Source organism: Phaseolus vulgaris, chromosome 10 (genome assembly GCF_000499845.2).
Source record: "Phaseolus vulgaris cultivar G19833 chromosome 10, P. vulgaris v2.0, whole genome shotgun sequence".
NCBI classification, from domain to species: domain Eukaryota; kingdom Viridiplantae; phylum Streptophyta; class Magnoliopsida; order Fabales; family Fabaceae; genus Phaseolus; species Phaseolus vulgaris.
This window is the reverse complement of record NC_023750.2, coordinates 32,705,018-32,775,481: the sequence shown is the minus strand read 5'-3', so window position 1 is coordinate 32,775,481 and position 70,464 is coordinate 32,705,018. Positions and strand designations below refer to the sequence as shown.

Sequence of the window (70,464 nt, the reverse complement as noted above, 5' to 3'; positions counted from 1 at the left end):
CGTCCCCTCTCCAGATTTCAAAAAACTATACCCATGGGCCACCTCGACCTTGCTGAAGGAAACCTCCTCAGTAAACTCTGCTGGGGCGGTTCTTCGACTGACGAAAGGGGATGAGCCTCACCAGTCGTTCCACAAGGAGCACGACGAAAAGATGACGGTGCTACCTTGCCCCCCCGACCTGCCAGTGTGCGCCGACGACAAGGGGAACAACGGTGGGCTGTTCTGCTTCGTCTACACCACTCTGTTCAAGAAGGTGAAACTTAGGTTTCCCTTCACTCGCTTTGAAAGGGAGCTTCTTACCGAGCTCGACATCGCCGCCGCCCAGCTCCATCCCAACAGCTGGGCATTCGTGCGGGCGTTCCAGATTATGTGCGACCACCTGGGGCTGCCAGCGTCAGTGGACGTCTTTCTCTTCCTCTTCGAAGCCAAACACCCAGGAGATCGCCTGTGGGTGAGTTTGAACGGGATTGCTGGGAGGTCGATCCTCTCTATCTTCCAGCAATCCTACAAAGACTGGAAGGGCAAGTTCGTCCAGGTGCGCCCAAATGACAAGGTCGCCTCACTGCTCGACGGCTTCCCCTTGTATTAGGTAAACAAGGGGAACAAGGAGTCCAAAGGCAGCTTCAGGAGGCCAAGGAGTCCAGACAGCATGGGTGCTTTGGACAAGGACCTATGCTTCTTCTGGAAGAGTGTGGCAGATGCCAACATTACCTTCCTCACCACCACGCTCATCTGCTTCGAGTTCTTCGAAGATCAACTCGAAATTCGCATAGGTTAGAACTCACCTCAACGTCTAAGTCTTTATTTTGACATTACCTCTATTAACTGTTTCTGGGCGTCTTGTGCGTTGTGCACAAGACTTTGGTTTTATTTTCTGCACCACTGATCTGCTTTCTGTTGCATACTGACTTATGCGTTTATTTTCTCTCTGAGCTAACCCATGCATCTTTGCTTTATGCAGATCATATGTTGGGCCAGGGCAAACTTGCTGAACTGAGGGCGCTCGCCCGAGCCCACGGGTTGGCATCGGGTTCCCAGACCGTGCCAAACTCAGTGGTGGAGATCGCCGCTGCACAGGGCAGATCGCCACCTAAAGGCCCAATGTCCTCCGAGGCCCAGCCCGCCAACCAGCGCAAAAAGCTTATCCTCAGGAAACCAAAGAGGAAAGCTCCCCAAGTAGTCCACGAGGAAGAAGAAGAAGATGATGAGGCGACTGAAGATGGCCTCATCATCAAGAGGAAGAGGGTGGCGCCTTCTTCACCATCTGCTCCACCCCCTCTTCCAACATCAACACCACCATCCACACCTGCTCCGCCTCCAACATTGCTTCCTCCACCAGCTCCCGCCTCGCCAGTCCAAGCGATTCCTTTGGCGTCTGCACCTCCTGTGGTTGAGGCCCCCGAGCCTAACTTCATAGAGAACCCCCAAGCGCCTCCACGCCTTATGTATCAGCTGGAGGGGGTCCTCCTTCAAACGCCTCAACCGCAAACGCTGCACTAGTCGGGGATGAAGGTGCTCACCACTCTCCAATTCTTATCACTGAATCCCCGACGTCGCCACCACGCCAAGAAGCACCCGCTGAGCAACCAACTCAAGAAGGTGGCGGCGAAAACCAACAACAAGCCCACCCGGTGCCTCCACAAGCAAACCTCTCTCCTGAGGTCAAGAGGATGTGGGAGCCCTTCTCAGCAAAACTAAAGATGATGGCGGAGGATTTCCCCTCCATTATATCTAAAGCTGTGGAGAGCTCCACCAGGAAGCTCCAGGATGACCTCTTCACACTCCGAGCTGAGAATAACTCCATAAGGATTGAGGCGGAGAGGTTATCCTGCAATCTGACACTCGCCGAGATCGAGCACTCCCGAGTAGAAGATGCCATGAGCACCGAGCTCCGGGTGGCGCGCAAGGAGGCCACCGATCTACGCCATAAGGTGCAGCTCTTGGCTCAAGAGAAAATTGAGCTGGAGAGCAAGCTAGTACCTTATCGCGTCAAAGTGGCTGACCTGGAGGCCTTGATTAAAACTGACGCCGCCAAGGTGAAGAAGCTCGAACAAAGGTTAGCCGATCGGTAGGTTTTCCTGGGGAAGGTGGAAAAGGAGAGAGACGACACCATGGCCAAGCTTGCCGAAGCCAACAAGGAAAACGGGAAGATCGCTGCTGAGCTGGCCCAGGTGCAGGCAGAATCCAAGAAGGTTACTGAAGACCTTCTTCAAGCTCGGGAAGCAGTTGAAGAACTTAAGAAGCAAGCTGAAGAGCTGAAGCAGCAGAATGAGGGGCTAAAGAAACAAATCGAAGAACTTGAGCTGAGCTCTGCCCAGATTCTTGTTGCTGGATTCGAGGCCGCCCGGGAACAGTTCGCTTGCCTGTATCCCGATTTAGATCTTACCATGGTGTCCCTCAACAACGAGGTGGTGGATGGGAAGGTTGTTCCCTCTGAAGATTGATTGGCTTCCCTCCATCCATTACTTTTATGCTTTCTCCTTACATAAGATTGTAATAGACTTTCCCCTTTTTCTGTATATGTGCCTTGAACTGATGTTTACTTAATGATAAAGTCTTTGCGTTTCTTCTTGTAACCTCTTTGTCTGCTTTATCTTTCCTTGCACGATTTACTTCAAAGAAATTAACTTAGTAATTTCGTAAGTGCAATCGTGTACTTAACTGCTTCGAGCTACCGATCTTCGAACAAAACACTCTAACAACTTGTAACTTCAAGATAATGAACCTTAGCGTAAAATCGCTCTTCAAATAACGAACTTCAACTCAACTAATGGCTTAGGACACCGCTGGTCTGATCTGCCTTATCAAAACGGGTCTTGACTTTCTCGCCATTGCTTGAACTTTTCTTGGTCGCCAAAGACTCTTGGCGATACCAGCTTCCTCCTGCCTTCACAACTTGGCCATTGTTCCTTTATCTGGGGGTAGAGGCGCCTTTCGGATCCTTCTCTACCTTCCTGAGCTTCAGAACAAGAGACCGGGTGGCTAGGCGTTCTCTCCGAACCTGCCTTAGCCACCTAACAAATTTCTTCTGCCCTTTACACCATACCTGAACTCGTTCGAGACGAGAAGGATTTTATCTTGCCTGAACTCGCTCATAGGCGAGAAGGTCTTTAACTCGTGCCTCTGCATTGCCCCAGGAGTTACATCTCCTCTCCCCCAGAAACACTGAGGACTTTTCGCTGGTGCCTCTACATTGCCCCAGGGGTTACATCTTCTCCCCCCCAGAAACACCGAGGACTTTTCACTAGTGCCTCTACATTGCTCCGGGGGTTACATCTTCTCGCCCCCAGAAACACTGAGGACCTTTCACTGGTGCCTCTACATTGCTCCAGGGGTTACATCTTCTCGCCCCCAGAAACACTGAGGACTTTTCACTGGTGCCTCTACATTGCTCCAGGGGTTACATCTTCTCGCCCCCAGAAACACTGAGGACTTTTCACTGGTGCCTCTACATTGCTCCAGGGGTTACATCTTCTCGCCCCCAGAAACACTGAGGACTTTTCATTCTTCCTCGCCTGCACTCGCTTGACGACGAGGAGGTCTTTATCTCGCCTCAGAACGCACGAGAGCGTTGAGGTCTTTTAACTGGTGCCTCCGATCGCTGAAAGACGATGAGGACTTTAACTTTAACTGGTGCCTCCAATCGCCGAAAGACGATGAGGACTTTAACTTTAACTGGTGCCTCCAATCGCCGAAAGACGATGAGGACTTTAATTTTAACTGGTGCCTCCAATCGTCGAAAGACGATGAGGACTTGGAAACTTTTTAGAAAGCATGCAATATATCTTTATCTTGCCTTAAATAAAATATAAGTGACAAGGTCTTTCTTCAAAACTTTCAGAAAACAACAAGCATGCAATCTAACATAACTTTAAGCTTCGAAAACTCTTCTTTATTGGGTGGCCTCATCAAAAACCTTCCTTAGGGAAAAAAGAGTGCCCCCTTCAAACTGTTTTAACAGAAACATTGTAATATAACTTCATGTTTGTCTTTACTTACAAAGTTCTCAACTGTAATATAACTTGAGGTGCGTGGCGTTCCAAGTGCGGGGAATCGCCCCTCCTTCCAATGTTTCTAAGCGGTAGGCGCCGTTCCCAAGCGCCTCGGTTATTCTGAACGGTCCTGTCCACTTAGGCGATAACTTATTCTCCATCTCGTACTGGTGGGCTTTCCTCATCACCAGGTCGCCCTCTCTGAACTGTCTTGGCATCACCTTCGAGTTATATCTTCGTTCAATCCTTCTCTTCACCGCCTCAGCTTTCAATCTCGCCTCTTCCCTGACTTCATCCAGTAGATCCAGGTTCAACCTTCTCTCCTCATTCGAGTCTTCCTCCACGAAGTTCTGGAATCTCGGCGAGCTCTCCTGGATCTCTACTGGAATCATTGCGTCGCACCCATAAACCAAACTGAACGGGGTCTCATGGGTTCCTGACTGCTCGGTGGTGTGGTACGCCCAAACTATACGGGGTACCTCCTCAGCCCAACTTCCTTTGGCTTTCTCTAGCCTTCTCTTCAAACCTCTTAGCAACACCCGATTGGCTGACTCTACTTGGCCATTCGTCTGAGGGTGATCGACGGATGCAAACACTTGTTGAATTCCCACCCCTTCGCACAGCTTCTTCAACAGGTGACTTGCAAACTGAGTCCCATTGTCCGACACCAGGCGCTTGGGCACACCAAACCGGCACACAATGTTCTTCCACACGAAACCCTCAACCTTGTGTGCGGTGATCTGGGCCACTGGTTCTGCTTCGATCCACTTGGTGAAATACTCAATCGCCACCACCAAGTACTTCATCTGCCTGATCGCCAGTGGGAATGGTCCCAGGATGTCGATTCCCCATGTATGAAATGGCCAAGGGCTGTAAATCGACTTCAGCTCCTCGGGAGGCGCCTTGTGCCAATCGGCGTGCTGCTGGCATTGCTTGCAGCACTGCGCATATCTCTTGCAATCTTCTCTCATCGTTGGCCAGTAGTAACCTGCATGGCGAGTCCTTGCGGCCAGAGCTCGACCCCCGACGTGGCTTCCGCAAATCCCTTCATGGAGCTCTGCCATAATTCTTGTACACTTTTCCCCGTGCACACATTCCAGGAGTGGGTGAGTGAACCCAAACCTGTACAGCTCGCCATCAATCATTGTGAACTTGCTAGAATTCTTCTTTACCTTCCTAGCCTCCGTCGGATCCAGCGGGAGAAGGCCATCCGCCAAGCATCGTTTGTGCTGCGTCACCCAGGTGTCTGGCTCGTGCGTAGCGCAGACCTGCGTTATGTTCACCCTCTCCCCCCGACATGCTCTTATTCTTGGCGACCTCAAAGTCTCTTGAGTCAGGGACCTATGACTTCTCGCCGCTTTCTCCGTCGACTTGCTTATCTAAAGAACCAGGTGATCTGCTACAAATGCTCTCGGCGTCTTCAGAGTTTCTTGAATCACCGTCCTCTGCCTACCCCCCTTGCCTGAACTGGCGAGCTTAGCTAGCAAGTCAGCTCGGGCATTCTGCTCTCTGGGCACATGCACCACTTCAAAGGAGGCAAAGGAACTCTTCAATTCCTATACATACTCCAGGTAAGCCGCCATTTGTGGATCTTTAGCCTGGAACTCGCCTGTTACTTGCCCCGTGACCAGCAGCGAGTCACTCTTTGCCATCAACACCCTAGCTCCCATCACTTTGGCCAGCAAGATCCCGGCGATCAGCGCCTCATATTCTGCTTGATTATTGCTGGCCTTGAAGGCAAACCTCAAGGATTGTTCGATCAGCACGCCGTTGGGTCCCTCCAAGATGACTCCAGCACCGCTACCCTGCTGGTTTGACAATCCATCCACTGAGAGTACCCAACGGAAGTCATCCCCTTCAACTCGTGTCGCTTCAGATGAGAGCTCGACCACGAAGTCTGCGAAGATCTGCCCCTTGATCGGGCCTCGGGGCTCGTACTTAATATCAAACTCCGACAGCTCCACTGCCCACTTCACCATCCTCCCAGCAACGTCGGGCTTCTTCAAGACCTTCTGGATGGGCAGGTCGGTCATCACCAGTATCGTGAAGCTATGAAAATAGTGGCGCAACCTCCTTGCCGAAAATACCACAGCCAGCGCAGCCTTCTCCAGGGCCTGATACCTTACCTCCGGGCCCTGCAGCACCTTACTAACAAAATAAATAGGCTTTTGAGCCTGATCTTGGTCCTGGGCGAGCACCGCACTCACCGCCCTCTCAGTTACAGCAAAATACAACCTGAGAGGGGTTCCCACCAGCGGTTTGCACAAAACCGGCGGGCTCGCCAGATACTCCTTCAGCTTGACGAAGGCTTCCTCACACTCCTTCGTCCAGGCAAACTTGTTATTCCGCCTTAAGCACTGAAAATATGGATGGCCCTTCTCTCCGCTAGCCGACATGAACCGAGACAGGGCGGCCATCCGACCTGTAAGCTGCTGTACTTCCTTCACAGTGGCTGGGCTCCTCATCGCCAAGATGGCGGCACACTTATCAGGGTTGGCTTCTATTCCTCTCTCAGTTAAGAGGAAACCCAAGAACTTCCCAGCCTCCACGCCAAAGATGCACTTCTCCGGATTCAGCTTCAACCTAAACTTGGCGATCGTAGTAAACAACTCCTCCAAGTCCGCAACGTGCTTGCTTTTCTCTGGCGAGGTCACGACCATGTCATCCACATACGCTTGCACATTCCTTCCCAGCATGGGTGCAAGTACTCGATCCATCAACCTCTGGTACGTGGCCCCCGCATTCTTCAGCCCAAAAGGCATCACCTTGTAGCAGTAGCACGATCTCTCGGTCATGAAGGCAATCTTCTCCTCATCCATGGGATGCATCTTGATCTGGTTATACCCCGAGAAGGCATCCAGGAAACTTAACAACTTACACCCTGCAGCACTGTCCACCAAGGCGTCTATGCTTGGTAGAGGATATGAGTCCTTCGGGCAAGCCTTATTCAGATCAGTGAAATCGACGCACATGCGCCATTTCCCATTACTCTTCTTCACCAGCACGACATTGGCTAGCCAATCGGGGTACTGCACCTCCCTGATATGGCCTGCAGCGAGGAGTTTCTGTGTTTCGTCTCTAATCGCCTGCCTCCTCTCCTCGTTGAACTTCCTTCTTCTCTGTCGTACTGGTCTCACCAAGTTGTCCATCGCCAAATGATGGCACAAGAAGTCGGGATCGATCCCAGGCATGTCCAAAGCGGACCATGCAAACGCATCCAGATGCCGCTCTATCACCTTGGCGATCTGGTCCCGGAGCTCAACCTCCAGGGATCTTCCCAGCTTGAAGATCTTTCCCCCGATCTCTCTCTCGAGCCACTGCTCGACGGGTTTTGGCCTGGTTTCTCTGGCGATCACCGCCCTGGCGATTCCCAGCTCCCTCGCTTCCTCAGGGCGATTCCTTGCCTCCTCTTCTTCCAGACCGGCGTTCCCCTCCCCCAGCTCAGCATCCACCATCACCACATCTCTTCCGGCGGTCTCTTCTATTACCGTCGATCTGGGCTTCACACCAGGAGGCGGGGTGGTTGTCACATAACTCACAGACCTTTTGTTTTTCAAGCTATTCTCATAGCACTTCTTTGCTTCTTTCTGGTCAGATTTGATGGTGATCACCACCCCCTCCATAGACGGCAACTTCACCTTCATGTGCCGGGTCGACGGTATAGCGCCTATCCTGTTGAGCGTGGGCCTTCCCAACAGAATGTTGTATGCTGAAGGAGCGTTCACGACAAGGTATTTGATCTTCTCTGTTCTCGAACCCGCCTCATCTGTAAACGTAGTCCTCAACTCTATGTACCCCCTGACCTCTACCTGGTCACCAGCAAAACCATACAAACACCCTCCATAGGGCCTCAGCTGGTCAAGGGGTAGCTCCAACTGCGTGAAAGTCGGCCAGAACATCACGTCTGCCGAGCTTCCTTGGTCCACCAGAACCCTGTGGACCTTTCTTCCTGCTGTGATCAACGAGATGACTATGGGATCGTTGTCATGAGGCACAACGTCCCGAAGATCTTGCTTGGTGAACGTAATGTCCACATCCGGCGAGTGGTCTTCAAACATATCCACCGTCATCACAGACCTGGCCTACTTCTTCCTCTGTGATGCGGTGTATCCACCACCTAAGAAACCTCCTGCAATGGTGTGGATTTCCCCGTGGGTAGGCATCTCGTGCTGCTGGGCCTCTCCACCTGCTGGTTGGGAACTCGATGTGCCCCCGGTTCTTCTGTCCAGCAAGTAGTCATTTAGGAACCCGCTCTTAACCAGATCGTCGAGCTGGTATCCTAAAGCCAAACACGAATCAACGGTGTGGCCAAAGCCCTGGTGGAACTCACACCAGGCATCTGGCTTTGGTCCCAGCACCTTGTCGCCCACCTTCTCGGGCGTTTTCAACCTAGCCGATACATTGGGAATGGCGATCAGGTCCGCCAATCCCATGACAAACTTGTGCTTAGGCGGGCGATTGTACTCCCGGCGTGCTGGTTGAGGGCGTCCTTGGCCCCTGCCCTTGTTCTTCCTCGGGTCATAAGGATGGCGAGTCCTCTGATCCCTTCTGGCCGCCGTTGTCTCCAGCACCCTCTGTGGCTGGATCCTGGTCTGGGCGCGTGGCCTAGCGGGAGCCACGCTTCCCCTCTTCTCGGCGACTTCATTCTCATCGGCAATGTGAGCCACCGCAAGTCGCCTGACCTCAGCAAACGTGGTAGGGTGAGCCCTGATCAATGCCTCACAGAATGGTCCCGGCAACACGCCCTTCTTAAATGCATAAACCAGCATTTCTTCATCTTTGGCCGGCGATCGGACCATCTGCGCCCCAAAACGATTCAGGTAGTCCCTGAGGGACTCTCCCTGATACTACCTTATGTCGAACAAATCATAAGACACCCTGGGCGGTGCCTTATTCACGATGTACTGCTCGACGAAAATCTTTGAAAACTGTTGGAAGTTGGTTATGTGCCCTGTAGGCAGGCTCACAAACCATTCCAGCGCCGTTCCCTGGAGTGTGCTCACAAACATCTTGCAGTACACGGCGTCTGACCCTCCTGACAGCATCATCTGCGTATGGAACATGGTGAGATGAGCTTCAGGATCCTCCACGCCGGTGAAAACAGCCTTCACAGGTACCACACTCGCAGGGATGGGCGTGTCGGTAATCGCCTGAGCGAAAGGCATAGGAAAAACACGAGGCGGCGTTGACGGCGCGACCTCTTCAGCGACCGGGCGCCCTCGCTGCTCCTGAAGAGCTTGACGCAGTTCTTCAGTTACTTTGCTAAGCTCATCATTCCTGGCCCGAGAGGCGACCAGGTCCTCGTGCATTCTCGCCTGTTCTATGCGCGAGGCTTCCACATTCGCCTGCAACGAACGCATAATCTCCACCATCTGCGCCATGGTCATGGCGACGGCGCCTTCAGCAGCAACGGGCGCAACTAGACTTGAACGGTTACTTCTCATTTTTCTCATGAACACTTAGCAAATCACAGAGAGCAATGAACAACACCTCCTTCAGCGACGATCGATTCAGCGATCAATCGGTCAGAACTTTGCGACACTTCGCAAGAAACCTCAAGAACACAGCGAACCTCCACAGAAACCTCCAACTCCACCAGAAACCACCGCTTCTTCCACGAAAAACCAATACGAGCCAAAGAACTCAGATCTCACCGAACAGATCTCGCGTAAGCAGCAGAAAACTTCACCTCACCGAACAAAAACCCAAACGAACGGTGGAGAACGCGAAATCACCGAACAAAACTTAGATGAACAGCGAACAGTGGTTGCACCAACACACAACCACGCAGAAAACTACAAAAACCTCCAAGAACTCAAGCTGTGGATGGGAACAGGTTTTACACGACCCCACGGTGGGCGCCTGATGATCCTGCCTGTTGACCAAAACGCTGGAGCTTGCTTCGTCAAACTTGGATCGACGTGTGCACCGCGTCAACCTCCGTCCTTCGCCACGATCCACCTCAAGAACCTGCAAAAGAACAGAGCGGCGCCGCTGCGTCCGATCGCACTCCAACGCCCAAGTCAGTGACTGAACCACCAAATACTAAGAGTAACTCTCAAGAACTCTCAAGGAACCATGAACCAGTTCTCTCTCAGTATACTCTGGAAACTCGCAAGCGTAAAGAAGATAATCTGAACGTGCGTACCTCAGAAGTTCGTTGGGAAACCCTTATATACCTGGCCACTTTCTCTCTCCTGGCAGTTACAGACCTGGACACGTGGCTCGCATCCAGCTGTACACGTGCCATCATCTGGAGCCTCATTGACTTGGGCGCTGCTTCTGACTCTCATTTGGCTAAGTTACTTATGCCTGATACCACTCAGGGCATAGCTGTCCTGGAGTGCGATCTCTACTGGATTGGCGAGCTAGGGTGCCTTCGTACACACCTTCCCTGTGGTCTCGCCGGCCGCCTTCATCATCTACTCTTCTTGCTTCACCGTGTATGCCATGTGAGCTATCCCCCGACCTCATCCTCTGGCCAGCTGGGAAATGTCTATCTGCCTTCATCTCCGGCGATGTCCTTTCTTCGGCGATCTCTAATCACTTGGTCGCCTGGATTCATATCTGGCGACTTCATCTTCAACTTGGTGACCGCCGGTTCTAGTGTGCTGGAGATCGGAGCACGCCAACTTAATAACTGGCGACTACACGAGCCCCCCGACCTCCTTCCCTTCTGCCAACCTGGCGCCTCATCAACACGCCTATACAATAGCTTGGTACCACGTCATCACTTCCGACTGCCAGGGCGGTACATTAAGCTTTTACAAATCCTTTCCAAAACCACCAAGTGTAAAACAACCGATTGAAACGATAAATCAACAAGTTGTTTTTTACTACTTGGAAAAAAACTTTTCTTTTGAAAGAACTTGATTGATTCAGTTTTTGGATTAAGCTAAGAGTGCACTGACAAATTTTACTCTACCCAGAACCCATGCCCACAAGCGGCAACCTAGTCTTTAAGCAATCTTCATGGATTTGGAGACATCAAAGCTTTAAGTCCAATAACTGACCTCTGTTTTCCCCTCTGTAGTGGTTCTTGGGGACTTCAAGGTCTCCTGGATGGCTGACCTCTATCGACCTCCCTTCCCCGAGCTTGCCAGCTTGGACAACAAGTCTGCTTGGGAATTCTGTTCTCTTGAGACATGTACCAGCTCGAACGTGGAGAAAGCTTCTTTTAGAAATACTACATACCTGAGGTACAAGGCCAATTGTGGGTTCTTTAGCCTTTTACTCACCTGTGACCTATGAAGTAACCAGCAACAAGTCACTCTTCGCCAACAAGCTTCAAGCACCCAACTCCTTAGCCAACAACATCCCAGCTATCAGGGCTTCGTACTCAGCTTGAATGTTGATGGCTTTGAAGGCAAACCTCAGGGCATGTTCAATTAACAACCCACTCGGCCCTTTTAGAATGACCCTAGTGTTGCTCCCTTGTTGGTTAGAAGATCCATCCACCGAAAGGTTCCACTGGAAGTCATTACCATGTGGCTGGGTATCCTCAGATGATAGTTCTGTCATGAATTCAACATATACCTGACCCTTGATAGGCCTCCATGGTTCATGCTGCACATCAAACTCAGACAACTAAATTGCCCAACGAACCATCTGACTTGCTATGTCAGGCTTCTGAAGGACCTTGCGATTGGGAAAATCAATCATCACTATCATAGTAAAATTTTGAAAGTAGTGGCAGAGTCACCGAGCTGCAAATACTAACGCTAAGACGGCCTTTTCAATAGCTTGATATCGTGCCTCTGGCCCTTGCAACACCTTGCTCACGAAGTAGATAGGCTTTTGGACCCTATCCTGCTTCTGCACAATGACCAAGCTGATTGCCCGATCTATAACTGTGAAGTAAAGACGAAGGGGAATACCCGGTAGAGACTTATAAAGGATAAGCGGGCTTGCCGGGTACTCCTTCAACCTGATGAAGGCTTCTTCACACTCGGGAGTGCATATGAAATGGTTATTCTTCTTTAAACATTTACAATAAGGGTACCCCTTATCTCCACCAGCTGATAAGAATCTGGACAAGGCAACCATGCGTCCAGTGAGCTGCTGGACCTCCTTTACATTGGCAAGAATCCTCATTCATGTGTGTTGGGTCTATTAGTGTCTAAGTTCAAGAGGGGAGGGGTGAATTGAGCTTATAAAATTTTCGCAAGAACACACAATTTTCAGTATACCAGAGGCAAAAAGAACAGATTGTTTTTACATGAAACAGATTGATTCTTCAGAGCAGTCTAGCACAATTTGAATTTGTTCAATATAAAATTATGATCAACAGAGGATTATAACAGAGTCAGATCAGCTGAATATTATGAGGATGAAGGATACAGCTATGCTTAGAGATCAAACAAATTTACTCAACACAAGGTTCTAAGGAGAATTATTCTTTCTCATATTTTAATGAATAGACTGTTTGTTCATAGATCACTTAAACCATCATATACAACTGCCTTGTTTGTGATTAGAAAGCTTTAACAGATCAGGAAGAACAGTTCTCACTTAAACCCAGAATTAACAGATTTAATTTCAAAAGAACAGATTTAGTTCTTGACAGAATTAAGCAAAACCAGAAATGAGTGCAGGGATGAGAAGAAAAGGCACACAAGTTTTTATACTGGTTCACTCATACAGATCTACGTCCAGTCTCACCTTACCCCAAGGTGGAATCCACTAAAAAACAGTATCAATTACTTACAAACACAGCAGTTCTTGAACACTACAAGAACAACACAATCAATGCTGAAAAACCCTATTTCAGCACACCTTGCACTCCAAGAAACCCTATCAAGGAGTGACTAACACTTACACCTTTACAAACCAGAATAAAGGAAAGATTACACCTGAAAAGAAGATGCAAGAACTCAAAACCAGTAGTTCAATTTGCTGCAGAACTGCACCAGCACCTTCACCAAGATCAAAGGTTTCCTAGAACAAGCACACTTGAAAATCTCTTTGGAAAACCTTTCAAAAATCTTTTGATCCTTCTTCTCACATGGAAAATGTTTGATCTCTGTCAAAAACGTAATTGCTCAGCTCCTTTTCATGTGAGAGAGACTTTTCTTTATATAGAAAACAGTTTCTAACTTCTTTTCAAAAAACAGTTGAAAAGCAGTTATGAAAACAACAGATTCATTTTTGAAATTAACAGATTTATTTTGTGAAAACCGCCAACTCAGCTAACTGAAATAACTGTCTGAGTTGTATCTTTGGTGCCCTAACTAACTTGTGAAAAACCTTTCAGCTGACCAAAGAACAAACCTGTTCTTTCACAGTGAAACAGATTAAATGATAGCAAATAGGCCAGCTCAGCTTTAACTGAAATAACCAACTAAGCTTTACCTGTGGTGTTTTATCAGAATTTTAGAAAAGCCTTTTAACAGAGAAGAAATAAACCGATTCTTTCTCCATAAAACAGATTTATTTTTTGTAATGATTTAAAACTTTTAAGAGAAGTTTTAAAAGCTTTTCAAAAACCATTTAACCACATCATGTGCTTGATCTAGACTTTGTTAGGCATCTAGGATGGGTCATACAGCAAAAGGTAACCTTACACAATTACAAGCCTACATACAAGATCATCTAAACCTATTACAAACTTCAAAGCAAACTAGCTATTTTTCTACATCAAACACACACAACACTAGGTAGAGAAGAGACTTCATCCATCTTCAACAATGTGATCGCTGCGCACTTGTTTGGTTTACTTCTATGCCCCATTCAGTGAGCAAAAGCCTAAGGAACTTCCCTGCTTCCACCCCAAACACAAAAAAATTTGGGTTCAGCTTCAAGTTTTACTTGGCTATCGTACTGATCGTTCTCCTCTGAAGTGAGGACCATGTTGTTGACATACGTCTGTACATTCCGCTCAATCATTGGGGCGAGCATACTTGAGGCCAAAGGTGATGTGAGTTGATTTTAGATTCATTAATTTGGTCACACTTTCTTAGAATTAGGATCAAATTCTTTGAGCAATTTAGGTGAAGAGTTTAAGGAAAATCCCTACTGGACATTAACTTAACAAGTGTTAAGTAGATGTGAAGGTTCATTTCCAAAGACCAAAGGTAAAAACACAATTATAGGTGATGAATGATGAAGACAAGGTGCGGAACAAACAAGGAGGCTTAAGGAAACATCAATGGAGTTTAATGCCTTCCAAATTGATGGCATTGAGCTCTTCTCTTTTGTGGTTTTTGGGTGGTTTGCGGAAGCTTAGTGGTTTGTTGATGGAACAAGGCCCTCTTAGGAGGTGTGGCTGCCTTGGAGGTGCATGAAGAGTAGGGAATTTAGGGAGGTTATGCCAGCCCCTTTGGAAGGTGAAAGGATTGAAGATTAAGACCTAAATTCTAGGCAAGGGAGTAAAGCATGGCTCAAGTTTGGCAACATAACAATACTCAATTTAATCTTTTTTTTTCATTTCTTTTTTTCAACTGATTCTTTTTTTTGTTCTTTTGGTAACACCTCAATCTAGTGAAATCTAAAGGCTCAGAATTTTCTTATGATGTATTTAATTTTCATAGAGCAAAACAGCCAAAACAGATTTGTGAAAACAGGGGATTCTGAAATCTGGAATAAAAAACAGAATGATATACCAACAAAAACAAAATGGAATTAGTGTAAAGGAATTTTTGTGGATCTATCACACAAATATGAACTCAAACTAAAAAGAAAAATGCACCAAAGGATCAAAACAAAACAAAATTCAGATTAGCACTCAAAACAAAACAAGAAACAAATAAATCAAGAAGAGTACTACTAGGATTTGTTGACAAATATGGAAACACATGACTTAGACAAAACTTATGGATTCATAAAATGAAAAGACTCAAGAACATCATATGAACCAAATGAAATTTCAAGCAAGACTCAAATACCTAAAACTAAAAAAACAGCAACACAAAGATATCAAGAATCCTACACAAAATTGAAAATAGATGTTCAAGCACAATTTTGAACAAAACCCACCGATTGAAATGAATAAACAAGCATTCAAATCATATTAAAACACAAAAACAGCAAGACAACTTGGAATAAAGATGAACAACTTGGAGAAAGAAGAACTCAAAAAGAAAAATGCAAAGAGATACTCATCTTTGAAGAACCATAGCTCTAGATACCAAATGATGGGATTCCTATGAGCTCTTCTTTGATTTTGATGATGATGGTTGCGGAAGCTTAGTGGAGGAGACTGGAACAAGGCCTTCCTAGGAAGTGTGGGTGCCTTGAAGGTGCATGAGGAGTAGTGAGGGTTGGAGTGGTTCGGCCAATGATGGCATTCTTATTTTGCGTTTTGGTGATGAAACTTGCGGAAGCTTGTGGAGGAGATGAGCAAGGCCTTCCTAAGAAGTATGGGTGCCTAGAAGGTGCATGAGAGTGGGGAATTGGGGAGGTTCGGCCATCTCCATTTGAGGGTGAAGATTGAAGACTAAAAACCTAATTCTAGAGAGAATTTGGCAAGGGAGTAATTTGAATGGCACTTAGGAAACATTTCATTACTCAAAATAGTCTTGAAAATACAAGGTGTTGGCTCCTCCTTTTATAGGCTATGGAGGACCATAATGCAACCCTAATGCTAAGAAAAATGAAATGTAAATTACATCACATGGCACATGGCCGGCCATGTGCGGAATCCTTCTAGAATGTGACCAAATCTTTAGCAAATCTAGGTCAAGTCTCATGGAATGAAGTTTATGCTATTTACACCACAACTAATACCAAGCTACCCTTAATGGACCTTCATGTAGCATATACAAATCTTCATGGATTCGCTTGGCCATGGACCTAGCAATCATTCCTAGACGCTCCTCTCATTGGCCTAGACGCTCCTCCCTTTGGCTTAGACGCTCCTCCCTTTGGCCTAGACGCTCTTGGTTTGGCTTTGGATGCTCATGTCTTGGCTCTTGTCTTTTTATGTGAGGTTGTGCTTGGCCCTCTTCCATCACAAATGATGAACCAAACTCATGAACATGAGTGTCATCTCCTTACACAACAATTGAATGGAAAAGAAACAATAACAAGCACATGAACAAGATTATATTGCGGAAATTAAAAGGAGAACAAGATAACAACATTGAACCGAATAGAAATACATCACAAGACAAATGAACCGATTATAAGGAAGAACAACACAATCTAACCGAATAGAAATGAAGAACAAGACAAATGAACCGATTGAAATTGAGTATAAGGTGCAAAAATGGAAATGGAAGATGAAGCAAGAAGAACTTATGTGGTTGAAGCCATGGAAGGGAAGAACACGCCACTTGGAAGGTGATTGATCCAAAATAAGTGCAAGAATGCCGCCACTTGAGAGCTTCCCAAACACTCACAATAGGAGAAACAATTCTGACAACTCACACACAATCTGTGTATAGTAACTTTACTTCGAAATTCAATGTTCTTTTACATAACCATAGCACCTCTATTTATAGTATGAGAGGGCTGAAAATAAAGTGGGAAAATTCAAATGAAACACATTTGAATTCAGCGCATATTCCAAGTCACAAGGGAGGTGTGACTTGCCTTCTTACTTTGGCACCTCGTAAATCCACACCTACGCCTTCTTTTTATGTCACATGGAAGGTGTGACTTATCTTTGTACATTGGCACCCCTTATTTCTATATCTACTTTACTTTGGCACTTTTCCTCGTTAAACTTCCTCCTTCTCTGTATTACTGGTCTGGCCTTCTCGTCCATTATGAGCCTATGGCACAAGAAATCGGGGTCTATCCTAGGCATGTCTGCGGATGACCAAGCGAAAGCATTCATGTGCTTCACTATTACCTCGGCTATCTTGTCTTGCCTTTCTTGACATAGCGACATATCGAGCTTGAACTTCTTGCCTCCTATTTCTCTTTCCTGAACCTCATCAGTAGGTCCAGGTCGCCTCTCGCTGGTGACTTCAACTTGCATGATCTCCTCTGACCCTCTCACTTGAACAGTGACAGAGTACACTCCTCTTCTACTCTTCAATATGCTCTCATAGCACTTCCTCTCCGCCTTCTAATCAGACTTGATGGTGATCACTCCTCCATCAAGGGAGGGAAACTTCATCTTCATGTGCCTCGTTGAGGCCACCGCAACTAGCCTATTCAAAGAGGGTCTTCCCAAAAGCAAATTGTAGGCCGAGACAACATTAACTACTATATACCTAATGTTGATCGTGCTAGCTGAGGTGCCATATGAGAAATTCATCCTCAGCTCAACATGTCCACGTACCTCAACCTGATCTCCCATAAATCCAAACAAGCAACCATCATACGATCTTAACTGGTCAGGTGAGAACTGTAAATTATTGAATGTTAGCCAGAACATCACATCAGCTAAGCTCCCATGGTCGATGGGAACTCGATGTACTCTCCTTCCAACGGTGACGACGGATATCACCACTGGATCATCTTCATGTGGGACCACGTCTTCCAAATCAGAACTCGTAAAGCAGAGGGTGAGCTTTGTTGGTTTGTCAGGTTTCCTCACCTTTACTGCCATTACCTCCCTCGCGTATTTTTTACGCTTGGAGGCAGTGCACCTCTCTCCCGAGAATCCTCCTGAGATGGTGTTCCGCTCGCTATGGACTGGTACCTCATGCACTTGATCCCCAGGAGCAACCTCTTGTTTTGTTTCTTGGTTCTCCTCCAGATATTCTTTCAAGAATCTGTCCTTTACTAAACCTGCCAATTGATTGCCCAGAGCTATACATCTATCCACGTCGTGCCCAAATCCTTTGTGGAATTTGCACCAGATATCCTTTTGCAACCCAAATTCCTTTCAGACTTCGGGGGGAATTTCATTTTTTCCACGACCCCAAGTATACTTTGCAACTCCTTGTAGGTCATTCAGAACTTGTGTCAAAATGCCAAATCTTCTCGTGCTTTTGCCTTGCGCGCGTTCTTCCTAGCTGAGTAGGGTGCTCAACTCGCGTTGTCCTCTTCTCGGTCGTGCCTTTGTTGACCCATAGAGGTTGGGCTCGACTACCCTCCTTGGCCTTGGACAACCCCAGATATGTACTTGTACCGACCGGTCCACAGTCTTTGACGTTAACCAAAGTCAAGGTGGGACCCCGAAGGCTGGGTCCGCTGGGAAGTATAGTAAGATAGGGCGGAGTCTCTCTAGGTTCACGGATCAGGGGAGCCGAGGAGGGGGCGGCATCGAGGCAGGGCATGGAGGCCTCGGGCCTCGGCACCCCAACAGTAAAGATGGAAAAAAAGGTGGCTTTTAAGCCACATCCCAATTACTAGTAGGGAGAGGTCCGGATCACGAGGGATCTGTGCATGGGGTGTAGGGAATGCGGTAGTACGCACCACCATCAAAGAGCCACTGGGAAAGAGGCGACTCATAAGGGTCACGTCCCAGGGGTGATCTGCATGCATGGCACGTGAATGGGGCAGGGAACACCCAGGGTGGATAACGCTAGAGATTGGGCACATGAGTCGGCGCCCAAATGGTCATCCCGCACCAGATGCGCTTCGGCAAGGCAACCTTATGCACTAAGATGGCGCTAAGACTGGTGATAGTGTCGCTAAGGCGCGCCTACAATATGCTTAAGTCACAGTTAGCCAGAGGGGCAAAGACATTGAAAGGTATATAAGGGGTAACAACAAACATAACAAGGTACGCTTTTTGTTAGTATGCATTACGCGCATTTCTAAGAGAAGCAACACAGTAAGAGAGAACACACACAATGCTCTCAGAGTAAGAGTTTGGTGTTTCATTGCCCGAGAGTTTGACTTGAGCGTCGGAGTGCAAACGGCCGCAAGGGCGCCCTTTGTCTCTTTCTTCCAAGTGTTTGTTCATCCAGGGAGGGAAAGCAGAGATGGGGGGGTTCTTGGAACGCGAAGTTATTAGAGGAGCACAAAGACACTTGGATCACCGGCGGGAACAATACTGTTGTGCTTCACGGATACTGCTTCCTCCGTACTGATGTGAGTGACAAACTGACGTTGTATCTCAGCAAACGTCACTGTTGGATTCTTGATTACCGAGTCACTGAATGGTCATGCCATGACTCCCTACCTGAAGGCGTTGACCATCAGGGGCTCGTCATGGGTCTAGACCTTCATTGTGAACGCCCAGAACTTGTTCTAATAATTTTTCAGAGACTCCCGTTGGCTCTTCTTCATATTGAAGAGATCAAATGAGACCGGTGGTTGGGCCATGTTGACAATGAATTGTCCCTTGAACAGTTAGGAGAAATGGTCGAAGGAGGTGATGTGGCCATAAGGGAGGCCAGTAAACCATTGCAGGGTTGTACCCGTGAACGTACCTATGAACATTTTGCAATAGCTAGCGTCTGTTCCTTCAGAAATCATCATCTGGACATTGACCGCCGTAAGATGGTTCTCAAGGTCTTCTACTCTCGTGAAAACTCTTAGGCGTTATGCAGTTCGTTGGTACGAGAGCATCCATGATCTTCTGCGAGAATGGCTTGGGACGAGCTCTTGGTTGTACACTTGGACCTCGTTTCACTGTAGAGCGTTGCTCAAGCTGTTGTAGACTCTTGCGCAATTCCTCGTTGGCCTTGCACAATTCCTCACTGTATGCTTGCGAAGCATCTATCTCCGCCATCAGTTGATTTTGCCTGAGCAGCTGCTCAGCTTGAGCTTCCACAATAAGCTTTTCCTACACAACTTTAGCCTGTGCCATCGCTTCAGCCACTGCCTCTGCCATTAACCTCTCTTTCTCGGCTTTGGCTTCAGCCGACAGCCTTTCCTGCTCGACTTTAGACTGTTGTTGGATCCACTCTTGCTCTCGCTTGTACCGTTCGTTGGCCTCTTGGAGAGCTTTCATGGTATCCATAAGTTGTTGTAGGGTGGGGGTATCATTCCCTTTAGATCCCAGTGGACCTTGCCTAGTGTTCCTCATTATGTCAGAAAATTCAAACATAATTGTGGATGAGATCAGATTTTATCGGGCTCCACGGTGGGTGCCAAATGTTCTTGTTGGTTGACTTCGTCGTCGGTTGACCTTGGTGACAAGCTCTAACCCCGATCTGCCTCTTCTGGAGTCTGTTCTACGTCCTGTTGCACTAGAACGTAGCTCCGTTGAAACAGAGGGGGCCCTACGTATTGATTACACTCCGAAGATCAAGTCAGTAAGGGCTTAATCAAATTAAAGAAATATTCAATTTCAGTCTCAGAAATAACGTACCTTTACCTGGGGTCTCAAGCCCCTTTTATAGCTTATATCTTGTAACAACTTTCTCTCATGAGAATCTAATCTCAAATGAAAGCATACTCAACAAAAAAAACATTTTGTTTATGGCCGCCTCTCTCAAGGTGTTGCAACAGAAATGAATCTTATCTCTAAGGAGAGCATAAAATAATAATAGAACAACCACCTTCCAACAGGACCCCAACTTATGCCACCAACTTATGTGCCAACATCAGGGGGATATTCTACTTACGTGGGAACCCTACTTATGGTGCAACGTTATCTTTTATCATGCATGCAACTTAACCACTATGTGCCCTAGAACACACGTACTTAAGTTAAGAGAAACATTTACTTGACCCTGACACCACTTGTACTTTACGTACCCCTGGGTTGAAAAATACCCTTTACTAGTCGCTTTATACTAACGTATAGGAAGATTATTTTAACTATGCCACAACGGGCTTGCACCAGATGCACTTCGAGAAAGGAGGGCTTGCACGATGGATTAACCCTAAGTTGGGTCACGGCACTGTAGGGCCCTCCACGTAGAGTAGCGATCAAGTCAGAAGAACACGTGGCAGTAAGCACTGAAACATCAATGTTTTCTTGAAAGTTTGCTAAGGTATGCTTTAATTTAGCCTACGTTTCGAGCGCTTTAAAGCACTTTAAACGCTTTAAATGCTTTGAACGTTTTAAACGCGTTGAATGTTTTTATACGCTTTAAATGTGCTTTAAGACGCTTTAAATGTTTTAGACGTTTAAAAGGGGCTTTAGACGTTTGAGAGAAAGGGAGTTGTTTTGATCCAGTTTTCACAGTTTACACACACACTCTAGTTGCTTGCTCGCGAACCCACTGTACGCACTAGGGAAAAAGCATTAGTTACTCAGCTATTTGGGCTGAAGAATGCCGGCGCCACCTACCAGAGGCTAATGGACAAGGTCCTTGCACCCATGTTGGGAAGGAACGTGCAGGCCTACGTAGATGACATGGTGGTGATATCGCATGAGAGAGGGCGACACCCAACCGACCTGGAGGAGCTGTTCGCCTCAATTGCTAGATACCGCCTCAAGTTAAACCCGGAGAAATGCGTTTTTGGCGTCGAGGCAGGGAAGTTCTTGGGATTTATGCTCACTAAGAGGGGGATCGAGGCGAACCTTGACAAGTGCGCAGCTATCATCGCCATGAGGAGCCCAACCTCAGTGAAAGAAGTACAGCAACTGACTGGAAGGATGACGACCCTGTCAAGGTTCGTGTCTGCTGGAGGGGAGAAGGGCCACCCCTATTTCCAGTGCCTCAAGAGGAATAGCCGTTTTGCATGGACAGATGAGTGTGAAGCAGCGTTCCTCAAGTTGAAGGAGTACTTGGCGACACCACCTGTGATTTGCAAGCCACGGGCAGGCGTCCCCCTTCAATTGTACTTTGCAGTAACAGAGTGGGCCATCAACTCTATGCTGGTCCAGGAGCAAGACCAAGTGCAAAGGCCCATCTACTTCGTAAGCAAGGCCTTGCAAGGCCCAGAATCGAGATACCAATCGCTGGAGAAGGCGGCATTAGCAGTAGTGTTCTCAGCCAGGAGGCTCCGCCATTATTTTCACAGTTTCACAGTGGTGGTGATGACGAACCTCCCCATCCAGAAAGTACTTCAGAAGCCAGATGTAGCTGGGAGGATGGTTGGCTGGGCGGTGGAGCTGTCAGAGTTTGATATCCAGTACGAACCCAGGGGATCCATCAAGGGGCAAGTCTATGCAGATTTTGTCGCAGAGCTCTCACCAAGAAGAGGCCCTCAAGAGGTGGAGTTAGGATCATAGTGGATGCTCTCAGTGGATGGGTCCTCCAACCAGTAGGGGAGTGGCGCTGGAATAATCTTGGAGGGGCCTAACGGAGTGTTGATCGAGCAAGCCTTACGCTTCGCCTTCAAAGTAAGCAATAACCAAGCGGAGTACGAGGCGCTGATTACTGGAATGCTCTTGGCCAAAGAAATGGGCGCTCAAAGCCTCTTGGTGAGGAGTGATTCCCAGTTGGTCACAAGACAAGTAACAGGGGAGTACCAGGAAAAGGATCCATAGATGGCTGCGTACTTAAGGTACGTCGAAGTGTTGAAGGGAGCTTTCGCTGTGTTTGAGCTGGTGCATGTCCCTAAAGAGCAAAATGCCAGAGCTGACCTGCTCGCCAAGCTGGCCAGCTCAGGCAAGGGGGGAAGGCAGAGGACAATCATCCAAGAGACAGGGTGAATGTTCTTCACATTAGCACAGCAAGAGGAAAGCCAAAGAGCCATCCCTCTTTGATTCAAGATACGACGAGAGCACCCCGCATCAGCCCCTATGCTGCCTCGCCCGTAGGAGAGAAGTGTGTGCAAGTATGTGCCTTGGAGGAAGGCGACACGTGGATGACGTCTTACAGGCGTTACATTGTAGATGGGATTCTCCCCGCAGAGCCTGGAGAGGGAAAAAGGATAAAGAAGAATTCTGCAAGGTACACTCTCGTTGATGGACTACTATTTAGGCATTGGTTCACGCACCCAATTGTTACATGTGTGAGTGGCGACGAGTGTACGAGGATCATGTCAGAGCTTCATGAGGGGATTTGCGGAAGCCACGTCGGGGGAAGATCATTAAAAGCTTCCAAGGTGATTCGCGCAGGGTTTTATTAGCCATCAGTGGGGGAAGATTGTGTAAGATACGCCCAACGATGTAAGCAGTGCCAGATGCATGCAGACTGGCACAAGGCACCTCTAGAGGAACTGAGATCGATTTACAGCCCATGGCCCTTCCACACATGGGGAATCGATATTCTGGGCCTTTCCCTCTAGCGATAAGGCAGATGAAGTATTTGATAGTCGCCATCGAGTACTTCACGAAGTGGATAGAGGCAGAACCAGTGGCATAGATCACTGCGCACAAAGTACAACACTTTGTTTGGAAGAACATTGTGTGTCGTTTCGGGGTGCCAAGGCGTCTCATCTCAGATAATGGCACCTAGTTTGCGAGCCAACAGTTGGGGAAGCTGTGTGCAGAAGTGGAAATCAAGCAGGTGTGATGGAGATCAAGCTCAAGTGGACATGGAGGCCAATCATCAAGAGCAAGAAGAGGTTGAGGCTCAAATGGAGGACGCTCATGGAGGTCAAAGCCCACCTCAAAGGCTTACAAGGAGCATGTTCAAAGCTTTAAGAGCTAATGGACGTTTATTTTCTCTTGTTGTAATTTCTTTGTTTGAAGGTGCTTAGAGGGAAACATTAGAAACCTCTTTTGTTAAAGCATCTTTTAGTCTTTAGTTAGGAGTCTTAGGGGGGTGTGCGTTTAGTAGAGAGGCGTAGGAGTAATAGGGAGGTGCCAAAGTGAGAGAGGAAGTCACACCTTCCTCATGACTTAGATTGGCGCCACTTTCATTTGTATTTGGGGGGAATTTTGAATTTAATTAGCTTTGCATTTCAGCACCTCTAGGCTATAAATTAAGGTGCTGCCTTTGTATTTTTCAGATCTGAATTTTGATTAGAGAAACTATACTCAATTTTTGAGAGAATTGGAGAGCTTTGTGCCTTCCTCACTTAGTCTTATCTTGAGAGTTCTATGGTTACCTCAAGTGGCGGCTTGCACACTCATCTTGGAGTCACCATCCTCTAAGTGGCGTGATCATCCAACCATTCCTCCATCTTCATGAGCTTTCTCTTCTCCTTCCTTCCTTCTCTTTTTATGTTCATGTCTTAGCTTTTTTCCTTTGATTTTTAGTTCGGTTTCATAATGTTCTTGCTGTTTTGCTTCGGTCTTTCGATTTCTGCCAATTCATCTTTGCTTCCTTTTCATTTTCTAGCTTATTTGTTCGGTGCAATTTAGTTCTTATACATTTTGTTCGGTGCCTTTGCCTTTTCTTCCATTTTGATCGGTTCAATTTAACAATACATGGAACTTCCATATGAGTTTGGGTTTTGGTACTAGTCTTGGTGAGTTCTTGATCATAGAACCTTGATCCAATTCTATTTTAAAGTGCCTATCGCATATACAACTCAAGATGATTCCTAAGAATGTCAAGAATCATTCATATTGTGCTATTGGAATCATATCAAGGTGTTCGCATCAGTCGAACACCCCCAGACGAATGGACAGGTAGAGTCAGCAAATAGAGTTTTGCTGAGGGGATTGAAGCGAAGGCTTGAGAAGGCTAAAGGGGCGTGGGCAGAAGAAGTACCAAGAATAGTGTGGGCTTACCACACCATGCCTCAATCTTCCACCATGGAGACGCCTTTCAGCCTAGTATACGGGTCACATGCCATGATCCCAGTAGAGATCCATGAGAGCTCCCCACGTTTCCTAAGCTTTGTGGTAGAAGAATCCAACGAAGAAAGAAAGGTGAATCTAGACCTGTTGGACGAGGCCAGAGAGGAAGCGAGGATAAAGGCTGAAGCCGTGAAGAGGAGGGTGGAGCATCAATATAGCTCTAAGGTAAAGTCGCGACAGTTCTAAGTTGGCGACTTGGTCATGAGGAAGGCTCATCCTTACGAGTTGGAGAACAAGTTGTCTCCCAAGTGGACCGGACCCTTCAGAATAACCGAAGCCAAAGTAAATGGTTTGTACAATCTAGAGACTCTAGAAGGAGGACCTATTCCACGCAACTGGAATGCGACCAATTTAAAATTTTATTTCAGTTGAAAGTTATGAAACACACAGTTGTAAAGGGGGCACTCTTTTTCCCTCTCGGGGGTTTTTTAATGAGGTCACCCAAGTAAAAAAAGGAAGTTCAAGAAAACTGTCTCAATTTTTCCCTCTCACACAGTATAAGAGTAAAGATTAAGAAACAAAAGACAAAGACTCAAGGCATCGCTTGAGGCAGGCGTCGCCAAGATGAGGCGTCGCAAGGATGAGGCGTCGCCAAGATATAGCGTCTTCAAGATGAGGCGTCGCCAGGTGTAGGCATCGCCAGATGAGGGAGCAGGCGTTAAATTCAAAGCAAGTAAAGGGAGCACATACTCGTGTGCAGAGATCAACCCATTAGCAAGGTACGTACAATAAAGAGTTAAAATCTGGGTGTCTAGTCCCTGAGCAAGGGTTAAGGGATTCCTTCGGCATGCCCCCTCCTCAGGTAGGAATAGCTGGCCCCAGTGTCTAATGTTTAGACACCTCGCAAGGAAGTGGCGAGGGGCGTTTCCTTCGAGCGTGGGCATCCGACAGTAAGAAGTTTCGGAGCAGTGCAGAACCAGGTCACTTGGTGCAGATACACGCAGCTGAGGAGAAGCGCCATCCTTCGGGAAACCTTCTCCTTGGGCGTAATCACCAAAATCCTTGGTCATCTTCGTGTTTAGATACACCAGGGACGATACAGAGATGTTTCCAACACGCCTCTCCCTGGGCGTGGGCACCAAGAACACTGATCGCCTTGGTGTTTTCAGACACCCTGGGGACGAAACGGCACTACCCCCGGGTGGGTTTCTCCTTAGGCGTGGGCACCATCCTCTAAGTGGCGTGATCATCCAACCATTCCTCCATCTTCATGAGCTTTCTCTTCTCCTTCCTTCATTCTCTTTTTATGTTCATGTCTTAGATTGTTTCCTTTGATTTTCAGTTCGTTTTCATAATGTTCTTGCTGTTTTGCTTTGGTCTTTTGATTTCTGCCGATTCATCTTTGTTTCTTTTTCATTTTCTAGCTTATTTGTTCGGTGCAATTCAGTTCTTATACATTTTGTTCGGTGAAATTCAGTTCTTATACATTTTGTTCGGTGCCTTTGCCTTTTCTTCCATTTCTATCGGTTCAATTTGACAATACATGGAACTTCCATATGAGTTTCGGTTTTGGTACTAGTCTTGGTGAGTTCTTGATCATAGAACCTTGATCCAATTCTATTTTGAAGTGCCTATCTCATATCCAACTCAAGATGATTCCTAAGAATTTCAAGAATCATTCATATTGTGCTATTGGAATCATATCATGTGGTATCTAGAGCTTAGGTGTGTTCTTGTTTAATTTTTTGAGTTGTGTTGCACTTTAATTCAAGAGCTCTATAATTCTTGCTGTTTACCTTTCTGTTTTTAGGCTTATTTGAGTTTTCTTGCTGTTTTCTTTCTTTTGCCTATCATATGTTTGAGTATTTTCCTTTTTGAATCCATACAAGTTTTGTCTTAGTCTTGTTTTTCCATAATTGTCATCAGTTCTTGTAGTACTTTTATTGAAATTTTTTGTTTCTTGCTTTGGTGTCATATAATTTTTTCTGAGTTTGATATTTGATGCTTTGTGCATTTTCTGTTTTAGAATTGAGTTCATACTTGTATTCTAGACCTATACAAGTTCATATACATCATTTTCCATTATGTCTTTGCTAGTTCATAATTCTGTTTTTCATTCCTATTAGGATTCCTCTCTTTTTCTGAAAACGTGCTTACTGTTTTTCCTTATTGCAATTGATTTACTCACTGGAAAATTATGAAATTCTGGATTTGTGATCTTCAAAGTGTTAGAAAAGAATAAAAAAAAGAAGTACTCAAAAATTCAAAGTACACAAAAAATGATAAATAAAATACAAAAAGTGTACAATTCTGCCGAAAAAAATACGGTAATCTGGCAGCGATTTTGAAAAATTTATCTCAATTAATTGGCTTACTGTTTTTGCGTGATTCCAGTGCCATTTTTGAGCTAAGATCTTGAAGTTTCTTTGGTTAAAATTTCATAATCCAGTTCGTTTTATATCGTTCCAGTTAAATCAGTGAACATCAAGCACAATTTGCATAAAAAATATTTTCCAATAGCTAATTTTTGTTTTCTTCATCTACTCTAGTGCTTTTCTTTAAGTATTCTTTTGTGTGCCTACTTTCTCATTGAGTTCCTTATTTTTCTTGCTTGTCTTTTGTTCATTAATCTTTGAGTTTGTCAAACATCTAGTATTCCTTTTGTTCTAGCCTTTCATTGCTTATACTTTTTCTTGTTTGTCTTTATTGCTTCATAGGTTTTGTTGTGGTTGGCTTTGAGATTGGTGTGCCTTTCTTTGACATCTTTCATTTGAGGATTCCTAAGGCCTCAAGATCAGCTTGGTGCAGGGACATTATTTCTTTGAGAGTGCTTTCTTTTTCTGGCCAAATTCACTTCGGCAATTTGGTTGCCAAACTCATTTTTTTTTTGCTAACTTTGTTTCTTGACTTGTTTGCTGTTTTTGTGTGTTTGCTGTTTTTTTTATTTGCAAACGGCTGGCTATTCAAGTGGTGCATCTTACAAGCAGCACTCTCCTTCCAAAGCTTCGCTCCTTGGTGAATTGCATGAAGCTCAACGCACCATTAGGCGTTTGGAAGAGAAATTGCAAAAGATGGAGGTGCAACAAGCTAGGCCATCTCACTCTATCCATGATGGGCATCATTCACATAGACCTTCTTCAAGAGGTTCTTCAAATGATTTAGGCCGTGAAGAGTACCATAGGAGAAGGCGAACTCCACCCCAATACCATGGACATAGACATCACAACCAAGGGGAGAAACATCACCATGGAAATGGCTACTACCAAGATGCAAAGGCTAGGCTACCTTCGGTCAAGCTTCCTTGTTTTAATGGCTCTAGTGATCCTAATGTGTATTTAGAATGGGAAGCTAAGTGTGAACAAATATTTGAGATCCAAGATGAACACACGCTTAAGCTAGCCACCTTAGAGTTTAGTGATTATGCCATGAAATGGTGGCATGGTGTTGTAAAGGACATTATCTATCACAAGGGTCCTCCCGTGGACTCTTGGAACTCTTTAAAGGATCAAATGCGCGCTAGGTTTGTGCCCCCACATTTTAGGAAAGACCTCATGCTGAGACTCCAACGGTTTCAACAAGGCACGCTAAATGTGGATGAATATTACAAAGAGTTAGAAACGCTTGTGCTTAAAATTGAATTAGAGGAAAGTGAGGAAGCTATGATTGCTAGGTTTGTGAGTGGTCTAAGGAAGGATATTCAAGATATTGTTGAGTTACAAGAGTATTCATCAATGGGTTCTTTAGTTCATCTTGCAATGAAGGTGGAAGCCCAACTTGCTAAGAAAAATTCTTTCAAAAATGCTCCCAATGATGGTTACTACAACAATTCTTGGAGGAACAAAAAGTCTTTTTCAAAATTTCCTTCTAAAGATTCTTCTTTCAAACCCAAGGAACCTAAGCCATCTACTTCTAGGCCTAAATCCCCAACTAGATCGTCTAGTAAGAAATGCTTTAAGTGTATAGGTTATGGTCACATTGCGACTAATTGTCCTTCTAAAAGGAATATGTTTGTGCATAATGGCATTGTTATGAGTGAGCATGATTCGGATTCACCTAGGCATTCTTCTCTATCTAGGGCGTCTAGTGAGGATGAGAGTGAGTGTCCACTTGAAGGGGATTTGTTAGTTGTGAGAAGACTTTTTGGCCAAGTTTCACAACCTTTTGATGAAAGTCAAAGGGAAAATATTTTTCATACAAAGATGTCTTATTCAAAACAACATTTGCTCTTTGATAGTGGATGAAGGTAGTTGTACCGTCCCGTACCTGGGCGTTGACAAAGTCAAGGTCAAAGTCAGCGTCAAGGTCAAAGTCAACATAAGGCGTCTCCTAGGTGAGGCGTCGCCACGTGCAAGCATCGCCAAGGCAAGGCGTCGCCAAGAGGAAGCGTCGCCAAGGTAGGGCGTCGCCAAGGTAAAATGTCACAAGAGCAAGGCAACCACAGTGTTGCTCCCCGATACCCATGGGTAGGAAAGACCATGGAGGGAGTGCCGCCATGGGAAGGCCTCAAACCCCGATAACTCGGGGTAGCAATAAAGGGAAGAGAAAGGTGGCTTCAAGGCCATAGTACTAGCGCCAGTGGAGAGCAATCTGACTCATGAAGTGCCCATGTCGCCCCAGAGAAGCCCTTGGGATAGTTACGACTGATGAGAAGGGTCACGCCCAGGGGTAGCCAGGTGCAGGGTACGAGAGGAAGGTAGATACACTCTCAAAGCCAGTGACTAGAGGTTTGGGGGCATGAGTTGGCACCCAAAAAGTCACCCCTTGGGCAGATGCACTCCCAGGAAGGAGGACTCACACGAGGAAATACCCCCAAGTGGGGTCACGGTGCTGTGAGGCCCTCCACGTGTAATAGTAGCCAAGTCAGAATAGAAACATCTATTTGTCAGGTATAAGGTAATTAAAGCTATTTAGTAAAGTTTACGTTTCGAGCGTTTAAGGTACTTGAAATGCTCCAAGCGGTTGAAACGTCTTAAAGGCGCTGAACGTTTCATAACCTTAAATGCGCTTTAAGACGCTTTAAATGCTAGAGTAGTTTAAATAGAACCTTGGACGTGGGAAACAGGGTTCGAACTTTTGGCAGACTTTCCCAGAATACACTCTAGTTGCTTGCTCGAGTCTTGAGGCTACGCACAAGGGACTAGAGAGAGGTTGTTTGCCAGAGGGAGAAAAGATACACAACACATAGTTCTTTCGACCACCTTCAGAGTGCCATTCATGGTGCTCCGATACGGAGGTGCAGAGTTTTTGGTGTTTCTCGCTAGCTGACTTGAGCGTCAGAGTGCAAACGACCGCTAGGGTGCCCTTTTGTCCTTCTTTGCAGGTATCCACAGATAGCCAGAGGGAAGGTGTCCCTAGTTGACGGGCAAGGTTGCGCACAAAGACGTCCCAAGTCAACCGGCCGGAACATTTGGCGCCCACCGTGGGGCCAATTTAAAACATCAGTCCCATCACAAGCTTCAGAAGATCTATCGGAGCTACCATAACGTTAGCAAAGTTTGAGGAAACAGTGAAGAATGAGGGCCACGAGACAAGGTTCCGCACGCGCTGCGAGTGAGGAAATGTCCATGCAGCAGGTCATGGAAATGATGCGGGGGCTGCAGGATGAGATGGCGGAATCGAGGGTGGAAGAAGAACGCATGCAGGCTGATCTAGCAGCCTCGCGTGCGAGAAACGAAGAGCTCCATCATGTAAATGAAGAGTTGTGCCGGGGTTTGAGCAATAACCAAGGGCAACGTGAACAAGATGAGACCGAGCGTCTCACCCCACCAAGGGAGTTTTCCACACCCTTCTCGCAGGAGATCCTGGATGCAGTAATCCCCAACACGTTCGCGGGACCCAAGGTGATCTTCACTGGGATGGAGGATCCTGAGGCGCATCTCACTGCATTCCACACGCAGATGGTGTTGGTAGGCGGCTCCGATGCTGCGAGATGCAAGCTCTTTATGAGCACCTTGACGGGGATGGCAATGGATTGGTTCATCAGCCTTCTAAACGGCCATATCACCTCCTTTTAGCAGTTGTCGCAGTTGTTTAGAGAGCAGTACTTGGCGAACAGAGCTCCGCCGCTAGTTTCCTACGACCTGTTTGATGTAAAACAGTATCAAGGGGAGACCTTGAAGGAATACATCAACCGTTTCGGGGCCCAAGTAGTAAAAGTTGGTACTACAGAGGAGCCTATGATCGTGTACGCATTCAGAAAAGGCGTATGTTCCAGCCCTTTTTGTGAATCCATTATTCGCAATCGCCCTAGGACCTTTACTGAAATACGGCGTCGGGCGGTGGAGCATATCGCCTCCGAGGGAGAGGTGTGTGAGAAGCGCACCAGCGTCGTATCCTCACGCCCGAGAGCGCAGACGCGGGCTCAACCCGTCAGGGTCAACGAGACCACGACGGGGAGAAAGAAGCCAGAGGGGAGACGTCCCTATGAGACCAGAAAACCCCAGCAGGAGGGGATCACCCGGCCAGGGAAAGGGCAAGGCTAGCGAGGTACAACTTTGTGGTGGAATTGAAGGATTTGATTGTCATGCCCAATATAGCTGAAAGGTTGAGGCGACCGGCGAAGACTGACAAGGTGTTAGGGCCTCGCAAGGACTCGTGGTGCGAGTTCCACGAAGCTTTTGGTCATCACATCGACAACTGCCTGTCGCTGGGGTACCAGCTAGATGAGTTGGTGAGAGACGGGTTTCTGAAGGATTATGTCGCAGAGCCTGCCACGACCGCGACCCTGCCAGCACCAGCGGAAAAACAAACGCACGAGATGCCTGTCCTCGGCGAAGTCCACACCATTGCTGGTGGCTTTTTCGACGGAGGACCCACCGCCTCCCAACGGAAGAAATACGCGTGGGGGGTCAACTCGATTGAAGAAAGAATCTCAGGTAACCCGTGGGAATCAGACCTCGTGTTCACGGGGGCGGATCTGCAAGATGTCGTGCCGCACGATAACGACCCTGTGGTCATTTCAGTTGTCACGGCTGGCAGAAAGGTGTACAGGGTTCTTGTCGACCAAGGAAGCTCTGCCGATGTCATGTTCTGGTCGACATTCAGCAAGTTGCGGTTGTCTCCCGACCTTTTGAGACCCTACACAGGGTGCTTATATGGTTTTGCTGACAACCAGGTGGAAGTACGTGGCTACTTGAAACTGAGGACGACATTCACGGATGGAACGGCCTCGCGTACCGAAAGCATTAGGTACTTAGTCGTGAATGCCAACTCAGCCTACAACATCCTGTTGGGTAGGCCGGCGTTGAACAGGCTGAACGCAGTAGCCTCCACGCGCCACATGAAAATGAAGCTGCCGGATCTCAGTGGCAAAGTGATCGTCATCAAGTCAGATAAGGAGGAAGCGTGAAAATGTTATGAGAATAGCCTGAAAACGAAGAGAGGCGTGTTTATGGTGTTCGAGTGTCCGCCAAGTGCAGACACGACGATGGAGATAGAGCCCTTGATTGAGGCGACGCCCCCGGAGTCAACGCATGGCGAGGCCACACCCGTGAGGGCGACGCCCGAGGCAGATGCGCACATGGAGGAGGGGCCTGACGGCACATCGCCCGTAGAAGAGTCGACGCCTGGAAAGTACTACCTGGCGACGACCCTTAGGGAAGATAGCAGGGATCAGCCGGCGGCCAACGTGGTGGAGAGGTAGATTGGCAGAAAAACGTTTAAGCTGGGGCGTTTGTTGAGCCAAGAAGAGCAGGATGAGGTGGCGGAGGTGATTTCACGTCATTTAAATGCTTTCGCATGGTCCGCCTCAGATATGCCGGGCATCGACCCTGACTTTCTATGCCATCACCTTAGCATGGACGCCACGGTCCGCCCCGTGCGACAAAGAAGGAGAAAGTTTAATGAAGAGAGGCGACTTGTGATAAGGGAAGAAACACAGAAGCTGCTGAGTGCTGGTCTCATCAGGGAGATCCAATACCCTGAGTGGTTGGCCAACGTCGTCCTGGTGAAGAAGGCGAATGGGAAATGGAGGATGTGTGTGGACTTCACAGACTTGAATAAAGCGTGCCCGAAGGACTCGTACCCACTACTCAGCATTGACGCACTTGTGGACAGTGCCTTTGATGGCAAGGTACTTAGCTCTGTGGATGCATTCTCAGGTTACAACCAGATCAAAATGCACCCAAGAGACGAGAGTAAAACTGCGTTCATGACAGAGACTTGCAGTTACTGTTACAAGGTAATGCCTTTTGGGCTACAAAATGCAGGCGCCACCTACCAAAGGCTGATGGACAAGGTCCTAGCACCCATGTTAGGAAGGAATGTGCACGCCTACATGGATGATATGGTAGTGGCGTCGAGGGAAAGTGATGGAGATCAAGCTCAAGAGGACATGGAGGCCAATCAACAAGATCAAGAAGAGGTGGAGGCACAAATGGAGGACGCCCGTGGAGGTCAAAGTCCACCTCAAAGGATTACAAGAAGCATGTTCAAAGCTTTGGGAGCTAGAGGACATTTATTTTCTCTTTTTGTAATTTCTTTAGTTGAAGGTGCTTAGAGGGAAACATTAAAAACCTCTTTTGTTTTAGCATCTTTTAGGCTTTAGTTAGGAGCTTTAGGAGGGGGGTGTATTAGTAGATAGGTGTAGGTGTAGTTTTTGGGAGGTGTCATAGTAGAAAAAGGTCACACCTCCCATGTGACTTGTTTTTGGTAGGAATTTCAAATGAGTTTATTCGAAATTTCCCACCTATTTTTTCAGCACCTTAGGCTATAAATAGAGGTGCTTCCTTTGTAAAATTCAGATTGGAATTAATCTAAGAAAACTCTACTCAAATTTTGAGTGAACTTTGGAGAGCTTTTGGAGCCTTCTTCTCTAGTCTTATCTTGATGGATCATTGGAGTCCTCAAGTGGCGGCATCACTCTCATCTAGGAGCATTCCACACTTCTAGTGGCGAGATCATCCAACATTCTTCCATCTTCATGAGCACTCTCTCCTCCTTCCTTCCTTCTCTTTCAATTGTTCATGTTGTCTTGTGTTCTTGAGTTGTTTGGTTCGCCTTTTCTATTTTTTTCCAGCACCTATGTTCTGTTCTTGTCTTTTAATTACACTTTTGTTTGGTTCATATGTTTGCTAATTCAATTCTGTTCGGTCCTTTCAATTTTACCTCTCTTTGTTGATTCAATTTGACAATATGTGGAGCATCCAAATGAGTTTGGGATTTGGTACTAGTTTTTGGTGAGTTCTTGTCTTAGAACAATGATCCAACTCTAAGAAAAGTGCCTCTATAATGTCCAGCTCAAGGTGATTCCTAAGAATGTCAAGAATCATTCTCTATATGGCTAGTGGAATCACATCATGTGGTATCATGAGTCTTAGGTTCATTCTTGTTTAATTGTTGAGTTGTGTGCACTTTATTTCAAGAGCTCTTTAATTTCTTGCAATTTAAGTTTTTGTTTTAGAATTTTACTTGAGTATTCTTGCTGTTTTTCTTTTACACCAAGTGCTTGTGAAAAGGTTTATGGCACTCATTCTTCTTATGAGTATGGTTGCTCTTTTGGAATGGCATTATCCTTCCTAGAATTTACCTTAAGCTTCCTTTCACTTGTTGTTAAAATTTGTGATGTGTCTTTTAATTTTGTAATCATGTCAAGTTTTGTCTTAGTCATGTTATTCCATAATTGTCATTACTTCTAGTAGTACTTTTCTTGTTTTGATTGTTTCTTGCTTTAGTGTCTATTATTTTCTGAATTGATATTGATCCTTTGTGCATTTTTCTTTTTAGAATTGAGTTCATACTTGTATTCTAGACCTATACAAGTTCCAATACATCATTTTCTATTATGTCTTTGCTAGTTCATAACCCTGTTTTTTATTCCTATTAGGATTCCTCTGTTTCTGAAAAAAAGTGCTTACTGTTTTTCCTTATTGCAATTGATTTACTGAATGGAAAAATCTGAAATTCTGGATTTGTGATATTCAAAGTGTTAGAAAAGAATAGAAAAAAGAATCATTCAAAAATACGAAGTACACAAAAAATGATAAATAAAATAAAAAAGTGTACATTTCTGCCGAAAAAAATACGGTAATCTGGCAGCGATTTTGAAAAATTTATTTCTCTCAATTGGCTTACTGTTTTTAATTGATTCCAGTGCCATTATTGAGTTAACATCTTTAAGTTTCTTTGGTTTAAATTGCATAATCCAGTTCGCTCTACATCATTCCAGTTAAATCAGTGAATATCAAGCACAGTTTGCATTAAAAAAAATTTCCAGTAGCTAAATTTTTGTTTTCTTCATCTACTCTAGTGCTTTTCCTTAAGTATTCTTTTGTGTGCCTACTTTTCTCATTGAGTTCTTTATTTTCTTGATTGTCTTTCATTCTTACTCTTTGAGTTTGTCTCACATATAGTTTTCCTTTTGCAATTACCTTTCTTTGCTTATACCTTTTCTTGTTTGTCTTTATTGTTTCATTGGTTTTGTGGTGGTTGCTTTTGAGATTGGTGTGCTTGCTTTGACATCTTTCATTTGAGGATTCCAAGGCCTCATGATCAGATTGGTGCAAGAACATTATTTCTTTGAGAGTGACCTCTTTTTCCACCTCATTTCACTTCGGCAGTTTCAATTGCAAAGCTCACTGTTTTTGCTAATTTTTTTAACTTGTTTGCTGTTTTGTGTGTTTGCTGTTTTTAATTACAAATGGCTGGATTTTCAAGTGATGCATCCTACAAGCAAAATTCTCCTTCCAAAGCTTCAATTCTTGGTGAATTACATGAAGCTCAAAGAACAATTAGACGGTTGGAGGAGAAAATGCAAAAGATGGAGGTCCAACAAGCTAGACCATCTCCTTCTATCCATGATGGACATCATTCTCATAGACCATCTTCAAGAGGTTCTTCAAATGATGTTGGCCGTGAAGATGAGCATAGGAGAAGGAGACCTCCACCCCAAGTCCATGGACAAAGACATCATCACCAAGGGGAAAGACTTCACTACGGCAATGGCTTCTATCATGATGCAAAGTCCAAGCTTCCTTCAGTCAAGCTACCTTGTTTTAATGGTTCTAGTGATCCAAATGTATATTTAGATTGGGAGGCTAAGTGTGAACAAATTTTTGAGATCCATGAGATCCAAGATGAGCATAAGCTCAAGCTAGCCACCCTAGAGTCTAGTGATTATGCCATGAAATGGTGGCATGGAATTGTAAAGGACATTATCTATCACAAGGGTCCTCCCGTGGACTCTTGGAACTCTTTAAAGGATCACATGCGCGCTAGGTTTGTGCCCCCACATTTTAGGAAAGACCTCATGTTGAGACTCCAACGGTTTCAACAAGGCACGCTAAATGTGGATGAATATTATAAGGAGCTTGAGACGCTTGTGCTTAAAATTGAATTAGAAGAAAGTGAAGAAGCCATGGTTGCTAGGTTTGTGAGTGGTCTTAGGAAGGATATTCAAGACATTGTTGAGTTACAAGAGTATTCATCATTGGGCTCTTTAGTTCATCTTGCAATGAAGGTGGAAGCCCAACTTGCAAAGAAAAACTCTTTCAAAAATGCTTCCAATGATGGATACTACTCCAAGTTTTGGAGAAACAAAACTTCTTTTTCTAAACATCCTTCCAAAGATTCTTCTTTCAAACCCAAGGAATCTAAGCCATCAACTTCTAGACCAAAGTCTCCCACTAGAACATCTAATACTAAATGCTTTAAATGTATGGGTTATGGTCATATTGCTGCAAATTGTCCTTCCAAACGAAGTATGTACATGCATGAGGGCATTGTAGTTAGTGAGCATGATTCGGATTCTCCTAAGCATTCATTGCATTCTCATGCATCTAGTGAGGAAGAGAGTGAATGTCCACTTGAAGGGGACTTGTTAGTTGTGAAAAGACTTCTTGGACAAGTTTCACAACCTTTTGATGAAAGTCAAAGGGAAAATATTTTCCATACAAGATGTCTTATTCAAAACAACATTTGTTCCTTGATAGTGAATGGGGGTAGTTGTGCAAATGTGGCTAGTACAAGAGTAGTAGATAAGCTTGGATTGCCTACTATCTCTCATACAAAGCCCTACAAATTACAATGGCTTAGTGAAGTAGGAGAAATAATTGTTAATAAACAAGTCCTCATCCATTTCTCGATTGGAAAATACAAAGATGAGGTATTATGTGATGTTGTGCCCATGGAAGCTACTCATGTTGTTTTGGGAAGGCCTTGGCAATTTGATAGAAAAGTTTTACATGATGGCTTTACCAACAAACTATCTTTTGAATTCCATGGTCACAAGGTTACTTTAAAATCTCTCTCTCCAAGAGAAGTCCATGAGGACCAAGTTATCATGAAGAAAAAGAGGGAGAGTAAAAAAGATAAAAAAGATAAGAGTTCTAAGCCTACACTCCTTGTGTCTAGGCGTGAAATTGAAAGGGAAATAGTGGCTCATCATCCTCTTTTTTTAGCCATCCCTAGAACTCTTAGCATAGAAACACTTGTTGATAGTCCTCATTGCTTGGAAAATTTGGTAGAAGAGTTCAAAGATGTGTTTCAAGATCCTCCAAATGGACTTCCACCTTTGAGAGGGATTGAGCACCAAATTGATTTGATACCGGGCTCTTCTTTACCAAATCGTCCAGCATATAGGACCAATCCAAGTGAAACCAAGGAAATTCGCCAACAAGTTGAGGCTTTGATTGAGAAAGGGTGGGTGCAAGATAGCATGAGTCCTTGTGCTATGCCTATCATCTTAGTGCCAAAAAAGGATGGCACATGGCGAATGTGTTCGGATTGTAGGGCCATAAATAACATAACCATTAAGTATAGGCATCCCATACCTAGACTAGATGATTTGTTGGATGAATTACATGGTTCTAAAATCTTTTCAAAGATTGATCTTAAAAGCGGCTACAATCAAATCTGTATCAAACCGGGTGATGAATGGAAGACGGCTTTTAAGACCAACTTTGGTTTATATGAGTGGTTAGTTATGCCTTTTGGTTTAACTAATGCACCAAGTACCTTCATGCGCCTCATGCATCATGTTCTTAGACCTTTCATTGGTAAGTTTGTTGTGATTTACTTTGATGACATTCTCATTTATAGCTTATCTTTGAATGACCATAGGTTGCATGTTAGGCAAGTTTTGGAAACCCTTAGGAAGGAACATTTGTATGCTAACCTTGCTAAATGTATGTTTGCTCTTGATCATATAGAATTCCTAGGGTTTGTTGTGAGTTGTAAAGGGGTCCATGTGGACAAAACAAAGGTGGTGGCCATTCAAAATTGGCCTACACCGAAATCTTTGAATGAGGTCCGAAGTTTTCATGGGCTTGCTTCTTTCTATAGAAGATTTGTCCCAAACTTTGGTACCATTGCCGCACCACTCAATGACATAGTGAAAAAGGATGTGGTCTTTCATTGGGGAGAAGCACAACAAAATGCTTTTGATACTTTGAAAGAAAAATTGACTAATGCTCCCATCTTGGCCCTTCCTAATTTCACTAAGACATTTGAGATTGAGTGTGATGCTTCAAGCATAGGTATTGGGGCTGTTCTCCTTCAAGAGGGCCACCCCATAGCCTATTTTAGTGAGAAATTGAAGGGAAGTCATCTCAACTATTCCACCTATGATAAGGAATTATATGCACTTGTTAGGGCTTTGTTTACTTGGCAACACTATCTTTTTCCCAAAGAGTTTGTGATACATAGTGATCATGAATCTCTTAAATATTTGAAAAGCCAAAACAAACTTAACAAGAGGCATGCTAAGTGGGTGGAATTCATTGAGCAATTTCCTTATGTGATCAAACACAAGCAAGGCAAAATAAATATTGTGGCGGATGCTCTTTCTAGAAGATACACCTTGCTAAATCTTTTAACCTCTCAATATCTTGGTTTTGATCACATTAAGGAACTTTATCATGATGACCTTGATTTTTCTCCCATCTATCAAGAGTGTCTTAAAGGAGGACACAAAGACTTTTTTATTCAAGATGGCTTTCTTTTTAAAGGAAAACGTCTTTGTGTTCCCCAAAGCTCTATTAGATTATCTCTTGTTAGAGAAGCTCATGAGGGGGGTTTAATGGGACATTTTGGGGTTGCTAAAACTTTGGATGTGTTGCATGAACATTTCTTTTGGCCACATATGCATAAACATGTTCATAGTTTGTGTGATAAATGCATAGCTTGCCGCAAAGCTAAGTCTAAAATGCATCCCCATGGTCTTTATACTCCTCTTCCTATCCCTTCAATGCCTTGGGTAGATATATCTATGGATTTCATCTTAGGCTTACCCAAGACATCAAAGGGAAAGGACTCCATTTTTGTGGTAGTGGATCGTTTTTCAAAGATGGCTCACTTTATTCCTTGCCACAAAGTGGATGATGCATGCCACATTGCAAACCTCTTCTTTCAAGAAGTGGTTCGCTTGCATGGGATTCCTAGGTCTATAGTGCCCGATAGAGATCCTAAGTTCTTGAGTCACTTTTGGAAGACCTTGTGGGGCAAGCTTGGAACTAAGCTTTTATTTTCTACCACTTGCCACCCACAAACTGATGGTCAAACCGAGGTGGTGAATAGAACTTTGGGACAACTATTGAGATGCTTTATTTCAGGGAATCCTAGAGTGTGGGAGAATTTACTACCCCATGTTGAGTTTGCATATAACTGAGTAGTAAATTCTACCACCTCCCATTCTCCTTTTAAGGTGGTCTATGGGTTTAATCCTTTAACACCTCTTGATCTTCTTCCTATTCCCCTTCTTGGAGATGTCTTGTGCAAAGATGGGGATGAAAAGGCTTCTTTTGTGAAAACTTTGCATAAAGACATCAAGAAGAGAATTGAGAAGAAGGTTGGCAAGTATGCTGAACTTGCCAATAAAAGGAGAAAAGCATTGTTGTTTGATGAGGGCGACTGGGTTTGGCTTCACTTGAGGAAGGATCGTTTTCCTACTCAAAGGAAGTCCAAACTAATGCCTCGAGGGGATGGACCTTTCCAAGTCCTCAAGAGGATTAATGACAATGCTTATGAGTTAGATATGCCTGATACATTCTTAGGTAGTCATACATTTAATGTCAGCGATCTAACTCCCTTTTCTGTAGGTCTCCAGAATTCGTGGTCGAATTCTCTCCAACTCGGGGAGTATGATGGAGATCAAGCTCAAGAGGACATGGAGGCCAATCAACAAGATCAAGAAGAGGTGGAGGCACAAATGGAGGACGCCCATGGAGGTCAAAGTCCACCTCAAAGGATTACAAGAAGCATGTTCAAAGCTTTGGGAGCTAGAGGACATTTATTTTCTCTTTTTGTAATTTCTTTAGTTGAAGGTGCTTAGAGGGAAACATTAAAAACCTCTTTTGTTTTAGCATCTTTTAGGCTTTAGTTAGAAGCTTTAGGAGGGGGGTGTATTAGTAGATAGGTGTAGGTGTAGTTTTTGGGAGGTGTCATAGTAGAAAAAGGTCACACCTCCCATGTGACTTGTTTTTGGTGGGAATTTCAAATGAGTTTATTCGAAATTTCCCACCTATTTTTTCAGCACCTTAGGCTATAAATAGAGGTGCTTCCTTTGTAAAATTCAGATTGGAATTAATCTAAGAAAACTCTACTCAAATTTTGAGTGAACTTTGGAGAGCTTTTGGAGCCTTCTTCTCTAGTCTTATCTTGATGGATCATTGGAGTCCTCAAGTGGCGGCATCACTCTCATCTAGGAGCATTCCACACTTCTAGTGGCGAGATCATCCAACATTCTTCCATCTTCATGAGCACTCTCTTCTCCTTCCTTCCTTCTCTTTCAATTGTTCATGTTGTCTTGTGTTCTTGAGTTGTTTGGTTCGCCTTTTCTATTTTTTTCCAGCACCTATGTTCTGTTCTTGTCTTTTAATTACACTTTTGTTTGGTTCATATGTTTGCTAATTCAATTCTGTTCGGTCCTTTCAATTTTACCTCTCTTTGTTGATTCAATTTGACAATATGTGGAGCATCCAAATGAGTTTGGGATTTGGTACTAGTTTTTGGTGAGTTCTTGTCTTAGAACAATGATCCAACTCTAAGAAAAGTGCCTCTATAATGTCCAGCTCAAGGTGATTCCTAAGAATGTCAAGAATCATTCTCTATATGGCTAGTGGAATCACATCAGAAAGGATGTAGCACGTGGCGGACCTAGAGGAGTTGTTCGTCACCATATCAAAATACCGCCTCAAGCTAAACCCCGAGAAGTGTGTCTTTGGGGTGGAGGCCGGTATGTTCCTAGGTTTCATGCTCACGGAGAGGGGAACCCTGATAAGTGCGCAGCAATCATTGCCATGAGGAGCCCGACATCAGTAAAGGAAGTGCAACAACTGACAGGGCGAATGGCCGCATTATCAAGGTTTGTTTCTGCGGGAGGAGAGAAGGGGCACCCCTATTTCCAGTGCCTTAAAAGAAATAGTCGCTTTGCATGGACCGACGAATGTGAAGCGGCTTTCATCAAGTTGAAGGAGTACTTGGCGACGCCACCGGTCCTTTGCAAACCAGTAGCAGGCGTGCCCCTCCGGCTATACTTCGCGGTAACGGAGCGAGCTATCAGTTCTGTGCTGGTCCAGGAGCAGGACCAAATTCAAAAGCCCGTCTATTTCGTGAGCAAGGCTTTACAAGGCCCGGAGACGAGATACCAGTCGCTGGAAAAGGCAGCGCTGGCAGTGGTATTTTCGGCCAGGAGGCTCCGCCACTATTTCCACAGTTTTACAGTAGTGGTGATGACGAACCTCCCCATACAAAAGGTATTGCAGAAACCTGATGTAGCAGGAAGGATGGTGCGCTAGGCGGTGGAGTTGTCAGAGTTTGACATCCACTATGAGCCGAGAGGATCCATCAAAGGGCAGGTATATGCAGATTTTGTGGCAGAGCTCTCGCCCGGAGGCGAACAAGAGGTGGAGGCGGGCTCGCAGTGGTTGCTCTCGGTCGACGGCTCTTCCAATCAGCAAGGAAGTGGTGCAAGGATAGTCTTGGAGGGACCCAATGGTGTGCTGATTGAGCAAGCTCTGCGTTTCGCCTTTAAAGCAAGTAACAATCAGGCTGAGTACGAAGCACTGATTGCAGGGATGCTCCTGGCTAAGGAGATGGGCGCGCAGAACCTCTTGGTGAAAAGTGATTCCCAACTGATTACGAGACAAGTATCGGGCGAGTTCCAAGCAAAAAACCCACAGATGGCGGCGTATTTAAGGTACGTCCAACTGCTGAAGGGAGCATTTAGCGCTCTTGAGCTAATACATGTCCCACGGAACAAAATGCCAGAGCTGACCTGCTGGCTAAGCTGGCCAGCTCAGGCAAGGGGGGCAGGCAGAGGACAGTAATCCAAGAGACGCTCAAAGCTCCGAGAAAATTCGTGGAAGACAACAGGGTGGATGTCCTCCATATTAGCATTGCGAGAGGGAGGCCAAGGAGTCATCGTTCCTTAACTCAAGATACGGTAAAGACGCCCCATATTAGCACATACGCGGACACGCCCGAAGGAGGAAGGCATGCGCAGATATGTACTTTAGCCGAAGGAGACACCTGGATGACGCCGTACAAACGGTATCTGGCGGATGGGGTTCTCCCAGTAGAACCAGAGGAGGGCAAGAAGGTTAAGAGGAATGCCGCAAGATACACTCTAGTGGATGGAGTATTTCAGACACGGGTTCACCCACCCTATCCTAACGTGCATAAGCGGCGGCGAGTGCACCAGAATAATGGCGGAGCTCCACGAAGGCATTTGTGGGAGTCACGTGGGGGGAAGGTCTTTAGCCTCTAAGGTGATAGGCGCGGGTTTCTACTGGCCAACAGTAAAGAGGATTGCGTGCGGCACGCCCAGCGTTGCAAGCAGTGTCAGAAACACGCTGATTGGCACAAGGCGCCGCCAGAGGAGCTGTGATCCATATACAGCCCGTGGCCTTTCCATACGTGGGGGATTGACATCCTAGGACCATTCCCATTGGCGATAAGGCAGATGAAGTATTTGATCGTTGCCATTGAATACTTCACCAAGTGGATAGAGGCGGAGCCCGTGGCCCAGATTACTGCGCACAAGGTGCAACACTTTGTTTGGAAGAACATTGTGTGTCGCTTTGGCATGCCTAGGCGGCTGGTATCCGACAATGGAACCCAGTTCGCCAGCCAACAGTTGAGGAACCTGTGCGCAGAGGTGGGCATCAAGCAAGTGTTCGCATCAGTCGAGCACCCCCAAACTAATGGGCAAGTAGAGTCAGCGAAAGAGTTTTGCTGAGAGGACTAAAGAGAAGGCTAGAAAAAGCTAAAGGAGCGTGGGCGGAGGAAGTGCCAAGGATTGTATGAGCATACCACACCACGCCCCAATCTTCCACCATGGAGACGCCTTTCAGCTTAGTATATGGGTCGGATGCGATGATCCCGGTGGAGATTCACGAAAGCTCGCCACGTTACCAGAATTTTGTGGCCGAAGAATCCATCGAAGAAAGGCGGGTGAATCTGGACCTCCTGGACGAAGCCAGGGAAGAAGCAAGAATAAAGGCCGAGGCAGTGAAGAGAAGAGTAGAGCGACAATATAGCTCTAAGGTGAAGCCACGGCAGTTTCAGGTTGGCGACCTAGTTATGAGGAAGGCTCACCCATATGAGCTAGAAAATAAATTGTCTCCCAAGTGGACCGGACCCTTCTTATCGTAGGGGACACTCTTTTTCCCTCTCGAGGGTTTTTTAACGAGGTCAACCAAATAAAAAGAAAAAGAAGTTCAAGAAAAACCTTGCCTCAGTTTTTTATCTTCTTCCCACTCGAAGTGCAGGACCAAGGGGTAAAGAGATAAAAGACAAAGACTCGAAGTGGCGACAGGCGTCGCCGAACGTATGCGTCGCCAAGAAGGGGGCGTCGCCAAACATACGCGTCGCCAAGAAAGGGGCGTTGCCAGACGCAGGCGTCGCCAAGAAACATAACGGAGGAAATGCGCACAGTATGTTAGAAGAAGCGAATGTAGACGAAAGTGTGCAAAAATAAAGGAGCGGCGTTACAGAAATCAAAACATGGCGCGAGAGTTAAGATTATAAATAGAGTTGGAGATGAAGGCGAATGAGACAAATGAGGCAAACATGTACGTGCCCTATGCTCGTACGAAAAGTACAAACAGGCCACCTTTCAGTGGCCTCCGGAGTCTGGATGGGAGGAGGACGAAGCTCCGTTCTTGGTCTTCAGCGCCTGGGTAAGCTGTGATCTCTGCTGCCGGTTTATCTTCGAACCTGCACCGAAGAAAATAAGCATGGTGAAGGGAGCACAAGACAGGACATGCAAAGACCTAATAAAGATGAAGAGCGGGAGTTCTAAGGTAACCTCTCATACATATATATTTCTCCAAGGCTTCGGCGTTGTACTCCAAGCTAATCAAAGCGGCCGCGTCAAAGCCCCCCGCCTCAGCCAAGATCCGGCATGCCACCTGGTCGTTCAAGGGTAGCCTCTTGAAAGGCTTGGACTTCAAGGCTCTCGTCTCCCTTACCCAGTACAGTGGAAAACCATCCATGGCGGAAGGCACGAGATCGGAACAGCAAACTTTGAAAAATCTACCCTTCCACCCTGTGAAGGAGTTCTGGAAGGGAGTTAGGAGAACCCTATCGGGAACGTTGCTGAGGGTCACCCAGAGGTTGTTCCTTTGCCTCTTCACCTCAAAGAAATGAAGAAAGATGTCTACCGAGGGTGCACACCCCAGAAAGCCAAAGAGTATGTTAAAGGCTTTGATGAAAGCCCAGCTATTAGGGTACAACTGGGCTGGGGCAGCGTTAATCTCTGTCAGTAGTTCCCTCTCAAACCTGGAGAAGGGCAGGCGCATGCCGATGCTTTTGAAGACCACCTGGTAGAAGTATAAGAAGGGGACCCCGTCGTTGGCCCGTTCGTCTCCGCACACCGGCTCCCCTAAGGTGCAAGGGAGCACGGTGATATCATCATCATGCCTCTTCGCGAAGGCACGATGATCGTAGGAGCACGGATCCCCCATGTGTTCCCTTACGGCCCTGGTAGAGAGTAAGCTGGAGCATTCGTCGAGGAGCTCGCGCGAGGCCCATGCATAAAGGTCCTTGGGGTTAACCCTAGGGGGAGGAGCATGGGAAGACATGTCGGCGCAAACTATCAGCGAAAGAGCTGGAAGATCGAAGGAGAATAACGCGTTAGGAGTGCGGGAGGAAAAACGCCAACTAGAAAGAACGCAGAAGGAACTCTTTGTATAGCGGTGCAAGGAGGGTGCGAAAACACAGAGACGATGGATGCAGGTACCAGATTTCGAAGATCTAAATATTACAGTTGGAGCGCCAAGTGACGCAAATGGGAGCACCGTGCGATCGAGCCACGTGTCAGAGGATGGGAGGATGATCCTGGCGTCATTTGTTAACATTCAGAAAACATCGCGTCGACAGAATGCCCAAGGGTACGATGCGCCGTCAAGAATGGGAGTATCTTGTCAGAAGCTCATAAAATGTCAAGATCAAGTCAAGTGAGGGAACATCCCATCAGCCATACGGGAAATGCCACGTGGATGGCGCGGGCGAGACCTTAAGCTTTTCGCTATGGCAAGTGCCACGCCCCTAGGCGTAGACCAGAGTCGAAGTCCAAGTCAATGCCAAGGTCAAAGTCAACAGGTTGATCGCACCAGGCATCGCCAAGACGCTGGAAGCGTCGCCAGTATAAGACACTGAAGGCGTCGCCAGTATAAGACGCTGGAGGCGTCGCCAGTGTAAGGCATCAGCGGCATCGCCTCCCCGATACCCACAGGAAGGAAAGACTGTGGAGGGAGACGAGATCACCAGAAGTAGCGGCGTCGCCTCCCCGATACCCACAGGTAGGAAAGACTATGAGGGAGACGAGATCGCCAGAAGCCAAGTGAGCCACCGGCAGGGTTGCTCCCCGATACCCATGGGAGAGAAAGACCATGGAGGGAGCAACCCCATGGGGGGCTTCGAGCCTTCCCGGTGCTCGGCGTTTCTAGACACCCTGAGGACGATACGACGCTGCTGTAGTAGGCCTCTCCTTAGGCGTGGGCGCCAAGCACCCCGAATTAAGGGACAGATCGCCTTGGTGTTTGAGACACTCCATGGACGATACGGCGCTGTTAGACAGGCCTCTCCATGGGCGTGGGCACTGAAGCGCGACTTTGTCCCAAGTGTTTAAGACCTAGAGCAGGTCTCAACTTTTGTGTTTGCAGCAATGGCGGAGTGGCCAGCGCCTTCACGAGGCAGAGGCCTCATAGATACGAAGGCTGAGCAGGTTTGAGGTACACGTTAGAAGTGAGGCGCCGGATGTACAGGATCGCCCAACATAGCGAAAGAAACGGGTAAAAGTACAGGTAAAGCAATTGAAGCATACAAAAATGAAGAACGAAGGTGAAAATATCTGCCAAACAGTGCTCAACGCCTCAGAAGTATGCAAGCGTTATACAAACCCCGTTGTTCCAACAAAGTGCAAATGGTTCAAAAGATTTACAAGTTTATCAAAGGTTGGCAAGAACGAATATAAAGCACAAAAAGTAAAGGTGGCGGCTGAAAGTTGGTGTTTCAGTCATCCAATTCGAGAGGCACGACTCGTCTGTCGACGACATGGTGGGTGGGATCGCAATTAGAAACATTGATCCCCGGGTTCTCGCAGGCGGCCTGGGCCAAAGCCTCCTTGAATCCCTCCTCGAAGGTGCCTTTCATGTCATCGATGAGTGCCTTCTTGACCTTCTCCAACTCCTCGATGGTAGAGTCCCCGGAGGCCACCTGCTTCTCCAGAGCCTCCTTCTCAACTCGAAGTCTGTTGACCTCAGTTTGCAGCTTGTCATGGTCAACCTGGAGAAGGCCCAATGCCTTGGCCTGGGTAGCCATTTCCTCCTCCATCCACTCCAGTCTTTCTGCCTGCCCATAGCACTGATCCTCCAAGTCCTTCTAAAGCTCTTCGGAGGCCTCAGCCATGTCTTGGAGATCCGTTATTTGGACTTGGAGAGACACTTCCCGAACGTTGAAATCAGCCTGAAATTCCATCGCCTCACCCAGTTGCCTGTCAGCCTCCTCTTTGGCCTCTTGGGCCAACTTCAGAGAGGCTTGATAGACCACATTTTGGCGTCCCAAAGCTTCCTTCTCTTCCTTCAGAGCGGCCACTTCTTCTTTCAGGGCCTGGAGGGCTTGTGTGTTTGAAGCGGCATTTCTAGCTTGGGAGCGCCAGTCAAGGGCCACGGCCAAGAAGGCTCCCAAGTAATAGGGCATTCCTTCTCTCCTTTCGGAGCCTTTTGGCATCAATCCTCCGTTGAAGCCCCTCATCAGATGCATGATTGGAGGAGGAATGGCAATAAGCTCGGGGGCAGCAGAAACGGAGGCGGGAACAACAGAGACCTCTACTGGTGGTGGAGGTGGAGCAGACTCGGCCCTTTCGCCTTTTTCCTCTTAGACTATTGCGGGTTGGGGAGAGGTGAAGCTAGGGGGATTGTCCCTGAAGGACTCCCCTCCCTGTGGGGATGCTACTGGTAGGATGGGAACCCTAGCAGCCTTTCTCCTCTTGAAGACTACCCCACCATCGGAGTCTTCGTCATCGGAGAGGATCTCCAACACCCTCTTCCCTTTGTCAAGGGGGGCTGGAGCAGGTGAGGAGGCCACAGCCAGTGGGACTGCGGCGATGGGTGGAGGTGAATTGGGTGTTTGAAGTGTTTGGGGGCTACGTGGGGGTGGTGAAGATGGGCCTAGTGGAGTTTCGGTGGTGGTTGGTGTTGGTGAGGGCGAGGATAATGCGAAGTTTGGGTCAGCAGTAGGTGTGGTGGAGGCGCCAGCCTTGGGGGCACGAGCAGCCTTCAATGCTCTCGCCAAGACCATCCTCTTAGATGAATCCATCACTGATCCTGCATTCAGACAAACCAAAGAACAGAAGTTAAAGCCACACCAGGCCAAGCACAAGGCGTCAGTTACACACAAAGCACAGAATGCCGACCCCACCGCCAACGCAGTTATACAGATCCACAAGGCACGCAAGCAAATGAAATATAAAGCGTGCAAATAAACACTTAGCAACGAGGGAAACAGGTGGAGAAGGCCAGCAGTATAAGCGTGATGCAACAAAACACAGATAAGAAAGGGCAACAAGAAACGAGCCTCCCTACCAAAATAGGTGGACAGGGTGTGCGCGTTGTATTCACACGCAATGAGCTTCAGCGTGTCAAAAATGATTCTCAGGTCAGCCAAGGCCTCACATACCCCCTATCAGCGGAGGACAGCTCATCCAGGGCCTTAGGCTTGAGCAGCTTGGGATGCTCTGTCCAGTATAGGGGAAAGCCATCCAAGGCTGTGGGGTCCCGTTTGGCGCAGCACACCCTAACGAATTTCCCTTTCCAGCCCTTGTGTGAGTTTTGGAAGAGGGAGAGGATGATCCTACCAGCGATCCCGGAAAAGCTCACCCAAAGGCTTTTCCCTTGTTTCTTCACCTCGAAGAAATGAAGAAAGACGTCCACAGAAGGGGGAACGCCCAGATAGCCGCAGAGGATTTGAAAAGCCCGGACGAAGGCCCAGCTATTAGGGTGCAGCTGGGCGGGGGTCGTGTTGATCTCCGTGAGGAGTTCCCTCTCGAAGGTGTAAATGGAAGGCGCACACCCACGCGTTTAAATACTGTTTGGTACATGAAGAAAAAGGGGGCCCTACTCCTGGGCCTATCATCCACACATACGGATTCCCCCGGTGTGCCGTGGCAAACGGAGATGTGGGCATCGTGGGTGCGACAGAAGGCGTTGAAGTTGTATAAATGAGGGTCACCCCGATGGTTCTCCACATCCTCGATGGTCGTCAAGGTGGTACATTCATTTAAGAGGTCATCAGAGGCCCATTTGTTGAAGGCCTTGTAGTCGATCTTGGGGGGAGAACTAGGTTTCGTTCTCGAGCGCACCATGATGCGATTAAATAGCTGAAGAAAGAAGAAAGGAAAGGGGTTTTAACAAGCAAGCCCAAGGCAGAAAGGGGAAGAGAAACCCTAGAAAACGCCCCCCACGCGAAGAAACCCAGAAAGAGGGAGAAGAGAGCGTAGAAGCACGATGAGAGAAAGAAATGTGGAAATACAGAAGCACAGGGTTCGAACTTTTGGCAGACTTTCCCAGAATACACTTTAGTTGCTTGCTCGAGTCTTGAGGCTACGCACAAGGGACTAAAGAGAGGTTGTTTGCCAGAGGGAGAAAAGATACACAACACATAGTTCTTTCGACCACCTTCAGAGTGCCATTCACGGTGCTCCGATACGGAGGTGCAGAGTTTTTGGTGTTTCTCGCTAGCTGACTTGAGCGTCAGAGTGCAAACGGCCGCTAGGGTGCCCTTTTGTCCGTCTTTGCAGGTATCCACAGGTAGCCAGAGGGAAGGTGTCCCTAGTTGACGGGCAAGGTTGCGCACAAAGACGTCCCAGGTCAACCGGCCGGAACAGTAGTTGTGCTAATGTGGCTAGTACAAGAGTAGTAGATAAGCTTGGATTGCCTACTATCTCTCATACAAAGCCCTACAAATTGCAATGGCTTAGTGAAGTAGGAGAAATTGTTGTGAATAAACAAGTCCTCATCCATTTCTCTATTGGAAAATACAAAGATGAGGTATTATGTGATGTTGTGCCCATGGAAGCTACTCATGTTCTTTTGGGAAGGCCTTGGCAATTTGATAGAAAAGTTTTTCATGATGGCTTTACCAACAAACTTTCTTTTGATTTCCATGGTCACAAGGTTACTTTAAAATCTCTCTCTCCTAGAGAAGTCCATGAGGACCAAATCATCATGAATAAAAAGAGGGAGAGTGAAAAAGATAAAAAAGATAAGAGTTCTAAGCCTACACTCCTTGTGTCTAGGCATGAGATTCAAAAGGAAATAGTGGCTCATCATCCTCTTTTCTTAGCCATCCCTAGAACTCTTATGATAGAACCACTTGTTGATAGTCCTCATTGTTTGGAAAATTTGGTAGAAGAGTTTTGTTCCGGCCAGTTGACCTAGGTCGTCTTTATGAGTGGCTTGTCCCCACGAGCTAGAGCACCTTCGTTCTGCCTTGTCTACGAGTACCTGAAAAAGAAGAACAAAGGGGCGCCCTCGCGGCCGTTTGCACTCCGACGATCAAGTCAGCTAGCGAGAAACACCAAAGTGACTAGAGACTGTATGATTATCTCAATGACTGGAACTGTGTTGCCCTAATTGCCTTGTGCTCACAGCTGGGTGTGCCGTCAAGAACAACTAGGGTTTAGTGCTCTGTGTAATTATGAAAGCGTACCTTACTAGGGCTCTTCGTGCCCTTTATATAGGTGAAAACTAGGGTTTACCTCTGCGTTGCTTGCTATTATCTAGGGTTCCTTGAAGAAGGTCCTTGCGCCGCTATCTTTAGGATCTTAGCGTATCCGGCCCATGGACTTCCCTTATCTGGAGTGCAATGTATAACCTTATGGCCACTTGGGCTCTAACTTGAGCGCTGTATCTCTCGCGCCATCATACTCCGTGGGTGCCTTAACTAATCACGCGTCATGCATGCAGCCTTCCCTGGATATCTTTAATGAGCACGTGGGCATTGCCACGTGCCCCTTTGACTCGATCATTTATTCTGTGCGGAGGGTCCCTCAGTGCCGCCACCCAACTTTAGGGCGATGTCTTACTTTGGGGCCATGTCTACACTCGGCGACGTCTTACTCGGCAACGTCTTACTTCTGCGCGATGCTTCTCTTGGGCAATGGGCGATGATCCATCTTGGCGGTGACACATCTCGGCGATAACCAATTATTTATACTGCAGAACGCCGCTTCTACATACGGCGACTACGTAGACTTCTTGACCACCTACCTTTCTCTTGTCCACGTCATCACACCCGATGACCTGGTCGGTACACAAGCCCCCCAGTCTTGAGCTGATAACTTGTTTTCAGCAAAAAGACTAAGAAGTTCACCGTTTCATTTTCTTCTTCAATACATATAAATGTGCGCATGGTTTTGCTTTTATCTGCTGTGTAATCATCTGATATAACTGACTAACTCTTTCTTTAAAGAAATCGACTTAGCGCCACCTGGTGCTTAGCTCTGTGAAAATCAACTTAACTAGACAAACTATTAGTTTATAACAATAACATTTAACGCAAAATCACTTTCTGGGCAGTAGGCGTGGGTCAGTCTTAGTATCTGAAATCTAGCTCGCCTGATCTGCCAAGTGACATGCGCACTTCTATGTCATCGCCTCAAACTCTGCTAACTTAGTTCTCACCGTGTACTTCTTCTTTCGAGCTTCAATCACGATGTCGTGGGCTTCTTTGGATGCTATTTTCCTTTTTATCTGCTAAGACGTTCTCTGGGGAGCGGCCTCATACCTTGAGCTATCAATTCTGCTCATTCTGGGAGGAGAGCTGCCTTTAACGGACCCCCCTCTGCCTTCCCTGAGCCTTTAATCTGAAACAACTTGATCTGAGTAGTGAGGTGTCTTTTACGAACCTACCTCAGCCACCCTGTGACTTCTTCCACCCTGATAACTTATCTGTTGTGCGATCACCTGATAACTTGGTTGGTTTTTACTCAACCCAATTAACTTAGCACAAACTGATTCTTAATTTCCTGGAAATCAACTTATCTTGAACAAACGGTTAGTCTATAGCAATAACATTTGACACGAAATTACTTATTGAGCAGTGACATGTGTATTTCTAGGTCATCGCCTAAAACTTTGTTGGCCTGGTTCTGCACTGAGGAATTTCGAACTTGCCTCAATTTGCTTAAGCAAAGAGGTCTTGTATTCTGTTCTTGCCTAGCAAATAGGTCTTGTATTCTGTTCTTGCCTGAACTCACTCGAGGGTGAGGCGGACTCTTTCTGGTGCCTCAATTTGCTTAAGCAAAGAGGTCTTGTATCTGTTCTGGCCTGCACCCGCTCTAGGCGAGGAGAATTTATCTCATAACTATTTAACTGACCTCAGCTTCGCTCGAGGGCGAGGAGGATTTATCTGATAACTATTAACTGACCTCAACTTCGCTCGAGGGCGAGGAGGATTTTCTCTGATAACTATTAACTGACCTCAACTTCGCTCGAGGGTGAGGAGGATTTAACTGATAACTGACCTCAGCTTCGCTCGAGGGCGAGGAGGATTTTCTCTGGTGCCTCAACTTGCCCAGGGGCTACCTTTTCCCTGGATGCACTGAGGACTTTTAATCTCATCTTGCCTGAACTCACTCGAGGGTGATGAGGACTTTCTCTGGTGCCTCAACTTGCCCAGGGGCTACCTTTTCCTTGGATGCACTGAGGACCTTTAATCTCACTTGCCTGAACTCACTCGAGGGTGAGGAGGACTTTCTCTGGTGCCTCAACTTGCCCATGGGCTACCTTTTCCCTGGATGCACTGAGGACTTTTAATCTCATCTTGCCTGAACTCCCTCGAGGGTGAGGAGGACTTTCTCTGGTACCGGGGCTAGCTATTCCTACTTGAGGAGGGGGCGTCCCGAAGGAATCCCTTAACCCCTGCTCAAGGACTAGGCGCCCTTGTTTTAACTGTTATCTGGTACTGGGGCTAGCTATTCATACTTGAGGAGGGGGCGTCCCGAAGGAATCCCTTAACCCCTGCTCAAGGACTAGGCGCCCGGGTATTAACTGTTATCTGGTACCGGGGCTAGCTATTCATACTTGAGGAGGGGGCGTCCCGAAGGAATCCCTTAACCCCTGCTCAAGGACTAGGCGCCCGGGTTTTAACTGTTATCTTGTTCTGAACTCTCGCCTATACTCGCTCTAGGCGAGTAGGACTTCTTAATCTGTTCTCGCCTATACTCGTTCTAGGCGAGTAGGACTTTTAATTTGTTCTCGCCTACGCTCGCTATAGGCGAGGAGGACTTTTAATCTGTTCTTGTCTACGCTCGCTATAGGCGAGGAGGACTTTTAATCTGTTCTCGCCTAAACTCGTTCTTGGCGAGTATGACTTAAAACTTAACTTTCACCTCTGATTGCCAGGTGGTGACAAGGACTTAAAAACTTTATACCTGTGCCTCCGATCGCTAGGTGGCGATGAGGACTTAAAAACTTCATACGTTTGCCTCCGATCGCCAGGTGGCGATGAGGTCTTAAAACTTTATACTAGTGCCTCCGATCGCCGAGTGGCGATGAGGACTTAAAACTTAACTTGTGCCTCCAATCGCCAAGCAGCAATGAGGACTTGAAACTTATACTCGTTTGCCTCCGATCGCCAGGTGGCGATGAGGTCTTAAAAATTTATACTTTAAAACTTTGGACTGAATGCATGCGATCTGAATCTGCCCCAAATTACACAAGGACGACAAAGTCTTCTCTTCGAAAACTTAAAATGACAAACATGCAAACTCAATAACTGGGAAACTTTGATAAATTGGATATTAACTTATGATGAACATACATGTTATCTGATTGATTATCTGGCTGCAACGCCTACTTCTGGCGATACTTTGTTCTAGTGATACCTGTTCTTGGCATCGCTATCTCGGCGACGCCTTGTCTTGGCAGTTCCTTGTTCTGGCGACGCCATCTTGGTTCTCTTCTTTGATCTTTGATTTTACATGGAAGGGAAAAACTAAGGCAAATATATCTTAATCTCTTCTCGCCTACACCCGCTCACTGCGAGGAAGGTCTTTTTAAACTCTTCTCGCCTACACTTGCTTACGGTGAGGAAGGTCTTTCTCAACTTTTCTCGCCTACACTCGCTTACGGCGAGGAAGGTCTTTCTCAACTTTTCTCGCCTACGCTCGCTCAAGGCGAGGAAGGTCTTTCTCAACTTTTCTCGCCTACGCTCGCTCACGGCGAGGAGGACTAAAAAACTTTATACTTGTGCCTCCGATTGCCATATGGCGATGAGGAGTTTAAAACATTATGCTTTAAAACCTTGTACTGAATGCATGCCATAATCTTTAAACTGTTGCCTTAAATCTCATAAAAGCGATAAGGTCTTTTTTCTGAAAACTTAAAACGGTAAGCATGCGAACTTAAATAACTTGGAAACTTTGATAAAATTGTTTTAACTGAAACTACTTCTTAAAGAGTGCCCCTTGAAAAACTGCTTTAACTGAAACTACTTCTAATTATTACCTTGGAGATCTGGTCTTGTGTCTCGCCGTCTAAAGTTTTCCCCAGCTTAAATGTCTTGCCGTTGATCTTCTTCTCAAGCCACTCATCGACTGGCTGAGGCCTCTTCACGTTGGTTAACTCCAACGGTAGACTTTAGCCCTTTTATCTCCGTCTGAGAATCGTATTTCCTTGATCAAGAAACCTCTCACCTGCAAAGACAAAGGGGCAAACCAAAACGGTGGCGAGCGGCGACTTGAGAGTCGCTACGGACCTGTTCAAAGGCTCGAACCACAACAGTGGCGAGCTGCGATCAAGGGTGCCCATGTCCAGATTGTCTCTGAGCCAAGGGTCAATGCACATGAGTCGTAATGTACCTGTTAGAGGAGTTGTCCTGATGGCTTGACCTTTCACCGACAGGCTTTGTCGTCCAACACTTCTATGACCCTGCATGGTGTAAAAATTTGATGTTGTACTGCCCTTTACCGTCGAGCTACGGTAGGACATAATAATTTGTCATTCTCGACACACGAGTTCTGCAAAATTTGTCAAAGTTGATCTTTTTTGCATGTTGTAGATCGTGAACTAGTACACCAGGTAAGTTCCCAGGAAAGAGAGGTGGGTCACCAACCGACATGCTTAAATACCAAGTCTTTCCTCGCCAGAACTTTCCTAGACATGTACTTTTTCACTACCATGCTCTATGACCAGCAACAAGAATAACTTCTCTACTGTGAGAGATCATGATCATGATAACAATATCACAACAAATTTAAATGATAATTAATTGTTCACGTCATCTTCAGAATAACATGATAAAAATAATAATCATTTATCTTTGGGAATAACATTACAACAAATAAAATATTTATTTATCTTTTATGTCCAGAATAATATCACAATATCTTCATAATAATATCACAACAGATAAAATATTTTTTTATCTTTTATCTCCAGCATAATATCACAACAGATAAAATATCTTTTTATCTCTTATCTCCAGCATAATATCACAATAGATAAAATATCTTTTTATCTCTTATCTCCAAAATAATATTCAACAAATAAAATATTTATTTATCTTTTATCTCCAAAATAATATCTCAAAAGATAAAATATTTCCTTATCTTTTATCTCTAGAATAATATATTTCTTTATCTTTTATCTCTAGAATAATATATTTTTTTTATCTTTTATCTCTAAAATAATATATTTCTTTATCTTTTATTTCTAGAATAATATCTCAACAGATAAAATATTTCTTTATCTTTTATCTCTAAAATAATATCACAACAGATAAAATATTTCTTTATTTTATCTCCAAAATAATATATTTCTTTATCTTTTATTTCTAGAATAATATCTCAACAGATATGTACCGTCCCGTATCCGGGCGTTGACAAAGTCAAGGTCAAAGTCAACGTAAAGGTCAAAGTCAATGCAAAGCGTCGCCAAGGTAAGGCGTCGCCCAGGTAAGGCGTCGCCTAGCAGGGCATCGCCGAGATAGGGCGCCGCCCAACTGGGTGTCGCCAAGATGGAATGGCACAAGGGCAAGGTGACCACAGCGCTGCTCCCCGATACCCATGGGTAGGAAAGACCATGGAGGGGGCGACGCCGTGGGAAGGCCCCAAACCCTGGATAACCAGGGAACAGTAATAAAGAGGAGAGAAAGGTGGCTTCAAGGCCATAGTAACAACACCAGTGTAGGGCAGCCTGACTCGTGAAGTACCCCTGCCGCCCCAAAGACGCCTTTGGGACAGATACGACTCAAGAGGAAGGTCACGCCCAGGGTAGCCGGGTGCAGGGTACAAGAGGAAGGCAGATATGCTCTCAAAGTGAGTGACTAGATGATTGGGGGCATGAGTTGGCACCCAAAAAGTCACCCCTAGCGCAGTAGCACTCCCAGGCAGGAGGACTCACACGTAGAAACGTCCCCAGATGGGCAGGAACGCCCCCAGATGGGGTCATGGCGTCGTGAGGCCCTCCACGTGTACGACAGCCAGGTCAGAATAGAAACACCCTTTAGTCAGGTGCCAGGTAATTAAAGTCATTCAATACAGTTTCCGTTTCGAGCGTTCAGGTACTATAATGGCTCCCAAGCGTTTCAACGTCTTAAATGCGCTACGTTTTCTAATTATACACGCTGATTGAGTGCGTTACATTTGTGATTAAAGGCGCTTTAAGGCGCTTTAAATGCTTGGGTAGTTTAAATAGCGCTGAGAATGTCGGAAACAGGGTTCGAACTTTTGGCAAATTTACCAGAACTCTCTAGTTGCTTGCTCGTGCCTTGAGGTTACGTACAAGGGACTGGGGAAAGATCTTTGCCTGAGGGAGAAAAACACACACACGATACACAGGTCTTTTTACCACCTTCAGAGTGCCATACGCGGTGCTCAGAGACGGAGGTGCACAGTTTTGGTGTTTCTTGCTGGCTAACCTGAGCGTCGGAGTGCAAACGGCCGCTAGGGCGCCTCTTTGTCCTCTTTTTTGCAGGAATCCACAGGTAACCAGTGGGAAGGAGACCCTAGCTGACGGTTGAGGTCACGCACGAAGACGTCCCGGTCAACCGGACGGAACATTTGGCGCCCACCGTGGGGCCGATATAAAACATCAGTCCCATCACAAGTTCGAGAAAATCTACCAGGTTACAGTAACGTTGGAGGAGGTTAGAGTGACAATGGCCCCCACCAGACGAAGTACAGCACGCGCAGCCCCAGCAGAACTATCCATGCAACAGGTCCTGGAGATAATGAGGGGGCTGCAGCAGGACATGGCGGAGTCGAAACTGGAACAGGAACGCATGCAGGCAGATCTTGATGCCTCGCATGAGCGGAATGAAGAGCTCCACCGCGTAAATGAGGAGTTGCGCCAGGGCCTGAGAAATGATCGGAGGCGGCATGGACATGACGAGATGGAGAACCATTCCCCACCAAGGAAGTTTTCCACTCCTTTCTCGCAGGAGATCCTAGATGCAGTGATCTCGAACACGTTCGCGGGGCCCAAGGTGATCTTCACCGGGATGGAGGACCCAGAGACGCACCTTGCTGCATTTCACACACAGATGGTCCTGGTAGGCGGTTCTGACGCTGCCAAGTGCAAGCTCTTCATGAGCACCCTGACCGGGATGGCTATGGACTGGTTCATTAGCCTCCCAGAGGGTCATATCACATCTTTCCGCCAATTGTCGCGATTGTTCAGGGAACAATACTTAGCAAACAAGGCCCCGCCGCCAGTCTCTTACGACCTGTTCGATGTGAAGCAGTATCAAGGGGAGACCCTGAAGGAGTATATCAATCGCTTCGGGGCCCAGGTCGTGAAGGTTGGTACGACAGAGGAGCCTATGATCGTGTACGCGTTTGTGAACTCATCAGTCATCGTTCACAAGTTTTATTGAACGTCATCGCCGAATAGTTGATAGTTGCTCAAGTTTACTTTGAGTTAACAGTTTGCCAAGTTTGTTATAAGGTTAAACAATTTGCTCGAGTTAAAAGCGGTACATGGAGGGTCAAGTTCAAGTATCGCTGAGTTCACGCAGTTGAGCAAGTTTCGCCAAACAAGGTATCACCTCTGACGATCCTTTATGCACTTAGCGCTAGAGCGAAAGAGAAGCAAAGTGAAGTACGAAGAACGATGACTGATGAGTTGTCGGTGGGTATGCTGCCCGAAGAATGATGACTGATGAGTTGTTGGTGGGTACGCTGCTTGAAGAACGATGACTGATCAGTCTTGCCTTGTCGGAGGAAACTTTTCCAGACAAATTCTTACACAACAAGCTGAGGCAGACAGACTACGCCTAGTCAGTCATCCAGTACAAAGCTATGCATAAGAACTGTTAAATACAAAGCTAAGGGAGTAGCTAGTCGTGATCAAGTAGAGGCCAAGATCAAAGAGTACAAGATCACGCTAAACCTAAGCTAGCTAACAGTTAGTCGTGTGCATAAAGAAGGATGAAGCTCAAGAAAGTACAAGAGAAGCAGCTTATAGCTGAAACGAGTATGTATTCACACATAGTTTTATACAAATTCCAAGTACAAAAAGTTGTGCAGAAGTATAAATTTACAAAAAAGAAAAAGAGCTCAAGGAGGAGGAATGAGCTTTCCATCCACCACCTCATGATAAATGCTGAACTGTGAGAGGTCCAAATCCGGGAGAACGCATTGGATCTGCTCGAGCACCAGCTCGAATCCGCCAGCAAGGGCTTCAGCACCCACGCTCATAAGGTCGGCGTTCTCAGCTTCTAATTTTTGCTTTGAGGCCTCCGCAGCATTCTTCTTGGTGGTAAGGGCAGCAATGGAAGAGGCAGCTTCTTCCAATTGGCCCTTTGCCTCAGACAACTTGCTCACCACCTCCTCAAGCTTCTTCTCCCCAGTAACAGCTGTACCATCCCGTATCCGGGCGTTGGCTAAGTCAAAGTCAAAGTCAACGGCTGGAGAGTCAAGGTCAACGCAAGGCGTCGCCTAGGTGGAGAGGCGCCCAGAGGAAACGTCGCCAAGGCGAGGCGTCGCCTAGGTAAAGGCGTCGCCCAACCAGGGTGTCGCCAGATCAAACAGTGCTAAAGCAAGGCAATCACGGTGTGGTTCCCTGATACCCATGGGTAGGAAAGACCATGGAGGGAGCGATGCCGTGGGGAGGCCTCAGGTCCCGATAACCCAGGGCAGTGAAAAAGAGAAGGAAAAGGTGGCTTCAAGGCCATAGTAATAGTACCAGTGTAGGGCAGCCTGACTCGTGAAGTGCTCCTGCCGCCCCAGAGACGCCTGTGGGACAGATACGACTCAAGAGGAAGGTCACGCCCAGGGCAGCCGGGTGCAGTGGACAAGAGGAAGGCAGATACGCTCTCAAAGTAAGTGACTAGATAATTGGGGGCATGAGTTGGCACCCAAAAAGTCACCCCTAGCGCAGTAGCATTCCCAAGCAGGAGGACTCACACGTAGAAACGTCCCCAGATGGGGTCATGGCGTCGTGAGGACCTCCACGTGTACGACAGCCCTACCAGAATAGAAACACCTTTTAGTCAGGTGCCAGGTAATTAAATCCTTCAATACAGTTTCCCTTTCGAGCATTCAGGCGTTATAATGGCTCCCAAGCGTTTCAACGTCTTAAATGCGCTACGTTTTCTAATTAAATACGCTGATTGAGTGCGTTACGTTTGTAATTAAAGGCGCTTTAAGGCGCTTTAAATGCTTGGGTAGTTTAAATAGCGCGGAGAATGTTGGGAAGGGGGTTGGAACTTTTGGCAAATTTACCAGAGAACTCTCTAGTTGCTTGCTCGTGCTTCAAGGTTACGTACGAGCGATTGGGGAATATCTTTGCCTGAGGGAGAAAACACACACACATATACACAGTTCTTTTTACCACCTTCAGATTGCCATATGCGGTGCTCAGAGACGTAGGTGAACAGTTTTGGTGTTTCTTGCTGGCTGACTTGAGCGTCGGAGTGCAAACGGCCGCTAGGGCGCCTCTTTGTCCTCTTTTTTTTTGCAGGAATCCACAGGTAACCAGTGGGAAGGAGTCCCTAGCTGACGGTTGAGGTCGCGCACGAAGACGTCCCGATCAACCGGACGGAACATTTGGCACCCACCGTGGGGCCGATATAAAACATCAGTCCCATCACAAGTTCGAGAAAATTTACGAAGTCGCAGTAACGTTGGAGGAGGTTGGAGTGACAATGGCCCCCACCAGACGAAGCACAGCACGCGCAGCCCCAGCAGAACTATCCATGCAACAGGTCCTGGAGATAATGAGGGGGTTGCAGCAGGACATGGCGGATTCGAAAATGGAGCAAGAACGCATGCAGGCAGACCTTGACGCCTCGCATGAGCGAAACGAAGAGCTCCACCGTGTGAATGAGGAGTTGCGCCAGGGCCTGAGAAATTATCGGAGGCGGCCTGGACATGACGAGATGGAGAACTATTCCCCACCAAGGGAGTTTTCCACTCCTTTCTCGCAGGAGATCCTAGACGCAGCGATCCCGAACACGTTCGCGGGACCCAAGGTGATCTTCACCGGGATGGAGGACCCAGAGACGCACCTTGCTGCATTCCACACAGAGATGGTCCTGATAGGCGGTTCTGATGCTGCCAAGTGCAAGCTCTTCATGAGCACCCTGACCGGGATGGCTATGGACTGGTTCATTAGCCTCCCAGAGGGTCATATCACATCTTTCCGCCAATTGTCGCGATTGTTCAGGGAACAATACTTAGCAAACAAGGCCCCGCCGCCAGTCTCTTACGACCTGTTCGATGTGAAGCAGTATCAAGGGAGACCCTGAAGGAGTATATCAATCGCTTCGGGGCCCAGGTCGTGAAGGTTGGTACGACAGAGGAGCCTATGATCGTGTACGCGTTTGTGAACGGCGTATGCCCCGGTCCGTTTGGAGAATCTATCATCCGCAACCGCCCTAGGACTTTCGCTGAACAACGGCGTAGGGCGGTAGAACATATTGCTTCGGAAGGAGAGGTGTGTGTGAAGCGCACCAGCGTCGTGCCCTCACGCCCGAGGGGACCGACACGAGCTCAACCCGTCAGGGTCAATGAGACCACGACGGGAAGAAAGAAGCCAGAGGCGAGACGCCCCTACGAGGCCAAAAAGCCCCAGCCCAGGGGTCCGGTAGGAGGCGATCGCCCGGCCAGAGAAAGAGCGAGACCGGCGAGGTACAACTTCGTGGTTGAGTTGAAGGATTTGATCGCCGTGCCTAACATAGCTGAGAGGCTGAGGCGACCGGCGAAGACCGACAAGGGGTTGGGACCTCGTAAAGACTCTTGGTGCGAATTCCATGAGGCTTTCGGGCACCACATTGACAACTGCCTGTCGTTGGGCTACCAGCTAGATGAGCTGGTGAGAACTGGGTTCTTGAAGGACTATGTCGCGGAGCCCGCCGCGACCGCCACCTTGCCGCCGCCGGCAGAAGAACCAGCACACGAGATGCCTGTGCTTGGTGAGGTCCACACTATTGCTGGAGGTTTTTCCGGCGGGGGACCCACCGCCTCCCAGCGGAAGAAATACGCGAGGGGGGTAAATTCAATCGAAGAGAGGCTCTCGGGGGAGCCATGGGAGTCGGATATCGTGTTCACAAGAAGAGACCTCCGAGATGTGGTACCCCACGACAACGACGCCGTTGTCATCTCAGTCGTCACCGCCGGAAGGAAGGTGCACAGAGTGCTTGTAGACCAAGGAAGTTCGGCAGATGTCATGTTTCTGTCGACCTTTAATAAGTTACGGTTGTCCCCCAATCTGTTGAGTCCCTATACGGGATGCCTGTATGGGTTCGGGGATAACCAGGTGGAAGTCCGGGGTTACCTGGAGTTGAGGACTACGTTCACAGACGGAGAGGCCTCCCGTACCGAAAGCATCCGGTACCTTGTCGTGAACGCCAACTCTGCCTACAATATTTTGCTGGGCAGACCGGCATTAAACCGTCTGAACACGGTGTCCTCCACCCGTCACATGAAGATGAAGCTGCCGGACCTCAGTGGCCAGGTGATAGTCATCAGGTCAGACCAGGAAGAGGCAAGGAAATGCTATGAGAACAGCCTAAAACGAAGAGATGCGTGTTCATGGTGTATGAACGTCTGCCCAACGCGGACACGACGATGCTTGAGGCGGCGTCCGCTGGGTCGACGCCTGACGAGGTCCTACCAGCGGAGGCGACGCCCGGAGCTGATGCACCAATGGAGGAAAGCCCTGAGGGCGCGACACCCGTAGAAGAGGCGGCGCCCGCCGACGATGATAGCAGGGAACAGCCAACGGCTAACGCCGTAGAAAGGGAGATTGGCGGCAAGGCTTTCAAGTTAGGAAGTTCGCTGAGCCCAGAAGAACAAGAAGGGGTGGCAAAAGTGATTTCACGCCACCTGGATGCCTTTGCATGGTCCGCCTCGGATATGCCAGGCATTGATCCTGATTTCCTGTGTCACCACCTCAGCATGGACGCCACGGTCCGTCCCGTGCGTCAGAGAAGGAGAAAGTTCAATGAGGAACGACAGCAGGTGGTGAAAGACGAAACGCAAAAGCTGTTGAGTGCTGGCCACATCAGGGAGATTCAATACCCTGAGTGGCTCGCCAACGTCGTCTTGGTGAAAAAGGCGAACGGAAAGTGGAGGATGTGTGTTGACTTCACGGACCTAAACAAAGCATGCCCAAAGGACTCGTATCCGCTGCCCAGCATCGACGCCTTGGTAGACAGTGCGTCCGGCAGCAAGGTGCTGAGTTTCATGGACGCCTTTTCAGGGTACAACCAAATCAAGATGCACCCGAGAGACGAGAGCAAGACTGCATTCATGACAGAGACCTGTAGCTACTGCTATAAGGTGATGCCTTTTGGTTTGAAGAAGGCGGGCGCCACGTACCAAAGGTTAATGGACAAGGTCCTGGCGCCAATGCTCGGGAGGAATGTGTACGCCTATGTCGACGACATGGTGGTGGCGTCGCAGGATAGGGCGCAGCATGTGACGGATCTGGAGGAGTTGTTCGTCACAATATCCAAGTACCGCCTTAAGTTAAACCCTGAGAAGTGTGTTTTCGGGGTCGAGGCCGGTAAGTTTTTGGGTTTATGCTCACAGAGAGGGGGATAGAGGCGAACCCCGACAAATGCGCGGCGATTATCGACATGCGGAGTCCGACGTCGGTAAAGGAGGTGCAACAGCTGACAGGGCGGATGGAGGCGCTCTCGAGGTTTGTTTTCGCCGGAGGAGAGAAGGGGCACCCATATTTCCAGTGCCTCAAGAGAAACAGTCGCTTTGCATGGACTGATGAATGCGAAGCGGCTTTTATTAAGCTGAAGGAGTACCTGGCGACGCCACCGGTCCTCTGCAAACCGGTAGCGGGCGTGCCCCTCCGGTTATATTTTACCGTAACGGAGCGGGCCATTAGTTCTGTGTTGGTCCAGGAGCAGGACCAGAGTCAGAAGCCCATCTATTTCGTAAGCAAGGCATTACAGGGGGCTGATACGAGGTATCAAGCGCTGGAGAAGGCGGCGCTAGCGGTAGTATTTTCTGCCAGGAGGCTCCGTCATTACTTCCACAGCTTCACGGTGGTGGTGATGACCAACCTCCCTATACAGAAAGTGCTGCAGAAGCCTGATGTGGCGGGAAGAATGGTGCGCTGGGCGGTAGAACTGTCAGAATTCGACATCCAATATGAGCCTAGAGGATCCATCAAAGGGCAGGTGTACGCAGATTTTATAGCGGAACTGTCGCCCGGAGGTGAGCAGGAGGTGGAAGTGAGTTCGCAGTGGCTGCTCTCGGTTAATGGCTCTTCCAACCAGCAGGGGAGCGGTGCGGGAATAGTCTTGGAGGGACCCGACGGAATACTGATTGAGCAAGCCCTGCGCTTCGCCTTCAAGGCAAGTAACAATCAAGCAGAATATGAAGCCTTGATAGCAGGAATGCTCCTGGCCAAGGAGATGGGCGCGTAGAACCTCCTGGTGAAGAGCGATTCCCAACTGATCACGGGGCAGGTGTCGGGTGAGTTTCAGGCGAAGGACCCGCAGATGGCGGCGTATTTGAAATACGTCCAGTTGTTGAAGGGGGCGTTCAACGCTCTTGAGCTGATACATGTCCCGAGGGAGCAGAATGCCAGAGCTGACCTGCTTGCAAAGCTGGCCAGCTCAGGCAAGGGGGGTAGACAGAGGACAGTGATCCAGGAGACTCTCAAAGCCCCGCGTAGATTCGTGGAAGACAACAGAGTGGATGTCCTCCAGATTCATACATCAAGGGGAAGACCGAGGAGTCATTGCTCTTTGACCCAAGATACGCAGAGGGCGCCCCGCATCGGCATGTACGCGGGCGTGCCTGAGGAAGAGCAGATGCAGGTATGTGTTTTGTCCAAGGGAGACACCTGGATGACGCCCTATAAGCGATACCTGGCGGATGGGGCTCTTCCAGTGGACCCTGAAGAGGGTAAAAAAGTCAAAAGAAATGCCGCTAGATATACTTTGGTGGATGGGGTGCTGTTCAGGCACGGTTTCACTCACCCTATCCTGACATGCGTCAGTGGCGATGAATGCACCAGGATAATGGCGGAGCTACACGAAGGCATCTGCGGGAGCCACGTAGGGGGAAGATCCTTAGCTTCCAAGGTAATACGCGCAGGTTTCTTCTGGCCAACAGTGAAAGAGGACTGCGCACGGCACGCCCAGCGGTGTAGGCAATGCCAAAAGCACGCCGACTGGCACAAGGCGCCGCCAGAAGAATTGCGATCCATATACAGCCCGTGGCCTTTCCATACATGGGGAATCGACATCCTGGGCCCTTTCCCACTGGCAATCAGGCAGATGAAGTATCTGATCGTCGCCATCGAATACTTCACTAAGTGGATAGAGGCGGAGCCCGTGGCACAGATCACTGCGCATAAGGTACAGCACTTTGTGTGGAGAAACATTGTGTGTCGCTTTGGCGTACCTAGGCGCCTGATATCTGACAACGGGACCCAGTTTGCCAGTCAGCAGTTGAGAAATCTGTGTGCTGAGGTAGGAATCAAACAAGTGCTCGCATTGGTCGAACACCCCCAGACCAATGGACAAGTAGATTCGGCAAACAGAGTTCTGCTGAGGGGGTTAAAAAGAAGGTTAGAGAAAGCCAAAGGGGCGTGGGCGGAAGAGGTGCCAAGGATTGTATGGGCATATCACACCACGCCCCAATCCTCTACTATGGAGACGCCTTTCAGTTTGGTGTACGGGTCGGACGCGATGATTCCAGTAGAAATACATGAAAGCTCACCACGTTTTCAAAACTTTGTGGTGGAGGAATCCAATGAAGAGAGGCGGGTAAACCTGGATCTGCTAGACGAGGCCAGGGAAGAAGCTAGAATAAAAGCTGAAGCGATGAAGAGAAGACTAGAGTGGCAATATAGCTCTAAGGTAAAGCCGCGACAGTTTCAGGTTGGCGACCTCGTGATGAGGAAAGCTCACCCATACGAGTTGGAGAATAAGCTGTCTCCCAAGTGGACCGGACCCTTCAGAGTTACTGAGGCTAAGGGCAACGGTTCGTACAACCTGGAGACTTTAGATGGAGGTCCTATCCCGCGCAGTTGGAATGCGGCCAACTTAAAATTTTATTTCAGTTGACTTATGTAAGCAGTATGTCACAATTTAGTTGAAGGGGACGCTCTTTTTCCCTCTCGGGGGTTTTTTAATGAGGTCACCCTAATAAAAGGAAAAACCAGTTTGAGAAAAAGAAGTGCCTTGGTTTTCAGCCTTTATCTCTCTCTGTTTGAAGTAATGTGATGCGCCGCCTAGGTCGTGGCGTCGCCAAGAAGAAGGCGTCGCCTAGGTCATGGCGTCGCCCAGAAAGAAGGTGTCACCTAGATAGGGGCGTCGCCCCTGAGAAGGCGTCGCCCAAGTGAAGGCATGCACCGTTGGAAGAGCAGGACGAAAGGAAAGCGCGCAGTACATGAAGCATATACAAAGTAAAGTGGCGTTGCAAAAAATCAAGTATGATATTGAAAAGTTGTTACAAGCAATGTTCAATACAATGGGGGTAGTACAAACGGAGCAAACGCTACAAATCATGCAAAAACACAAACAAGCCATTCCTCAGTGGTCATCAGAGTCATCACTGGAGGAAGGGGAAGCCCCTTTTCCAGCCTGCAGAGCTCGAGTAAGTCGTGTCCTCTTTTCTTGGTTATTTTCGAACCTGCACCAAGGGAAAAGACGTGTTAGAGACACTATGAGGCAAGACATGCACGTACAGAAAACAACAAAGGCCGGAGTTTCCAGGGCAGCGATTTTTACCTATGTACTTCGCGAGAGTCCCAAAGTTGAACTCCAGGCTGATCACAGTGGCAGAGTCAAAACCTCCCGCCTCAGCAAGAATTCGGCAAGCTATTTAATCACTTGGAGCCAGCTTCTTGAGGGGTTTGGCTTTGAGGGCCTTTTCCTCTCTCACCAGTACAGCGAAAACCCATCCAGAGCGTCGGGAACAAGGTCAGTACGGCAGATCTTGAAGAACCGGCCTTTCCACCCGGTGAACGAGCTTTGGAAGGGTGTGAAGAGAACTCTCCCGGGTACATTACTGAGAGTTACCCAGAGGTTGTGTCTCTGCCTCTTCACCTCAAAGAAGTGAAGAAAGAGGTCAATCGAGGGTGCACAACCCAAAAACCCGAAGAGAATGTCGAAGGCTTTGACAAAGGCCCAGCTGTTGGGATACAACTGAGCCGGAGTAACGTTGATCTCCGTCAGCAGTTCCTTCTCAAACCAGGAAAAAGGTAAGCGCACTCCGATGGTCTTGAACACCACCTGGTAAAAGTAAAAGAAAGGGATCCCCTCGTTGGCCCGTTCGTCTCCACATACTGGCTCCCCTAGAGTGCAAGGGAGCACAGCGATGTCGTCGTCATGCCTCCTCGCGAAGGCCCGGTGGTCATAGGAACACGAATCCCCTTTGTGCTCCCTTATGGCCCTGGTGGAGAGTAAGCATGAACACTCGTCAAGAAGTTCACTCGAAGCCCAAGGGTACAAGTCTTTGGGACGGACCCTGGAGGAAGCAGCGTGAGAAGACATTCTTTAACGAGATCAGGGATTGTCAAGAGCGTAGAGACCGCAAGAAATGCAAGAGTTGGGCGAGGGAAGCGAATGCTGGAACAACCCTGTGGGAAAAAGAAAGGGTGCAAGAAGGAAGGGTGCAAGAAGGAAGAGTGCAAGAAGAAAGAACGTAAGTAGATTGTGAAGAGTGAGAAAGTGATGCAGATAGTTTCAGAGTTTGAAGAGTTAAATAAAGCGGTTAGAGCGCCAAACGACGCGAATGGATACACCGCACGATTGATCCACGTGGCAGAAGATGGAAGGATGACCCTGGCACCACTGGTTAAAATCAGAAAACGTCGTATCAACAGAATATCCAGTGGTACGATGCGCCGTCGAAAGTGAGTCAGGGGCGCAGCAGGAGTCAGAACTTAATGGAATGACTGAATGTCCCATCAACCATACAAGCAGCGCCACGTGGATCAAGTCGAATGACGGAACGTCCCATCAGCCATACAGGAGGTGCCACGCGGAGGGCACGAACAAAACCTTGAGCTCTTCGCTGTCATCAAGCGTCGACCAAGGCAGGGACCAAAGTCAACATCGAAGTAAAGGTAACGCCCAAGGCGTCGCCTGGAAGGACACAAAGGGCGACGCCAGCGTGAGACGTCGCAGGCGTCGCCAACCAAAATATCAGCAGGGTCGCCTCCCCGATACCCACAGGTAGGAAAGACTGTGGAGGGAGACGAAATCAAAGAAGGCAAAGTTAGTCACTAGCGTCGCCTCCCCGATACCCACAGGTAGGAAAGACTGTGGAGGGAGATGAGACTGTCAAACGCCAGCGAATCGCTGGCAGGGTGTTCCCCGATACCTATGGGAAGGAAAGACCATGGAGGGAACAGACCCCCCCCCCAGAGCACTCGGCGTTTTAGACACCCGGGGACGATATGGTGCTGCTGTAGCAGGCCTCTCCTTAGGCGTGGGCGCCGGGCGTTAAGGATCAAGGAAAGGACCTTTCGGTATCAGAGACATCCCGTGGACGATACGGCTTCACTAGGTGAGCCTCTCCATGGGCGTGAGGATTGGCACGTGACCTTTCCCGGGCATACAAGGCCATCTAACAAAGTGAAAGAAATAGGCGGAACACAAATAAAATAATCGAAGCGCGCGAAGGTAAAGAATGAGAGTAAGAACGCACAGGCAGGATTCTATATCGCGAAGGCACAAAGGCAATCATACGAAGCAATCATACGAACACCCAAATTGGTAACAAGAGTACGGTTGGTTCAAAGAATTACAAGTTTAAACAGAGAGAGTCAAAAGCAAGCGTAAAGAATAAAGGAATTAAGCTTGAAGGTGAAGGTGGCGGGTGAGAGACGGCGGTTCAGTCATCCAAGTCCATGGGCACGACCTTTCCGTCGACGACATGGTGCATGGGGTCGCAGTTTGAAATATTGATGTCAGGGTTCTCGCAGGACGCCTGGGTCAGAGCCTCTTGGAACCCCTCCTCGAAAGTACCCGCCATCTCCTGGTTAAGAGACTTTTTCTCCTTCTCTAGCTCCTCAACGGCGGCATCCCCAGAGGTCACCTGCTTCTCCAGAGCCTCCTTCTCCACGCGAAGCCGACTGACCTCGACCTGTAGTTTGTCGTAGTCAGCCCGAAGAAGGTCCATAGCTTTGGCTTGGGTGGCCATTTCCCCCTCCAACCGCTCCGTCTTGTCAGGCTGCTCACGGCAACGGTCCTTCAGGTCCTTTTGAATTTCTGCATCAGCTTTAAGCAATTCCTGAAGGCCCGTTACCTGGACTTGGAGGGCGACTTCACGAGTATAAAGGCCAGCCTGGAGCTCCAATGCCTCTGCCAGTTGCCTCTCAGTTTCTGCTTTGGACTCTTGCGCTTGCTTCAGAGAGGTTTGGTAGGTTTCGTTCTGGCGCCCCAGGGTCCTCATTTCCTCCTCCAGAGTAGTAGCCTTTGTTTCTAAGGCCTGGAGAGTTTGAGCCTGCATGACCGCGTTTCTGGCCTGGGCACGCCATTCAAGGGCCACCGCCAAGAAGGCCCCCAAGTAGAAGGGCATGCCTTCCTTCCTGCCGGTGCCCTCTGGCAGGGTCCCGCCACTGAAGCCCCTCATTAGATGCATAATCGGAGGAGGGATGGCGATGAAATCAGGGGCGGCAGCGACGGAAGCAGGGGAAGCAAGGGCTTCTGTCGGCGGCGGAGGCGGGCAGACTCGGCGCCTTCGCCCCTTTCCTCTTGGAGGGTCGTGGGAGGGAGTGAGGTCGCACTTGGGGGGTTGTCCATGAAGGGATTCCCTCCCTGGGGCGACGCCTCTACCAACAGAGGAACCCGCGCAGATTTTCTTCTTCTGAAGGGTGCCACGCCTTCTGAGTCCTCATCGTCTGATAGAATCTCCAAAACCAGTTTCCCTTTGTCAAGGGGGGTTGGAGCCGGTGACGAGGCCGCGGCTAGGGGAACAGCGGCGATGGGTAGAGGAGAGCGGGGAGTCTGAAGTGCTGCGAGGCTGTGTGGAGATGACGGAGGTGAACTCAGGGGAGCCTCGGCGATGATCGGAGGAGGCGGTGACAGAGTCGGTGGGGGAACCGGATCGGCAGCAGGAGTGGAGGAGGCGCCCGCCTTGGCGGCACGTGCCTCCTTCATTGCTTTCGCCAACATCATTCTCTTAGAAGCGCCCATCACCGATCCTACATCAAGACAGACCAAACAGCAAGAATTAGGACCAAAGCAGCTATGCTAAATTACAACACACATGGAGGCGTGAAATGCAAGTAACATGGCACAATATAAAACAAGCATAATAGTATGGGGGAACAAACGTTCGATAGCAGGCTGTTCACAACAAGAAAGATGAGGGGAGAGCCCTTACCAAAGTAGGTGGTCAGGGCGTGAGCATTGTACTCGCTAGCGACCAGCTTCAAGGTATCAAAAACGATCCCCAACCCTGCAAGGCTTTGCTTACCTCCCTATCGGCGGGAGATAGCTCTTCCAGGGTTTTGGCCCTGAGCAGTTTAGGGCGCTCCGTCCAGTAAAGGGGGAAGCCATCCAAAGCCGTGGGATCGTGCTTGGCGCTGCACACCCTGAAGAACTTCCCTTTCCAATTCTTGTAAGAATTTTGGAAGAGGGAGAGGAGGATCCTGCCTGCGATCCCGGAAAAGCTTACCCAGAAGCTCTTGCCCTGCTTCTTCACCTCAAAGAAATACAGGAAGACATCTACAAAAGGGGGGATGCCCAGGTGTCCACAAAGAATTTGGAAACCCCTCACAAATGCCAGCTGTTGGGATGGAGCAGGGCGGGGGTAGTGTTGATTTCAGTGAGGAGTTCCCCTTCAAAGGGGGTGAACGGGAGACACACTCCTACGCGCTTGAACACGGTCTAGTACATGAAGAAGAAGGGTTTCCCCTTCCTAGGTCTGTCGTCCAAACAAACAGGTTCCCCAGGCCTGCCGGGACGGACGGATATGTGGGCGTCGTGTGTGGCAGAAGGCGTTAAAGTTGTACAAATGGGGATCCCCACGGTGAGCTTCCAGGTCCTGGAAGGAAGTCAGGCTGGTGCATTCGCTCAGGAGCTCGTCGGGGGCCCAGGGGTAGAAGGCTTTGTAGTTGGACTTGGGGTCGTGGGGAGGAATCAGGCTCCGCGTTCGCGCGCGTCATGGTGTAAATAAGGAGCTGGAGAAAGAAGAGAGGAAAAAAGGGTTTAGCAAGTGTAGCCATGGCAGGAAGGGGAGAGAGCCCCTGGAAACGTCACCGACGCGAGAAAAATCAGAGGAGGAAGAAGAAGTGGAGAGACGCAGTAATACGTGATAACAACAGTCCCAGGCAGTTCAATAAATCATCTAATGCAACGAAGGGGAAGAGTCTTGAGTACCCGAAATCGTACCTTTGCTATTGGAATGGAGGCAGTAGAAGAGCGCAGGAAGGAGAGAATCGCAGTCGCAGAGAGAAAGGGTTTGAAGGCGATGAACAGTGCGGAGATGAAGAGAATGAATGTAACAGTAGGGTGAGCGCGGGGTTTGGAGTAACTTAAACGTTACATTTCGCAACTCAAGAGCGCTAACTGAGGGCCGTGGGATCGTGCCACGAGTCAGAGGATCAATTGCCCAAGGGAAACGCAAAGGTCTCTGGAGGATGGCCACGCGATGGGCCACGTGGCGCGCGATCAGGGTAGCCCAAAAGGTGTTATCATCATCGTTTCAGAGGAGGTCAAATCAATCAGTAAGAGCGCTCCTAGGGTTCAGAGAGCGTCACGTCAACCATTCGAGAATTGTTGAGTCAGCAGGGAATGACACGTCATCAGGATGGCACGTGGACGGCGTGGGCGAGGCTTTAGTCTTTACGCTGAAGACAAGTCTTCAGCTTAAGACTGGGGGGCTTGTGTACCGTCCCGTATCCGGGCATTGGCTAAGTCAAAGTCAAAGTCAACGGCTGGAGAGTCAGGTCAACGCAAGGCGTCGCCTAGGTGGAGAGGCGCCCAGAGGAAGCGTCGCCAAGGCGAGGCGTCGCCCAGGTAAGGCGTCGCCCAACCAGGGTGTCGCCAGATCAAACAGTGCTAAAGCAAGGCAATCACGGTGTGGTTCCCTGATACCCATGGGTAGGAAAGACCATGGAGGGAGCGACGCCGTGGGGAGGCCTCAGGTCCCGATAACCCGGGGCAGTGAAAAAGAGAAGGAAAAGGTGGCTTCAAGGCCATAGTAATAGTACCAGTGTAGGGCAGCCT

The 70,464-nt window shown here is 47.7% G+C and overlaps 4 protein-coding genes across 4 annotated transcripts; 2 read left to right on the top strand and 2 right to left on the bottom strand.

Annotated features, from left to right (window-relative positions):
• Positions 1-17,004: 17,004 nt before the first annotated feature.
• LOC137817935 (uncharacterized) lies at positions 17,005-19,566 on the bottom strand. The gene is made up of 2 exons (XM_068621159.1): positions 19,458-19,566; positions 17,005-17,723 (listed from the first exon to the last, which is right to left on the bottom strand). The coding sequence occupies exons 1-2, from the start codon at positions 19,564-19,566 to the stop codon at positions 17,005-17,007; spliced, it is 828 nt and encodes a 275-aa protein (XP_068477260.1).
• A 10,358-nt stretch (positions 19,567-29,924) lies between these two features.
• On the top strand, positions 29,925-31,714 carry LOC137817933 (uncharacterized). The gene is made up of 2 exons (XM_068621158.1): positions 29,925-30,206; positions 30,878-31,714. The coding sequence occupies exons 1-2, from the start codon at positions 29,925-29,927 to the stop codon at positions 31,712-31,714; spliced, it is 1,119 nt and encodes a 372-aa protein (XP_068477259.1).
• Positions 31,715-40,646: 8,932 nt separating this feature from the next.
• LOC137817932 (uncharacterized) lies at positions 40,647-41,627 on the top strand. Its single transcript, XM_068621157.1, has 2 exons — positions 40,647-40,976; positions 41,097-41,627. Exons 1-2 carry the CDS (start codon positions 40,647-40,649, stop codon positions 41,625-41,627), a joined length of 861 nt encoding a protein of 286 aa, XP_068477258.1.
• Positions 41,628-57,364: 15,737 nt separating this feature from the next.
• On the bottom strand, positions 57,365-67,741 carry LOC137817931 (tropomyosin-2-like). The gene is made up of 3 exons (XM_068621156.1): positions 67,376-67,741; positions 58,532-58,598; positions 57,365-57,690 (listed from the first exon to the last, which is right to left on the bottom strand). The coding sequence occupies exons 1-3, from the start codon at positions 67,739-67,741 to the stop codon at positions 57,365-57,367; spliced, it is 759 nt and encodes a 252-aa protein (XP_068477257.1).
• Positions 67,742-70,464: the final 2,723 nt, after the last annotated feature.

Excerpts from the sequence above, each read along its gene's own strand:
- LOC137817935 (XM_068621159.1), bottom strand. The coding sequence starts at position 19,566 with ATGGCGGAGATAGATGCTTCGCAAGCATACAGTGAGGAATTGTGCAAG. Across the intron at positions 17,724-19,457 it reads ACGCTCTACAGTGAAACGAG|GATTTGGGCACGACGTGGAT; the intron begins GTCCAAGTGTAC and ends AATTCCACAAAG.
- LOC137817931 (XM_068621156.1), bottom strand. The coding sequence starts at position 67,741 with ATGCAGGCTCAAACTCTCCAGGCCTTAGAAACAAAGGCTACTACTCTG. Across the intron at positions 58,599-67,375 it reads CTGACTACGACAAACTACAG|GCAAAGATATTCCCCAATCG; the intron begins GTCGAGGTCAGT and ends TTTCTCCCTCAG. Across the intron at positions 57,691-58,531 it reads AGCAACTAGAGAGTTCTCTG|CCAACGCCCGGATACGGGAT; the intron begins GTAAATTTGCCA and ends ACTTTGACTTAG.
- LOC137817933 (XM_068621158.1), top strand. The coding sequence starts at position 29,925 with ATGTCCATGCAGCAGGTCATGGAAATGATGCGGGGGCTGCAGGATGAG. Across the intron at positions 30,207-30,877 it reads ACACGTTCGCGGGACCCAAG|GATTTGATTGTCATGCCCAA; the intron begins GTGATCTTCACT and ends GTGGAATTGAAG.
- LOC137817932 (XM_068621157.1), top strand. The coding sequence starts at position 40,647 with ATGGCCGCATTATCAAGGTTTGTTTCTGCGGGAGGAGAGAAGGGGCAC. Across the intron at positions 40,977-41,096 it reads AAAAGGCAGCGCTGGCAGTG|GCGGTGGAGTTGTCAGAGTT; the intron begins GTATTTTCGGCC and ends ATGGTGCGCTAG.